The 59575-nt window shown below is 48.1% G+C and overlaps 3 protein-coding genes across 3 annotated transcripts; 2 read left to right on the top strand and 1 right to left on the bottom strand.

The window, feature by feature from the left end:
• Window positions 1-2124: 2124 nt before the first annotated feature.
• ackr3b (atypical chemokine receptor 3b) lies at window positions 2125-7492 on the bottom strand. Its single transcript, XM_067260316.1, has 2 exons — window positions 7353-7492; window positions 2125-4767 (listed from the first exon to the last, which is right to left on the bottom strand). Exon 2 carries the CDS (start codon window positions 4739-4741, stop codon window positions 3635-3637), a length of 1107 nt encoding a protein of 368 aa, XP_067116417.1. The 5' UTR covers window positions 4742-4767; window positions 7353-7492; the 3' UTR covers window positions 2125-3634.
• A 1378-nt stretch (window positions 7493-8870) lies between these two features.
• On the top strand, window positions 8871-31488 carry iqca1 (IQ motif containing with AAA domain 1). Its single transcript, XM_067260651.1, has 19 exons — window positions 8871-8881; window positions 9947-10274; window positions 10472-10591; window positions 10812-11003; window positions 12415-12486; window positions 13790-13992; window positions 15608-15692; window positions 15794-15946; window positions 17305-17380; window positions 22481-22587; window positions 22836-22934; window positions 24446-24513; window positions 24717-24799; window positions 25777-25884; window positions 28537-28736; window positions 29675-29761; window positions 30116-30293; window positions 30538-30776; window positions 30960-31488. Exons 1-19 carry the CDS (start codon window positions 8871-8873, stop codon window positions 31113-31115), a joined length of 2565 nt encoding a protein of 854 aa, XP_067116752.1. The 3' UTR covers window positions 31116-31488.
• A 10456-nt stretch (window positions 31489-41944) lies between these two features.
• gbx2 (gastrulation brain homeobox 2) lies at window positions 41945-43636 on the top strand. Its single transcript, XM_067260669.1, has 2 exons — window positions 41945-42458; window positions 43119-43636. The coding sequence occupies exons 1-2, from the start codon at window positions 41945-41947 to the stop codon at window positions 43634-43636; spliced, it is 1032 nt and encodes a 343-aa protein (XP_067116770.1).
• Window positions 43637-59575: the final 15939 nt, after the last annotated feature.

Here is a 59575-nt window from a genome sequence, read left to right as displayed (position 1 = left end):
CATGCAAATAGTGCGATCCCCGCCTTCCTCCCCAGATCTGCCTCAGTATCACATCGCGGGGTCAGAAACCTCTGTTTTACCATGTCATGATGTCATGCATCATACTGATCGATTGCATGACCTCCAAACTTGTGTCATCTTTCACAATATGTACTTTTTTTTTTTTCCAACAAAACACGGTCCCTTTTAGCATAGCAAATGCCTAAAATAGCTATGTTTACAGTCAGCAAGCACCTCAGAATGTACAGGTCATTATCCCTGCCCAGACCAACGGTACTCTCCAACTTTGCTAATCCCCAGATTGAGATTCCAAACATGGTTCAGACATCTTCTCAGTGCTGCCTGGCCCAGGCCAGTCTGTCAGAGTTTGCTTCATGCTCTCCCCACACCCAGACAAGGAGGCCTAATGAGCCTTCACCTCCAGGCCCTCTCTCATCTGACAGCCCATCAGATCGCTGTCTCGCCGCCACATTCACGGTCGTGAGAACACGGGACCCCGAGGAGAGAGCGGCACACACACACACGTGGACGGTCACACACACACACACACGTGGACGGTCTCACACACACACACACGCCCGCTTTTCTCTATTGGCGGCGCAGGCGGAATGAGGATGCGGTGAAAGGCTATTTGTTCTTCTGTGCGGCTTCACCCGCGCGGAGCCCTTTGGCATTCAGGCGCACACCGCTCCCACGATCCGGCCTTTCAGCGGACCCTCACACAGGAGAGGGCGCCCTGCTCTTAGACCCCACCACCGTTGTTCTGGGAGCCCCCATTGAAGCAGGGGAGGCTGGGGGAGATGGGGTGATTAAACATGGGATTCATCTTCTCCACTGTCCTGACAGTTGGCACCCATGTGCGGTTCTCCCTCGGAACAACCTTCTTAGTTGGACGGTGAGGGCTGAGGAGGGCTCTTTAACCAGTGAGGTGGAGCAGCACATATTTACATTTAGTCATTTAGCAGACGCTCTTATCCAGAGCGACTTACAGTAAGTACAGGGACATTCCCCCGAGGCAAGTAGGGTGAAGTGCCTTGCCCAAGGACACAACGTCAGTTGGCATGACCGGGAATCGAACTGGCAACCTTCGGATTACTAGCCCGATTCCCTCACCGCTCAGCCACCTGACTCCCTATACATATGCTACTGTTGTCTCCTTCTCGCCCATTACGCACTCCATTCAAAATGTTTCTTTTATCTGGTTTTCCTGGATCCAAAAATCCGAAATCAATCCAAACCCGCAATCCACTTCAACCTTGAAAGTACTAAACCTCACTAAGGGAGACGTTCTAGATTTTCTTCTCTCGTCAAGTCTCAAACATATACTTTCCACCTCACGTGGGATCGTCCAGACGGCGTTCTCCCGGCGCAGCTAGTCGCTCGGCTCGTGCCCTGGAGCGGTGGACGCGTTCAGACAGAGCTGGTGGAATCCCAGGAGCCGTCGTCTGCCTGCTAGCCCAGGGTTCATCCCTCCGCTGGGCTGCAGGAGGCGTTCCGACTCCCCCAGACATGGAGAGCGTTCACAGGCGAGAAGCGTATTTTGTCGATGATATGTGTGCCATATGTTGACAAAGGAACGTTTATTCAAACCATGAATATGTGTGTGTGTTAAACCAAGGTCTCCTTCCAAGAGAGGAGGTCTGCATACATGAATATCTAACATTAAACATTACACTAACTGGTATTGAGGATATATCTCACACGGTATTTATACACGACTTCATAGCATGTGTAAATAAATAGCTATTGCCATAAACACAGACCTATATGTTTGCAGCAAATCCATTGCTTATGATGGTGTCAGAAGATAGCGGTGTCATTTCTACAGAGTAACTCCAGTCTCTGGACCCAGGTTGGGTGAGACGTATGAGGTCTCTCACTGACACTTTGAACTGACGGTTGCACACCTGGCTTTCCTCTGCCACGCACTTGGTTCTGATTACTCATGCTCTGCCCCTTGTTTTGGTGGAACAAGATGGACAGGGGAATGACTTTGTTCTACAAGAGAACATTGCACGTTCCCACGCAGTACGTCTCTCTCGTTGTCAAGAGACGCATGCACACTATGTGCTCACCACTGTCGTCGCACGCACACACACACACACACTTTCAAAACTCTCTTCGTATAGTTTTAGACATTATTGTATTTATTTGAACAACAGCATTGGCAGACATCAACCAACTTACAGAAAAGTCTTTCTTAAGAGTATATAAAGAAATGTGTCTTGGCAGCATTACAAATTTGTACATTTGCGTTGTCTTTTTTCTAGCATTTTACAATTGAGCAGCCATTGATTTCTTTTAAGAAAAATATAAATGTTTGCAAAATGTCTAACATACAGAACATTATACAGTCTCACATGTTTATAATATTATATAATAGAATATTATATATTGAAATATTATAAACATTGTTAACCCCACTCACAAAGCACACCTTCATTGATTCAGTATCTGAATTGTTTGGTATAAAAGTACAGTATTGATAGCAGATGCATTTGTATGCCATATACAAACTTTACAAGTAAATGCACATACAGTACAGTTAAAGAGATATAAATATGATATTTACAAAATATATACAATTTCTGTTTCCAATTGAATTTGAATGTGAACTATGAACCTTCATTATACAGTACAATGCAACATGGGATAGCCTTAACCTATAAAGGAATATTCAGATGGAACATTCAAGAACCACTTTTAGAATATCCATACTGTGGGGGGTCAAATGTGAAAGGGTGAATTATGACAATTCCAGTTCCAAACAGAAACAACACAACAAAACTCTCTGAAACTGCTCAAAACGGTTTTATCCAAACTTGTCTGTTGCGACTGAATCCGGCAGAAGCCAGACCGTCAAAACTGAACCCTCCTTTACAAAAGCGTACAGAAGCAGTACAGCTAATAAACATAAAATACACACAGTATTTACTTTCTGTACAACTGAACAAAATTAGGCCGTATAGTCCTGCTAGTAATCTCTCGAGTCTTGTCTCCTTCATTCACTGGTCCCTTTGACATTCCACACTTCCCTGTAAACACAGAGCAGGTCAAACTGCTAAAACCTTCCTCACAGAGTCAAATACTTTGTCAGCTTCCCTCAGGTTAGAATCGAGTGTAAACCCTTTTCTAGACCTGTAAAACCTGGGAGAATGTCTGGCTCTTCTGTCTGTCCTATTAGCTCAAGTGTGATGGAATCTGAGCAACTGACAACAGCAAACTCAGATAAACACAGACTTAGAGAGCTTCTAGTCTTTCCCTCTGGCTCCGTCTGGGGGAAGTGTGTATATGTGTGTGTGTGTGTGTGTGTGTGAGAGTGTTTATGTTGTCATAAACCCATCAGATTAGGTGACACCCAGTCTCTAGTTCAGTTGAAGTGCTTTGAAAAATAAAGTACAAATGAACAGGCTTGTTACTACATCTGACAGGACTCAGATAAGGGGAATACCAGTATAAAATAACAAAGAGAAATGCAGACCTACAGATATTGGTTTGGTCATTGTGTTTTACAGTGCCTCATAAACGGATTCTCTTTCCATGCAAAGTACGCACGGTAGAAGTGGCGTTTTCAAGCTTGGTGGGGCTTTGGTAGAGTCTCTTCTGTGAGTAAGCCATATCGTGACACCACCCCTCACAACTGGGAGTGGTTCTCCACGGCCACAGCCGAGTATTCGGTCTCAGAGACCCGCGAGGCGTCGATGAGCTTGGCCAGGCCCGTCTTGGTGGAGTACTTGAAGATGAAGGCCTTCATGAGGTCGTAGCGGTAGTTCCTGTTGATGAAGTTGTAGATGACCGGGTTGACACAGCAGTGGAGGAGAGAGAAGCACTGGGTGAAGTGCAGCGCCACAAACAGGAAGTTCTCCAGGCGGCAGCTGAAGGGGAGAACGTTCAGCAGCGACAGCGAGTCCATGAGGAGGACCCCGTGGTAGGGCAGCCAGCAGACGAGGAACACCACGATGTAGGTGAGGATGATCTTCCGGCTGACCCGCCGCTCGTTGTCCGCGCCGGAAGGAATCGACGTGGCCAGGAGGAGGTAGAAGATGGCGATGATGGGGAAGGGGATGGCGAAGCCCAGGACGAAGAAGCTCATCTGGATGCCCACCATCCACTCGCGGGAGCTGTCGACCGGATACACGGGCCGACACATGATGCTGTCGGAATGGGTCGACTTGACCGCCTGGAGGAAGTAGGTATCCGGTAGGGACGCGACCAGCGCCAGCACCCACACCAGGATGCAGATGAGCTGGCGGACCACCCTCCTCAAACGGCTGTTGGAGGATTCTCCAAAGAGCACCACGGACAAGTAGCGGTCCATGCTCATGCAGGTGAGGAAGAAGATGCTACTGAAGAGGTTGACGCTGAACACCAGGTGGGTGATCTTGCAGACGGCCTCGCCGAACGGCCAGTGGCCTTTCTGGAGCAGGGAGCTGACCCACACGGGCAGAGTGGCCACCACGCACAGGTCGGCCACCGCCAGGTTCAGGATGTACAGGTGGGTTTCGTAGCGGTTCCTCTCGGAGCGGACGTTCACCCAGACCACCAGGGAGTTGGCGGCCAGGCCCACCAGGAAGATGAAGATGTAGAGGACGGAGAGGGTGTAGAAGACGGCGTCGTGACTGAACGCGGCGGGACACATCAGCGCCTCCACGTGGGACAGGTTGTCGTCGTGCTCGCCCGTGAAGTTGAGCTCCTCCCACAGCTCCATCAGCTCGCTCAGGTCGTTGGCGTTCACGCTCATGGTTGCTTTCCGAAAGGGGGCTTGAGCTGAAACATACAAAAGCAACAGCAGAAAAGGTTCGCCGGTTAGCGCTGCGTTCAAAGGCGCACAAACGCAGGAAGCCTGGGAAGAGGTCTTGGAGATGAAAAGGAGTGTGTTAACCAATCGGTGTTTATTTGAAGAGACTACAGGCGTCATTTCCAACATGTCAGATGCTGCATGGTGTGATGTCAGGGGGTTAGACAGCGTGTTGCTTTGAGGAATGCTCTCTCGCTCGTTTACCAAACAGAGACATTTCCCATGGCTCCTGAGGTCCTCCCAGGACATCAATAACAAACAGAACTGAGGCTTTCGCTGCCAAAGAATTCGACTAGGGACATAAGAAGATTCATTCTTACATCTGAGAGTAATCAGAAAGGAATTAAGTTGACTACCACACTGCCTTTTTTGCTCGTACAGCTGCTGTTCAATACACATGCTAAAACATCAGATGTCTAAATAAAAAAAGAGTGATATTTCTATTTTGATCCTCCTAAATACTGAACTAAACCTGTCTAAATCGTAAATGTGAATCCATCTCATTGTCATTGATGATTCCCTTGTATTCCAGAGCAGAAAACGACTTGTGTTTCTAGTACCTCACTCACACATCCTGCAGCAGGGTGCACTGAAAGAGTCTGTTGTGATGCGTGCTAAAAGGACAGGCTATTCCTTAAGGCAAAATACCCAAACTCTGCACGAGATGACTGTCTTCATCAGAGGTTGTGTGTGTCCAGTAGTAATGAGATGTGAAAGGTCAATCTCTTTAATAGCCATCACCGCATTTAGCCCCCTTGCAGTTAAACTGACAGGATGAGATGGGGCAGATGTCCAGAGTGAGACAATATTACTTCCGACACGTAGAAGTAGTCTACTATTTAAAAAACAATTCCACAGCTTACATTTCCTTTTGAGGTGTCTTTTGAATGGACAATGTTCCACTGTACTGTGTAAAACAAAGTAATACAGTAATACACGATACTTAACAAATGTTGCCCAATTAGCTCAATGTAACCGTCAAAGAACTGAACCATTTATTTGCACTTAACATTAGCCATATGTTTGTTCTCCTAACAAAGTTAGAAAGATAGCTTTAAAAGGATTGTGGGTAACATGAGTAGACACAGCTGTAGTGGACAACCTTAAATCAGTGACAGATGAAAAAAAAAGACTTAACCAGCCTGAAATGGGGGGGGGGGACGTTTCATAAAAACAAAAGCTGTCTTTTCTTTACTGGGCAGTAGGATGGGGGGGGAAAGGATGGAGGGAATAGGATGACGTCAAATGTGGAGCCGCATCTCCAGGCACCGTAAAAAGCGGTGGCTTATTAGGATCTCCCGGTGCCTTCTAAACTGGTTGTGTTTACTCTGCTTCGCAGAGAGCAGCCCCCTTCACCTGATCCCCACACTCTGGGCAGCCAACGCCGTCTGGGGCACAAAGAGCACCCTGTGCTGTCACATCGACTCCCACCACAGTCACCACAGAACACGGCCAACATGCCCCCCCCATCCCTCTGCCTGTAGCTCTCTTGCTTGCTTGCTTGCTTTTTTTTACTGTACTGTTTCACCTTCTTTCTTTGAATAGTTTCCATATCTCTCACTTTGTTAAAAAAATTAATCTGAACTAATCTTTTGTGTCATCTCCCTCCCCTTTCTCCCACCCGTGACTGAAACTCAGCTACTTTGCATTGCTTTCTTCCACGGATCATATCATCTTTCTCCTTCAGTTTCTCTCTACCTATCTCTCTCTATCTCTCAATTCATTATATTGATATTGATATTTCAAATGCTTAATGGGCATTAGAAACATTGCAAATATGGCCAAACCCAACACACTGTGTGTGTGCCCCCCTCCCCCCTACATCTCTATTTGTGTGCCCCAATTCCTGTTTCTATGTTCCTGAGAACTGTGATGGAATAGATTACTTGAAACAAATCAGAAAGGTTCCACCCCTCTTTTTATTACATTGATGTTTTAGGTGTGCCCTTTAAATAATAACTAAACACAAATAGATACATACCATAGATACATGCCAAAAGATTATAAAACAATGTAACCAATTTCCATATGACTAAACCATCATTCCAATACCAGATCCTCAGCTCTACATAAACATATTTTTTGACTGGTTTTTAACCAGTTTACGTTTGTGTTTATAACCCACGAAAAAACATGACGCCTAGCTGGTTTGATATTGAAAGACAAAGCATAATTATGGGTATGCTTTAAAAGTAATTAGATGCGCCTTGCTATCATTGGCCTTATCAGTTACATACAGTGTAATCTAGGATCTCATTGAATGCAAACAAACCCGTGGAACTGAAGCCCACCGTTAATCCGTACCACCTACAGCGAAACTCAGGAACCTACAATGCCTGACAACTAAGCGTCTTCAGGGCATAAGCCTAGTTAGCCTATGGCACAATAATGATTTGATATTCTTTAACAGATGACACTAATATTTAGCGAAAAGACCCGTAAATACCACAGTAAATTCCAACACAGGATAAAGTATTTAAATACAGTTTTCTAGGCTTTAACAAATCAGCAGCGCCGAAGTTCAGAAATTACATTTAAATGATAGGATACTTACAAGTATGCCTTGCTATTTCTTGTAGTACTATGATCCACACGTATCACAAAACGTTTCTGTAAATGTTCTGCAGATGATTTTAGCTGGTGTTGCGAATGCGAGAAGTGTCCTATCCTCCAAGTTGCGGAGGAACTCTCCGTCGGTCCTGCGCTGTCGAGAGACTGGCTTGCTTTGTCCTGCTGCACTTGTTAAATCAGCGCTGAGAGCAACGCCTACTTCTACATCTTGGAATGGAAATCTGATTCATTGAAGTTTAGGCGTTTTCAAACAATGGTTTTGGCGGATGTGCCAAACATAGGATTTCCACTGTCAGTAGTTGTAGCCTAGGCTACTTAGCTGAGCTATTAACATCAGTCGATTTTTTTTTATTGCATCCGACAACTGTCTGAAGTATGGCTGCTTTATCCATTGATTGTTTTTGACTCTTTACATTTGTTCACGCTAGGCCAACTTAAATCAATTACGAACTATATTTCTAAGTTATATAAAATGTCCTATGTTGAACTTGACATATCATGCTGAGTCATTCAACGCTTTTGTCTATGCAGCTCGTCCGTCCAATTCGTCAAAAGTTGATGAGGGGTGACAGAAACAGGAAAGGTGGTGCTGCGGTGTAACTGCTCGTCTTTCATCGTTCTGAAATTCGTTAATGAAGAATAGCTTGTCAGGCAACCATGACGGATCATATAGCACTCATAATGCACCATTGTGTTCATAAACCACCGGAGGAAAGACGCCCTTTTGAAACTATTGATGCCTTCATTGCAAATTGAATTTACATTATACTGGTGTCACTGAAATTGAGTGCTGGTAACATGCACCCCTTTAGTCAATTCAATTCGCACGGATCTCCATTAGAAATCATGCTTACCTGTTTGCCGATGGATAGTCCGACAAACGCAATTATTTGCACACTGAGGGAATTGGGATAGTCCACAAGCGTGACATGGAGGTGTATAGTTAAAGACAAGGCATTTTATAGGCTATTACATTCGCGTTTTTGCGATCTAACTGTCCGGTGTGGGTGCATTGCGCAGGCGTGTCGTTCCGTTGCTAGACGCTCGAGTGCTCACAGAAAAGCAACATACTTTAATCGATTGGAGGCAGTTTTCGTGGACATGTCTTTACATGGAAAATGGGAAGGTTACAACATGTCAGACTCGCGGAATCAGAAGAATTTGATTGCATGGACATCATTAGGACAGGATAGCTAAACGTCAAATGCTTTTACAATATTTAGGACAGCTGAATCTCAGATAGGCATATGCATCAAATTAAATACAATTGTCACATACCTGGTCTAAAAGGGTCTAATCTTGTTCTCTACAATGTTTTTGCAGCGCGTATTGGGAAGTCAGTGATGAAACAATCATCTGTTTTTGTAGTAACAGATTTGTTGCACACAGTCGTGTATAAGTTCATAATTTAATTAAGTTCATTGTAAAGACTGACAGACTACAAATCTAGAGACTCATCTTGATTCATCTATCGGAAACAGGTGGTATATAACCGAAGAACATGTCTCACAGGTTTGATACATCTAATTCATTTCTCTCTGCTACTTTGTATACTTTGATCTGTTCAATGCTTTCCTCTGCTGAAAGAAAAATCCAGATGTTGGTCACAAGACACAATTTCTTCAAAATAGCTGTCCACGGGGGCACAGAGTGATATTAATTCTGAATTGTCAGCATCTTTCAAACTTAATAAGCGAGAACTGCAGGTTGTGAAACAGGGAGAAAGTGCACTGTGTTGCTGTTCCCATAACAACAGACAGGCATTCTTGCATCCACTTGGTGCTTGAAAAAGCAGTTCTTTGGACTGTAAATACCAGGAAATATCAAGGCAGGTATATTCATGCGATGACACAGCTTCGCTTGCAAGCACCCTTCAGAGAAATATGATTCCCAGACGACTAATAAGCCTTCATTTCCTGTAGGTGGAACCTTTGTGATTTGTTGACTGAGTTTCTATGGTGCGCTTTCAAATTCTTTGACTCAGGGCTTTGTTGCCGGGCACTAGCTGGGTATCTAGTTGAGTCCCCCACACCCTCCCATTTTATTGTTGAGGTCCCCTAAGAAATGGTCCCTCAGCCTCCACACTGCTCCTCCTTCCTTCCCACCCACTCTCTGCTCCTTTGATACAGCTAGCCCTTGAACAAGCATTACTGCAGGCAACGGAGATTGCCTTTAGGGTAGCAGTATAGAACTCATCCGAATATGAAAGAAGCGTGATGTCACCATTGTGAATCATGTCTTTTGTGATTTACTGAGGCAGCAACTTATCCAGAGCAGAGAGCATGATTGGGAATGTGTTTATTGGCGGACGTGAGGGACATTTAGCATTTATTTTTGCCAATACACAAACTAAAGCAATAGTTTTTCCCGATGTAACAAAGGTATTCCCACGCCTAATACATCTGGATGACCTGTTTGTCCTTTCCCTTTGCAAGTGTTAGTGGTGCTATGGCTGTTTATTTCAGCGTAATAGGGATATGGTCTGAGAGAGACTGTGGAAGAGCCTTGACTCTCAGAAGCTAGTGGGTCTTAGAAAGCCTGTCAGTGATTTCACCATCTGAACACTCCTCTGCCCAGCTCCTATGCCAGGATGTGGGCTACAGCCCATGTAGCTCTGGAGGACCTCCTAGTGGACGAGTTCCCCTCCACGGTGCCCCGGCCTCAGAAAGACCGCTTGCAGATCTTCCAGGGTCTGGCCACGTTCTACCTGAAGTACCTCCAGATCTTCCGCAGCCTGGAGGCGGTGTACGACCAGGTGGTTCACCCCCAGAAGCGTCGCGTGGTCAGGCAGGTGCTGGACGGCGTGATGGGGCGTCTGCTGGAGCTGAAGAACGAGATGGTGGAGCTGGAGTTCTCGGAGTTTCACTACTTCGACGATGTGCTGGAGGACCTCAAACTGACACCTGTGAGTGGGACCCGGAGGTGGAACAGTCCGGGGAGAAGATCGGAATGAGTTGTTCCTCGGTAGCAGTAGGAGGGCTTGTCGAAGGCTTAGGTTCTGAATGTTATTTCAAGTACAAGTGCATCTCTTGACTCTAAGCACACCGTTGAGGAAAGTTCTCACCAAATGAGCCTGACGTGAAGGTGTGATGTGTGTCTCAGGAGGACCTGGAGGTGCCCATCCCTCGGTTCTTTGTGAGGGAGAAGATACGGATTCTCCGGGACAGAGAGAAGATGCTGGCTCACGTCCTGGCTAAAGGAGGAGATTTGGAACAGGAGCCGGTCAGTAACACAAACTTCACATCCACATGAAACCTTGGTCACACTTTTTCCATTCAACTTACTGATATTGTAGACGGTTCTAAAATGTCCAATTGACATATTTAAATCCATTGACATCCGTTACATAACAAAAACAAAACGGTTGACCTCATTCCATTCCGGTTGTACTATCTGTAATGATTAAACGTGAGCCCTGTATCGCTGCTGTTGAACGCGGCAGGAGGTCTCCCTTCAGACCATGTGTGTGGAGGAGGCGGTGAGGGTCCTTCAGGTTTCTGAGCGGGCACGCCAGGGACGCCTCAGGGCTCGCTTCATGAAGGAGATCCGTCAGGCGGAGGAGGAGGCCGCCCAGGGAACGAGCTCCACCCCCACTACCCTGGACCCGGACCAGGCCGCCACTCGCATACAGAAGGTACAGCAGCCTCTACCCTCTGGTAGACGGGGAAAAGCACTGGGCACGGTACTCCCATCCTTCACGACTGGGAATAAAGTCAAATATGAAGGCAGATTTAAGGGATATTGCATTCATATATTGTTTGTGAACGCATCTGTTTCCTATTTGATCAAATGGAACGCGACCCATAAGCACAGTAGGCGTTCCAAGCTGGGCTATGTATCATCTTATTGCTCCAGCCAGATCAGGGCTCACCCAAAACATGACCTGAACACGACCGGTCCAGTTGAGGTCAGTATAACCGGGGCCTCCTGTCACCCTCACCATGACACGAACACACAAAAGATATTATAATCGCCATCGGATCCCGCCGAGCCACAAGAAGTACACCCGATTCCACTGTGAAAGCAATGTGCCGAGGGCCTTTGTTCGCCCAGGGAAGGTTAGCACTTGTGCGATGACAGAGCGGAGGAAAGTAAGTCAGGATTTGGGGTATTCGTTTTCATGACCTTGCTAATCTCGTCATCCGATCCTCTAGCATATTGACGTCAAGAGAGTGGACCGTGTTGTGGTTATGGTTATGGACCAAGTAATTCCCCAACAGAGGCGACATTGTGTTAAGATTTTGCTGAAACTAACAATTGTACCGCTTTGCGACTACAGTAGAGCCTGCATTCAGCTCAATATCGCAAAGCACTACTGCCATTGATTTAGACTGGGAGGGAGTCCAAATGTAACTCTTTAATGTAAGTTGTATTCAGTTTGCTGCATGATTTAGTGCTATTCATCAATAGGCCTTTTGGGTGAAGACAACACAAGAGGGGATGGATTGCAACCCCTGTTACCAAATTAAAACCATGAATCAACTTCTCAGACCACTGTGTAGATGAAAACTGCTGGTTCAGTCTTAATCATTAAGTCTAGGCACAGTTGTTCAGCACAGTTCAAGTAAGATTTACACTGTTATCTTGTATTCAGTTGAATATTTCTGTTGAAGAGAGCAGCGCAAATCGTTTTTTCCTATGTGTTCAGTTCCAAAACTTCAACAGTTTGTCAGAATCATGACAATTGTAGCTTTGAGCTGCATACCTTAACAGAAACAGAGCGTTGTGTTTTGATTACAGGCGAGAGAGGGGATAACACAGCCTAGCAAGGTCTCACCTTCTGTTAAAGACTGTCAGATGTTATCCTCAACCCTGTCTCCCAAGTGTTGCCACCAACAAACACGCACACACACACATACACACACACAAACAGTCACTCTTTAGACACAGGAACATGGGCACATATTCTCTTTCCCTTTCTTTTGATTCTTTGTCTCTCAGACACACACACACACACACACACAGACACACACACACACACACACAGACTCATTCCCCCAGACTCACACCAGGCCCCAGGTGACCCCTCCTGTGTTGTGTTGTAGGTGTGGCTGGGCTACAGCACCAGGAAGAGGACCAAGCAGGAGCGTCTAGAGGAGATGATCTTCCTGGGAATGGTGTGTGCCCTGCTTCCCTGTACCAGGGTGTGTGGGTGTGTGTGTGTGTGTGCGCGGGTGTGTGTGCGTGTGTGTGTTTGTGAACTATAAACAAGTTATATTGTCAGGCTTATCCAGGTGATGAATAAGCTTTTGTATAGTAACAGTTTTCCAAACTGATCATGTGCCTGGGTACAAGTAATTGTGCACGCCCATATCTTGTCTTTGAAAAAAACCTTTCATTTATTGCTTTGAGTCATTTCATGTGAACCAGTATGTGACTAAACAGACCTTTTTTCACGCCTATTTTCTGATCTTAAAATGCTAAGAACACCTTGTCCTTGTTCTCTCTGTGTCCTTTAACTCACATCCCTCACAGCAGTCAATGGTCTGCATTCGTTTCCTTTTTTCTTGAGTTCATTTTTCCAAAATATTTCACAAAACAGTTTACACTCAAACCAAAAAAGTTAAACAAAATCAACTGCTTTCATCAAAACATAAAACATAAGTCATCTAATGACAAGCTTTTACTATCAATAATTACACCCACTAAATGACTCAATAAATACTAAACTATCAATACACCCTAACATATTTGAATCCTCTTTAAGATGCCTGTGCCATTTGTTGATGCTGTAATTATAGTTCATACCATGACAGAAAAGTAGACAATACAGATCAGACTGTATTTCATTTGTCCTAATATTACGGAATTTTACCAAAGATTATCCTAGCAAAATTAATAGTCAAATGGCCACTAACAAAATACTTTTTTATAGGCTAGTTTATAGTAGCTAAGAAAATAACATGTAATGTCAAAAAGGCAACTGAAATACACCACATTCAGAACATTCATCCTTGTTGATCCAGCCACATGTTTTCATCAGCTTGACTCTGGGTGTCATCCTTAGCAATGCTGTGGGAAACGTCGTCCTGCATGGTGCATTACAACGTGCACCTGTTATGCATGAATCAACATTTTCTGCTTGAACAAAGACATTTGCACACAGTTAGAGGAGGTTCACAGTTATGGGAGTGATTTGTATCAGTTGAGACCTAAATGTTTTTTGTTTTTGACTTGATTTGCTTATTCGGGAAAGGAGCTTCAGCATGTGCAGTGTGTGAAAATGACTTGCTGTTCTGCATAACAACCAAAACACTGTTTTACTTTGGCTCGGTTATTACTTCGATCGAGTGTATCCCATTTTTAGGAGAAGTATCTTCGCAATTAAGAAAAAAACAGTTTTGCACATGGTGAATGTCATCTTGTAGAGGAACATTCTGTCCTGTTTGAGCTGGTCCTGGGTGTTCTCCTGGTCCCCAGATCCCTCCGGAGCAGCTGGGGCCCAGCATGGCTCTGCTGCAGGCCCAGCAGGTGGAGGCCTCTCGCAGGCTGGTCCAGGAGGACCACGAGGCAGAGTACCAGAGGGCACTGGTCCACATCAAGGAGTCCGTGGGCTCCGTCGAGGGCCCTGACATAAGGGAGACTCTGCAGGAGCAAATACGCCAGTGGTTCATTGAATGCAGGTGAGAGAGAGAGAGAGAGAGAGAGAGAGAGAGAGAGAGAGAGAGAGAGAGAGAGAGGAGGGAGGGAGGGAGGGAGGGAGGGAGGGAGGGAGGGAGGGAGGGAGGGAGGGAGGGAGGGAGGGAGAGAGAGAGAGAGAGAGAGAGAGAGAGAGAGAGAGAGAGAGAGAGAGAGAGAGAGAGAGAGAGAGAGAGAGAGAGAGAGAGAGAGAGAGAGAGAGGAGAGGGAGAGGGAGAGGGAGAGGGAGGGGGGGGGAGAGGGAGGGGGGGGGGAGAGGGAGAAGGAGACAGAGTGAGAGAGTGAGAGAGAGAGAGAGAGAGAGATAGAGAGAGGCAGCCAGGGAAGTCGGTGCTCGAGGTCGGGATGATGCACATTAGTTTAGGACTCCATCCATCTCCTTCACTGGAGGGGCCGAGGCACTGCTGGTGTTCTCCTCTGCACAGCCTCTTAGTTAATTGGCCTATCATTCAGATTATGTGCGCAGTCTCCTGGCTTCTTCTAAGTCTGATTTCAATGAGTGAGAAAGACTGAGATCCTGTCTCAGTTTGGTGTGGCCCTGCTGCAATGGAGCAGCTGTCAGCAAAAAGCCCCTTTCATCCTTTCGATTCTTCCTATTCTTTTACGCCTGTACAGAGGAGGCGACCAAACAGTCCTGTGTCATTGTGTGTCTGTTTCTTTCATTTGACAGTTTCAATGTGGGTGGGTGTGTGTGGGTGTGTGTCTGTATGTGGTTAGGCAGGGGTGGGGTGCACGTGAGTGAGCCCGGTTGTGTGTTTGGGTGTGCTGGAGAGACCCAGTGCTTAGTGGGAGGGCCCGTGTTTAGACTAGGACCACGGAAAGATCTAGAAATGAGCGCGGTGGCGATCTTCTCAGTCAGGCCCCATCGCTGCTGAGGTGGCCTATTAGCACATTCCTGGGTGATTTATGGTTGGCCACCGGTGGGTCCTACCCATTAGAGGAGAAGAGGGAGGGGGGACAATGGTTGTAAGTCATCCAGGCCCCGGTGCCTAGGGAGTAGCACAGCTCCTATACAGCTCCCATAAGGGGGGAGACAAAGCTCTAGACCCACACGCTGACCCTCGCTGTGTCCCAGCGCTCTGAGCTGCTGCCCTCTGCTCTGACCCCGGCTGGAACGCTGACAATAACATAAGCACCGTGATGGATAAAGGGACCCACCCTCCGGGGTTCGCAGACCCACCGCCAGTGGAGCTTCCTCCCAGACCCTGATGAGAATCCAAGGGCTTCCTGGCCCCGAGGAGACCACCAAGATTAGCAAAGCCTCTGAATGCTGGGGTGGTGTTAAAATAAGATGAGAACTTGGAGTTGGGTGGGCTGTTGGAATGGCAGGGGGACGTGTGTGTTTTTTCAAAGTGTATTAGATAGTGTATTGTATGTAAGTAAGGAAGGTTTTTCCATGACACAAAATACCATTCTAAAAGGTGCCAGGTACACCATAAAACACCTATTGGTGGTAACGCTTTTTATTTGTTATTTTTTTTATTCAGTCAGTTGACCTAGTATTCAAAACAGACTTTCCCAAAGACTTAAAGAAGAATAAATGACATTAAAGCACATTGATGATGAATTGACTAGCGTGGTCTCTCTCTCTCACCACAGAGACGCTACTGGCAGGTTTCCTGATTTCCCAAACACTGAGGACGGGGGATCAGCGTCCATATTCGCTCAGAAAACACCGGAACAGGTCAAACTCCCGTTCTCTTTCTCATCTTTTCTATTTCTTTTCTTGTTCGTGATGTCCTCCCTGGATGGTTACTGGACGTTGTCTCCCCTCACCTTAAACAGGTGGCTGCAGAGCTAGCAGCAAAAGAGGAGGAGAGGGAGAAGAAGAGGAAAAGCAAAGGAAAGAAAGACAAGAAGTCTGGGAAGGAACGGAAGGAGAAGAAGAAAGACAAGAAGGGAAAGTCCAAAGGGAAGAAGGGCAAAGACGACAAAGAGGTTTGTTCAGGAACAGTCTGAGCGGTTGGCTACACAGAACACTCAATCATTTCCTCAAGCCAAAATAACAACAACAAATCATAGAGATAGGAACAGTTAAGTTTTTCGCATTCAGTCCAGGAACTGCTCGTGCTCTACTGAATGGCACTCCAAATGAGAAATGAGGTTTATCGGTGTTTTCGGATGGCTGAGATAGAGGGAGAGAGGGGTTTTCAGATGACTGAGATAGAGGGAGAGAGGGGTTGAAACCATGGACATATTTATTATCTAACCACCAAAAACGTTCTCCAGGAGAGCACTCAAACACTCCTTAAATGAGCCATTAACACCAAGGCTTCCGAAATCCTTACTTCTGCTCTTCCTAACACTCCCTGCAGAGTTTAGAACAACCCTGAATCCCACCTCAAGATGCAGCTTTCTCAGTTAGTAGTCAGCTGTTTTATATAGTAGAACAATGACTATTGGGTGAAACAATTTAGTTGGATAATGTTTTTTTGGCAGGGTTAGGCTAGCGTTGTTGACAGATACTGGTGTAACTCTAGAGCCTGATGATTGACAGCTGTGACCTGCAGCCCTATCTGGCATGTGACATCTCCATTAGGGCCTCCTGTGTTTTCCCAACCTTGTTTGAACAACTGAAATGTTGATCATGCCTGCCCTTTCCACCAGGAAGTGGCTTGCCTTGCACCCTGAGCAGCGTCATACACCATTTAAAGTGTAATGTGGAGCACTTAAAATCTCTTCATATTTTCAAATGGATTTTTCCATCTTTAGAGGGGACCATTACATATCAACAGTGTGATAAAAAGGAGTAGGGATGTGAAATCTCCTTAATGATTACATTTTGTGCAGGTGTGTGTGTGTGCCTGTGCCTGTGTGTGTGTGTGTGTGTGTTGCAAAGTAAATGAATGTTAAAAGTTGTACCTCTGACTGTGAGGCAGAACAACATATCGTTTCATAAATCACACTCACAGTCTCTCTATAGTCCTCCTACTGTGTGTTCACATCATCAATGATGGCTGAGGATTTGACCCGGTGCCACAGCACAGTGGAGAACCGGTCCTGACCGGAGCAGCTTTGAACTCCCACAGAATCAGTGTCTCTCTACTAAATTAGCCATAGACTGACCCAGGACCCTTGTATTAAAACGGAGAAAAAAAACAGGAACTGAAAAGCCCTTCCCTCGCTCTGTCTTGCTAAGCTATTAGGCGTCATATTTTAAATGGAAGCAGGAGATCCCACAGGAGCATCACGGTAGACGAGAATTAACCAGTAAAAAATGTTCTTTCCTGAAACACCTGTTTAGGATTTATCACTATGACGATTTCTAATTGTGGTTTTGTCTTTTTTTTTTTTAGGAGGAAGAGAAAGGTTGGAAAATGCCCCCAAGCTGTTTTCTTCCAACAGTCGTGGAAGGAGCCAAGATGTATAAAGGTGAATAAAAAGATTAGAAAGAGGTAGAAAGTAACACATTCCACCATGCTGTCTCTCTGGGAGGTATGGGTATCTCTGCACGCCACACACACCATATGCTCCACGCACTTTTATAGCATCAAGGTTATACTGTATTTTGAGACTCAAAATGATTAATTTTTGTTGTTTATTTATAGTATTTAGTGACCATATTGTGTGTGTGCTCACTCTTTCATTTTCTGGGAAAAAGTCTCAAAATAAAGTTTGACATTGATTTAATAAAAATTAAGAGGATACGTTGGGAATCCATCAACGGTGCAGGAGAGACAGAGTGCATTCCAGATCCCACTCCTGTTGTCTGTCAACAGGAGTGGGATCTGGAAGCTTCCTCCCATTGTGTTCGTCCATACTCCCATTGTGTTCGTCCATACTGTGTTCGTCCATACTGTATCTGTTGGTTGCCATACCAATATCTTCTATCGACTAGCAGGTCTGCCTCCGCAGGCCCGTCTTCAGGGCCGGCTGGAGGGTTTACGTCCAGTCAAGGGGCCCTCTAGTGGCTGGGATAGGGTCCCTCGTGGATTGATTTGGATGCCTGTCTTGGATTTGAATTCAAAACCCCCACCATGGGACACCTCTCAATTCCAGGCAGATAATCTTTCTTGAGGAATGCTAAGTGTGTGAGCTTCAAGCCTTCTCCCGCCTGTGTCTCGGCCAGGATGGGTGTGCAGGCTAAAGAGGCTCTCTGGGACGATAAATCAATCTCCCCTTGTGACAGGCTTGCAAATGGCCACCACTCTCCTTCCTGTTTCCCAGCGGGAGGAGCCCTCAGACAGGAAGTGAGGCAGCGCGGCCTGGCCTCTGTGTGGCAGTGACCCGTGGGCAGACGTGTGCAGAGGTCTCGTCTTCTCCAAACCCAGCTCTTGACCTTTACTGTAGAACATTCCATGGGGAGCAGTTGGACTTGAAGCCTCTTGTGGAACTAATGTTATTTCTTTCCCCTATGTCAACCTTGTATTGTTTTGTGTGCAGTTTCACTCAGAAGTAAAGCAGTTCCTGGCCTTTGGATGGCTATAAACCCTGTACTTAGTTTTTTACTTGCTCTGGAAGGGTTTCAACGGAATGTAGACCTATAAAGTCTGTGTTCACTCCAGGTTACTCCCTCAGTGAGAGACAAGGTAGAGAAATGGGATCAGGCCGAGCTGCTGAAAGATCCAGGTCAAACAACCAGGAGTAGCTGCACCCTTCCCCACCCCGACTCATCCGTCTTCCTCTGGGGTGACAGTCAGGGAACCGTCCCGCAACGCTCTCGGCAACCTCCCCACAACCTGACAGGCCCAGTCCCAGTCGGGGCGGAATGCCACGGGGAGTCGTCCGCCACGTCCTGGGTCTTATCACTCCATCACCACCCGCCCCGTCCCCCTCCGCCCTATCACCCCACCCTCTCCCTCCACGTCTCCGTCCTTCCTTTCCGTCATTTTCCCTTATCTGACCCTGTCACCTGAGAAGGAGGGGCTGGAATCGGAGGAGGAGGTTCTAATGTGTGTGTGTGTGTGTGTGGAGGGCGGGCATGTGCTTTACAGCTTGGCTGTTTTGTGGACCCTTGGTCTCCCTGTGCAAACACCCACAAATCACAGCTGGAAGTATGCACAGCCAGTCACAGCACTGCTCTCCCCTGCCTGTCCGGAAAGGTCTTCGAGGGTGGCTCCGAAACAACAAACGTCGTTTGGGAGTAATGGCGACTCCAAGCATCGATAACCCAAGCTGAGATTGGACATGTCTGTCACTCAAAGATGAATTTGGGCAGCGGTAGCGTAAACATCATATGAACTTTGGAGAACAAAGTTGGGGTCAAACCTCTTTGACTTCCCAGTAGTTGGAGAGGTAGAGTGCATATCCAATCCATGTAATTGGTATGCAATCAGACTGGAAATAGAATTCCGTACAATTCTCCCATGATTGCTGCTCCTTGAACGAGTGTGATTCTTGGAAGACGGCTCCCTGACTGAGGATAGAGTGGACAGTGGATAGATTAATGACAGAGTCAAATGTCTTCCTTTCCCAGCTGTTTATCAGCTTCCTAATTCCTGGGACAATGGGAGTGAATGAGTAAAGCACTCCAACATCCTGTTGAATACGGAATGGCGGATATAGATACGACCCATGAAACATTTCCCGCTACGGAAAAAAAAACAACTAAATAAATATCAATCAATAGCACTCGAGAACATTTATGTTACCCTAGCCCTAACTCACTTAATAACCAATATGCTTCAGTGAGCATTCGTGCCCAGTTACCAAAGAATACACTGTGATTTCACCTAAAGCCAGTTTTAATGAAACTCCTATCTGGCCCTGCCCTGTTTTACCTTCCACTTCGGCTGAAGGAGAGAGTGAAGGAGAGGTTGAAAAAACAACAAGTCACGCTGCAGCTGCGAGTTAGCAGGAAGCAATTATATGCCGAGTCAAAGCTGTTTAATTTCTCTGCTCGTTATGATTCGTCTCACAACGTCAACCGACACAACCTGGAGCTCGGGGGGTTACATTCCTGACAGAAGCAGCCTTTGAGCCCTAATGAAGGCCAGACCACGGCGCCTTCGCTCCACACCACACCTCTGGAACGTCCGTTGAGTTATTGACGGGACGGCGGCTGCCGTGGCGATTGGCATGGGGGTGGGGGGGGGGGGGGGGGCTCGTTACCCCGCCTGGCCCTGGTCACTAAGCCCGCCGTCTGGACGTTTCATATGAAAAGGGATGATGGATTTGTCGTTTTTATTAGGTCTGACCTCCTCCCCACCCCTCCTCTCTGAAGCTCCCAGTACTAAGCCTTGTGTAGGGATGGACAGGACGTAACTCAACACAGCTGGATGCTCTCCTCCATCGTCTGCCCCCCCCCCATTCATCCTCCTTTTCTCAACCCTCGGCATTAAGGATCACAAGACGGCCATCGGTAACGTCCTCAGTGTTCTGGACGTTCGCTTAAACCCATGTCAAACATCCTGGCCGTCGACGCTTTCATGGAAAAACAAACAGCCGTCCGTCTGAGGGGCCATCGGTTTTGTAATCCCACGCATTGGCCTCTGTTTTATCAGGTGTCTCTAATTGGAAAATGATTGCTCGTTAGGTTTATTTGGACGAGATGAAGCGTGAAGGTGAATCCCACGTTTGCGGCGAGCGAATCCGGGGCGAGCGGGGTTCCAGTGAGAGCGCGTGTCGGTCGAGGAGGCCGTCGGACCGGGGCCGTTTCAGGTTCCCGTCGCTCGCACTGTGAAGTTTCCCACGTGGAGGGGGTCGCAGGCATTGTGCTCCCGGTGTTTTGTTTTGCGTCCTTGTTGCGTTTTTCCTTTTTTCCTTGTCTTCCCCTATCCCCCCCCCATCCCCCCCCCCTCCATCTCCCCACCCCAGCTGGGCTGAGGAGCTGTTGACCTGGGACCTGTGATTGCTCTCCCTTCCTGTGTGCCATGCCAGCGTCACGGAGCGCTGCCTGCATGCGACCCGTGGATTTAATTTCAATTTCCTGCCCTCCGGTCCGTGCGATAGGAAGAGCTTTTTTACCCCTGGAATTGCTCTTCCTGCCTGCAGCTTGGGACAAAACGAGTCTTTTTCTTCCCAGCCCGGCGGGGAAAAGAGAGGAAGAAAGCGAAGGCTGCAAAGCGTGCTCCGGCATACAAATGGCCTGGTGTATTGGAAGCAGATACTGTGTAGGTAGCCTTGGCAAAGAGAACACTGCTGATCATGCTTCATTTGGAGCGCTGGTTGTTCACAAACCAGGTGGTACATAGCCGAAACGAGACCGCTGACAGAGCCTTTTGTTGCAGATGTGTGTGTGTGTGGTCTCAGTGTGGAAATCTTCAAACGAGAGCTGGTAAGGTTGCCAGTCGGGTGAGATGGAACTGATTGACACGCCATTTATAATCTCAACTGGCTTTTTCTTACGCAAACTTGATATCATTCGGTGCTCTTAAAGTCAAATAAAAGCACTTAAAAGGCAACTCAACTGTCTTTGCTCTCTATCTCCAACAACATTGCTCTGACTCTATTTCTTTTTCTTTCTCTCCCTCTCTCCCCCCTCTCTCTCTTTATCTCTCTTTCTCTCTCTCCCCCCTCTCTCTCTATCTCTCTTTCTCTCTCTTTCTTTCTTTCTTTCTTCTCTCTCTCTTTCGCTCTCTCTCTCTCTCTCTTATTTTTTCTCTCTCTCTCTTCAAAGGCCTCTGTTTTCATAGCAACAGAATGGATGCTTTATTTAAACAAACAACTTGAGTTTCGGTTGGGGGGGGGGGCTGTTGGATAACGCATAACTAGAGAAAGTAATTATGTGTATCAGATTACCTGGGGGGTGTTTTGAAATGAGGTGGGGGGGCTTTAAAATGGGGGCCTTGTGGAGGAGAAGTTGACCCCTGACCTTTCCAGCAGATCCCATTTCAAAGACAGACGCGTGTTCGGAGGTGCCACCAGCCCAAGCTGTTAAACCAATGCCCTTTGACCCCTGCCTGAACTTGACAGGGGTTTATCCCAGGATTAAGCCGTCAAGAAGAACCATCCGGATGCCAGTGATGACATGAGATCAAGCTCTGTTTCATACACTGACACGTTGGTCAGGAAAAAGACTAATAAATAATCTGAAGCTTACTTTTACAGGCTGTTGTTTAGGATACACTGTAAGGTAACCAGACATGTTGTAGTAGAGAGAGGCCAGTCAGGGTCACTTACTCTTTGTGGGCCATCAGCTGTTCCTATATTTTCCTTTTTCTTTGTTCACAAGAAGTCTTCTGTTGTGAGAGATCAGAGCCCACCTGCCTTGTTCTGGAAGGACCTACCTGGCTCTATGCCCACACTTCCTGCTTGCGTCCAGACGGAAAGCTGTACACAGGAAGTTTAGGCTTCCTTCTAGGAAGTGGCCCCTGAGAGCCACTCAGAGGGACAATAAGCTGCGTGTTAGTCCCTCCACCTGCACTTCCCTCTCGCTGGCTCGGTGACTGGGGAATCCCAGCCCTTTAGCCAGCCTGCAGTCAATCTGTTTACCCTTAATACAGCTCTGACTGACCTTCTCAAACTCTACCGTCAGTGATGGATGGGGTTGTGTCTTTGTGTGTGTGTGTGTGTGTGTGTTTGTGTGTGTAGATGTTTGGCAGGGACGTGATGAGAGACAGAACTTCCTGCAGCGTTTTGATGCCCAGTTGGTGCGCGAGGAAAAGCGCCTGGAGGTGGAGGAGGAGGTCAGAGTTCAGGTGAGAGAGTGGAACGTTGGCAAACGCACACACACATCAATCTTTACCTCCTCACTTATATACCTGCCATCACTCTCCCTCACATAAACACTCCCACGGTGCCTGAATGAGATCAGTTCAAAACTCCCACTTAGAAACAAATCCCCGAATTTCTTCTCACCTGCAGTGCAGCTTCTGAACATCGGCGAGTTGATTTTGTGCTGACGAGATGAAGGTTCCATCGCGCGCGTGTTTATCTCTCTTGCTAGGTGGACGAGCTGATGAGACAGGAACTGAAGAATCTCAAGCTGGCTGTCGACCGGGATAAAGGCAAGAAGAAGAAGAAGGGGAAGAAAGGTAGTAAGAAGGTAAACAAGATGGCAGCTCCTCGTGCGAGATAGCCTGCTGTCTCAGAACATCTTCTCTTTGTTTTCTTGTTTTTTGTTGCCCTTTTCAGCTTTATTTACAGTAGATTGATAGAGACAGTGAGACAGGAAAGCAGGGAGAGAGAGAGAGGGGAAGACACGCAGAAAATGGCCTGGGTCCGAATCGAACGCGGGCCCCTGCATTACGGCCTTAGCCTCAGTGGTATGTGCTGTATGTAACACAAGCCACTCCGATTAGAGGGTTTTACATAGAGGCAATGCAAACCGCAGTGGTTGCAACGTGAACTTGCGCTGTGAAGAGACAGGGCGTGGTTGTTACTGGTTTGGCCACGGCCGTGCGAGGGAAGGTCGACCCCTGGGTGGAGGCTGTGCTGATATGCTCCTCAGCCATCTTCTCCAGCTTCCACTCAGCATTCAAAGCAACCAGATAAAGACTCATGGCGTGCCTACACAAGTGTCAAGAGTCTTCCGCCAGATATTTCGGTATTTTCTATTTTGAGCCGTTGCCAAGCGCAACAGAGCTTGTTGGCAGATTCCCTCTCAGAGAATGATTCGAATGCTTCGCTATAGCAACATGTGATCAACATGTAATCACCATATATCACCGAGGGTAACTCTCTTTACACTGTTCACCGTAATGACCGTAGGCTACCATAATCACCCTATATCAACACCCCTGAAGACAGTGTTCTTGAATATCAACATCTGAAGAACAGATGAAGCAGGAAGGTGTTTATTTTATTGACAACACACCCAAACAGAGAGAGGTATATTCGAGGGCGAAGATGATGTAACCCCTGGACATCTTTCCAAAGAACTCATGACACTCTTCCACAGACAAAAACATGTTTGTTTAAAAGACCATGACTAAGTTCAGCCCTGGAAATGTCCTTTCTGGATTGAATGTGTTTTTGCCAAGTTGAAACATTAATCTCTTTCGGGGTTCCCCTTCAGACATGCATACCTTTCTGTCGCTCTGCCTCTCCCCCTATCTCTCCCTGTTCCTCTCATCTTTTATATGTGCCGTTCGAAAAGGGGCACTTACAGACTTAATAGGCGTTGCGCACTGAATGATAAGAACATTATCATTCAGCGAACCCGGGAACACGCAAGTCTTTTAAAAGAGTTAATGAAATACCTCCGCTTCTAAGGAAGATTACAGGCCGAGGAAATGGTTTCTTGTCACTGACTTGGAGAGCACTTATGGAAAGGGAACAGTGATTCTCTGTCCCTTAAGTGCCCCCTCTCCTGACCTCCATGGCAGGGTAGCCAGCTATGTCAGCTCCTGTGAGGTTTGGTGAAGAGCCTCTTCCCTTGCTGTGAGCCTGTTTGTCTCACCATGCTACAACAACACACACACACACATGAAGTATGGAGAGACATCCACCCACCCACCCACCCACACACACACATCAATGCACACATACAGTATGCACGCTAAACGGTGGAAACGCACTATAGATCATCCTTTTTTATAAATATTTCTTTTTCAGAAAAAGAAGAAAGGAAAGAAGGGAGGGAAGAAGAAGAAGAAGAGGGAGAAGGATCTGACAGCAGACAGGTCTGTGACCTGAGAGACATACAGGGATCTCTTTAATGGACCCGAAGAATGTTAGGATTTATCGACTCTACATCGAGGTGATGTCATGTTCGCACGATGTGTAAGATTAGTGTCTGATCCCCAACTCCTTTTTCTCTGCATATCCTGCCATCCCCCTTTCTCTCTCTCTGTCTCTCTCTATCCCCCCCCCCCTCTCTCTCCAGAACTCTAGAGGATTTGTATGAGGAGTTGGTGTTAGAAGGATTCCTGATCCGACCCAAGAACACCAGGCTTTCTGACTACATTGGTAACATACCTTTCAAGCACGCTATATTTACACACACTCACACAAACGCACACTCACACAGAGTCGACAATGACATCAGCCAGGTTCTGTCACTTGTGTGAGATGAGATTAGTGACGTACTGCAGGTGGTGATCTGCAGCGCATCAGAGACGAGGGGGTGTTGAGGAGAGCCTGGGGCCAAGGCTGGATCTGTCCCTGACATGACTCCAGACACGTGGGCCTAGCTAGTCACAGTTGACGTGTGTGTGTGTGTGTGTGTGTGGGGGGGGGGGATCAAAGAGAGGAAAAATTGAGAATGTGTAAGTTCATGTGCGTGACTAAGTGTGTGTGCTCCCCGTCTGTGTGTGTGTGTGTCTGAGGTATGCTTGTACACGCGTGTCTGGTGTGGCCAGCTGGACCAGACTGGGGTGCCTCCCATCTCCCTGTGGGATTTATGACTCAATCCCCCGCCCTGCCTCGCTCCAGCAAGCACATCCAGCATCTGACTCGAACCAGGAGGGAAACCAGCGGCCTGACACCTCCGTCGATCATCCTGATCAGACACACATGTCCTTCCTGCGCTCTCAACAACACCCCCCCCCCCACACACACACACACACACACACACCGCCTCTGTCTCTCTCTCAGACTGACCTGCTTTTCTCCCAAGTTCAGTTTGTGTCGGTAAGGGATGTATGCCGCATGGATGCTGGTGGTGTGTGTTGTGTTACGGTCGTGTACAAAGCCGTTTCCTCTGCAGCTTGTGGAGATCCACATTCCAAGTAAAAGGGAGGGGGACAGGGAGACGCTGTGCTAGTAACGCACGTCTGGAAACCTGGCTCGCATCATTTTCCGGATGGCATCACTGTGTGTGACTATTCCCGGTTGCCATACATGAGCTAATAGGTTCCTGTCGGCTGAGAGTCTTTCTCAATGTCTCATTTTTCCATCTCTCTTTCCATCCCTCCCTCCCTACCTACCTCCCACCCTCCCTCCAGGTGAATACAGCTACCTGGGCACGACACTGCGCCAGGCGGACATAGAGCCCATGCCCTCTCTCTCTGACGTCAGACAGCTCCTCGCCCTCTACGGGATCCTGCCCCTGGGTGAGGGAGCGCACACACACACACACACATCTTCCTCTTAAGGCATCTGCTGGCCAGAAGACTCTGCTTCTGCTCACATTCTCACACACACACACACACACGCTCTGAAGATACTTGACATTCCTCATACACACGTGAACATTTTTGACACGTCAGTTGAATTCTGTAATTTCTTCCGTGGGCCAACTAACTGAATATTACATAGCATTTATAGAACGGTATGTTCCTGTGGGCTCCATAAATTGATGCATGCCACTGCACAGCACAGAGGAGCAATCACTATTCAACTAATTGAGTTGTTAAAGAGTGCAGCCCACCTCTGACCCCCCCCCCCCTCGTCCCCCCTCCAGCAGCAGAAACTCTAGAGCCCCACTGAACACCCAGCATCAATATTTGAGCGGTCTCGCCTGTCCGAGTGTGTGAGGCGCGTGTGACCTTTTGAACTGTGCGTGACCCTTGCTTGATCAGCACTGCTACGACACGTCAGCTGTCACCGCTGACTGTGTCACTGTCACTGGATGGACCAGAAGAAAGTCAGGTGTCGCTATGCAGCCCGATGTAAACAATGAATCTCTCCTATATAACTACATTCTACTTTATTCAGCTTCTTTTATGTATAGTATATCACAGATTACGGTTATGCAGATGATAAGCAGCAGCTGTGAAATGAAGTCATGCTTTTTCAAAGTTTTATTTTAGGATGGGAATAGATTTCTGATCTAGAATTTTAACTTGCTTACAAATAAGAAGGCTGGCGGTACCTCCCCCTGTACTGGCACACGGCGGCAGGCAGCACTGGCCGTAACCACAACCTCAAAGTGACTGAACCGCAGCGTTCAAACCCAGGTTTGGTTAGTTCTGGGGTGGGGCTCTGATCTGATCCTCTGGGGTCAACATGGATCAGCAAGGATAACAGTGGAACATAACAACCATCCCACACATGCACAGTCACTGTTACACACACTCACCCACACACATGTACGCTCACACTGTTTGTGTGAGCGTACATGTATATCCAAACTTCCAGTGGGATCCCAAGAATACTCTGTCAGCTCACTCACACTCTCCAACCTCAGTGGGACATCGCTCGCACCCACGCTCGCACCCGCGCTCGCACCCGCGCTCGCACCCGCGCTCGCACCCGCGCTCGCACCCGCGCTCACACCCGCGCTCACACCCGCGCTCACACCCGCGCTCACACCCGCACTCACACCCGCACTCACAACCCCAATCCCTCGCCTCCCAGCTCACATCACTCAGCACCAAGCTCGCTCGCTCATCTTACCTCCTCGCACCAACAAACCCCAATATATGGGGGGTGGGCCGGGGGAGGGAGGGGGGGGGGGTTACTGAACTAACAGACCACCCACCCTGGTGGGACAGGCATCCTCTTTCAGCAAGTCCAACATAATCAAAGACTGTAAGGTGACATGGACTGTCATGAGGTGAGAGAGAGATACTTGTCCCAGGCTGGAAACGCAATACTCACAGAGTAGAAGAAGTAGCCGAGAACAGAGAAGTAGATTGAAGGGAAGGGGATCTGGGTGTTTTTTTGCCACCTGTTACAGTGTATTTATATCAATAATAATTCACAATGGGATATTGTTGAGTCGTTTCCCGGAACGTCAATGTGATTCTCCCTGGGAGTTGGCGCAAGTTCAAAGACTGCTTTTCAACTCTGTTTTATTTCATTCGGTGTTTATTGTCCTCGTGGGATGTTCTGGGGATCGTGTTAAACGGATGGCATTGTTCACCACCGCGAGACAACAACACTGAGGACAAAACTATCCACAGGCGAGCGTGTTAGCGAGCTGTCACCTTCGCTACGCTGTAGCTTCAAAGAGTACCGCCCCCTTCTGGCCATTCACGGTCTGTTTATTTTCACAGAGCTCTGTGGTCTGACTCAGTGGGCTGCCGTCTTGTTTTTGTACGCGGTCTGTGGAACATTCTCCCTGGAAGTGGAGCCGGGTTACTTCCTAGTATCAGAGGCACACGCCTCGACTGTACACAAGGGCGGAGGCGAGGAAGGATGCTGGAACAGGGACTGACTGAACACGGACACCGCGATCTGATCTGACATCAGTTATGACCGTCAGCGTCCTAGCCCATTAAAAACCAGGAACTGCCTGATCATGCTGACTTAATGAGCTCCAGTTGGAGCTGCTAGAGGGGCTTGTTGTTGGGTCGTCACCCCAGGATGGGAGCTCGTCCCTGGGGACAGGGCTGCACCTGCGAATGCGTGCTCTCACGTACAGTGTCCTCCCTCCAGGTCCGGTATGGTACTGTAATCAGGGTTAACATCAGAGAGCTCACAATGGAGTGCAATCTGCTCAGTTGTTCTAATGTGGCCATTGTTCCCTGTGAGGTGAGATTGCTTTGTGTGTTAACGCCACTGGAGTTCAAGGCCTGGTACTTAATGGTTGGATGGTTTCATAACATTTGCCAGAAGGCTTTAGAAGACCACCAGTCCCAACGTCTTTTTTTCTCCTCACCTTACTCTTAAAAATGACTGTACAGTGCACACACTTTCTCACTCTCTTCCCTCTGTCTTTCTTTAACTTGTTCTCTCTTTCTCTCCCTGTCTTTCCCTGTCTCTCTCTCTGTCTCTCTCTCTCCCCGCTCCCTCTCCCCCTGTCTTCCCTCTCTCCGCAGGCTCCCAGTCGGTCCATGAGAGGGCTCCCCTGGTGAGGACTCTGCTGCTGGCCGGTCCAGCAGGGGTGGGGAAGAAGATGCTGGTCCACGCCCTGTGCACCGAGACCGGGGCCAACCTCTTCGACCTCTCCCCTGGGAAACTGACGGGGAAGTACCCGGGCCGCAGCGGCCTGCAGTACCTGCTGCACATGGTGCTGAAGGTGGGCAAGGCTCCCCAGCACCAACCCGTCTCTGTGTTTTCGCCGGGTTGTTTGTCTCAAGCAAGCTGCTGGGAGACACGTTTGCTATGATGGGGGGTGTTTATTGCTATGATGGGGGGTGTTTATCGGAAAAGGCCGCGTGTCAACACAGCGCATGTGTACAGTGTGTGTGTGTGTGTCACTGGCTCAGATGCGGTCTTTTGCACCCTCTCACTTTTGATAGAGGACCTGTAGAAGCAGCTTTGCTTTGCTTGGACACCTCTGTATTCAGCTGGTGGTCCATGAAAGACAAACAAGCCCAGGCCCCTCAACCACATTGTTCTGCTTCCAGCCTGTCAGCACCCTCTCTCTAAGTGCCTGCTGGAATAAGCGGCGTGCCCTGACAGGACGTCCTGCATGCGGAGGCTGAGGTTTGGGGACTGGAGAGATGCAGGCCGGTCTCTCTGAAGGGGGGGGGTTCCAGGCCATTACCGATTTGTCACACACTTTTACAATGGCTTCAGAAAGTATTCAGACCCCTTTACTTTCGACACGTTTCATTGTTTTCTTTGGAAATGCATAAACACACACACACAATCCTGCACATAGAAGGCACGTGAGAATATTAAGGAGCAGAAGTGCATAGTTTGACAGCAGTTTGTTATGAAGTGTCAAGGACTCGCCTTTATTTACCTTTATATGTCTCAGGTTAATAAGTCGTTTGACTCTCCACTGTGCCACAGTTGGTGATGCGGGGGTGGGGTGGGTGGGGGGGGATTGTGTGTGGGAGGGAGGCAGGACGTTTTTTCTTCAGCTGAGTGGAAGTCGGTTTTAGCAAGTTATTGTTCTTGCTGGACTGGATGTACCAGTGTGGGAGAGTTCAGAGTGAGAGTTTGTTGTTAATGTGTGTGGGTGTTTGGTGGTTGTTTGATTTGTGTTGTTTTGTTTTGCTTTCGCAGGTGGCTCGCCAGCTGCAGCCATCTGTAATATGGATTGGCGACGCGGAGAAAACCTTTTACAAAAAAGTACCAAAGCCAGAAAAAGAGGTGCAACAATATCCTATAATGACAGATAGTGTTGAGGATGTTTTTTTGTTGTTTTTTTTGTAGAATAATGTTAAGGGACATTTATTGTCTAGATTGTATAACCACAGATTTGAGCTCTTAACTTAAAAGTGACTCACGATTAAGGGTGTTCTGCCCTCTTGTGGCCAAATATACACATGTATTTGATCCGGTCACTTTCAAGAATAATCAGCATGTGCAGAATAGGATCCCCTCTCTCTTTCTCTCCATCTTAATTTCTCTTCTATTCCCGTGTTTATGATGGATTCACTGAGTTATTGTGAATTATTAATCCTGCATTCTTGACTCATTCCTGTTTCCACCTCTTCCCGGCAGATGGAGCCCAAGAGGCTGAAGAAAGACCTCCCTAAGGTCCTGAAGTTCCTCAAGCCTGAGGACCGAGTCCTGCTGGTGGGGACCTCCCACCGGCCCTTTGATGCCGACCTCAAGATGTTGTGTAAGGTGTACAGGAAGATCATCCTCATCCCCAGGCCTGACTACGCCTCCAGGCTGGGTGGGTGTGCTCGCGTCATCTGTTCTACTGTCTCCTGAGAGAGGGAGAGAGAGAGAGAGAGAGAGAGAGAGAGAGAGAGAGAGAGAGAGAGAGAGAGAGAGAGAGAGAGAGAGAGAGAGAGAGAGAGAGAGAGAGAGAGAGAGAGAGAGAGAGAGAGAGAGAGAGCTTCGTGCATTTAGAAACACTAACCCTGATTCTACCTTATGTCCCTGTCCTCTGTCCCGCGGTGTACCGCCTCCCCCAGTCCTGTGGAGGGAGCTGTTGCGCATCGGTGGGGCTCAGCTGGGGCCCAGCCTGGACCTCAGCTCCCTGGCCAAGGTGACGGACGGCTACACGCAGGGCCACATCCTGCGGGCCGTGCGGGCCGTGCTCCTTCCCCGCAGGCTGGAGCAGCAGAGCAGCCGACCCCTCCGGGCCGCCGAGTTCATCCCCCCTCTGGCCCGACAAGACCCCGTCTTCAAAGAGGAAGAGGAGGCCTTCAAGGTCAGTCAGTCCCTCCATCGATTCATCCGGCGTTCGTTAGTCGTTCGGTCCAGTCCGTGCGCCGTCTTGGGAAATGTCGAATGCATAGACGGGGCACGCCACAAGGGGGCGCCCCTTCCTTATGTTTTCACTGTGGAGGGGGTGGGAAGCGCTTCCTTCACTGTGTGTGGCTTGTGTTGGCAGATGTGGTACGGCCGCACGCCACTGGGTAAGAAGAGGGCGCGGGCTGCCAAGGCTGTCGAGGAGGAGGGAGAGGCGGGAAAAGGCAAGGACAAGGACAGGAAGGGCCGAGGGCCGAGAGAGAAGGACAAGAAGAGCAAGAAGAAGAAGAGAAAGTGAATGTGTAAGTGCTGAGGAAAGGTGACACCTTTCATAAAGAGAATCATGGACATTCATGTCGTGTTTAATACGAGAAACCATACATGACTGAGTCAAAGAACCACCTTTTAGAACGAAGATATGGTCTGCCTGGAACAGACCGGCTATTCCAATCATGGGAATCATGGGAATTACTTTGAGGATGGCCTTATGCCGGACATTGGTATTGAAATCATGAACTGCATAACTGCAGGGGAGCTCTCCTCACAGAGACCCTCACCCCAGCCTCAGGCCCCCTGCTGCCCTGAGACCAATCATCGTTAACCATATCAAAACCCACAAGAGCGTGCAAAGACTCCTGTCAACCGCTGTAATGATGAAAGAGCACAGACAAATAAATGAATCATTGAACTCTCTTCTTGCTCCTGTCTTTCTCTCTTACGCTCATGCTTTCTCTCTCTCCATCTATGTAGCACTGGCCTGATGACATGGTTTTCTGTGCCAAAGAGCTGCTAATTAGCCTGTGTAATTTTCATTGTTGCCAATTACTGCCAGGGGGCTGCAATGTACTGTAGTACCTTGTGTGTGTGTGTGTGTGTGTGTGTGTGTGTGTGTTTACACTTGGCACTAACAAGCAGGCCTGCCCTGCCAAGCGGCTGACCCACTTCCCAGCCAGTCCCCCCGTCCCCACGGAGCCCCCTTCTTCCTCTCCTCAACCTCCAGTCCAAACCTCTATCAGCCAATCAGGAGAGGGCGGGTCAATGTCCACCACATTTGAACTGCACTTTGTTAATCTTGCAGTCTACCCCCGCCCCCCCCCCCTTCATGCCTGTGACCTTCTCCCCTCTTTTCTATCTCCCTTTCTCCTCCTCTCGCTCTTTCTTGTTGACTTCATCCCTCTCTTTCTTTCTTTCTTTCTTTCTATCTATCTCTACCTCCCCCCATGTCCTGCCAGGTGGGTTCACAGAGCGTAACAAACACTGTCACCTTCCCTGCTCCTTGTAGCTTCAGCTAACATCTAATTGAATTATTCATAAGTGTGTGGACCGCCGCCTCCTCGCCCAAGACAAGTGCCTGCAGCGCGGACCCCATGCCAAGACAGGGGGGCTTTATTTACTCCCAGTTGTGGTCCCAGCGGGCTCCTGTTTCAGCGTTCAGTCAGTGAGGTGCACGGCGAGCATTTATCCAGAAGAGCACGCTCACAGTGTCTTAACGCACAGATCATTAGGGAACCCAGAACGGCCGCGGCTTGGCGAGTGCGTTCACCGAGCTGTGATTGGGGAGTTTTTACCTCAGCTGGGCTCCGAAGACGGATGATTCTTTTGTTAGGCTCCTCAGTCACGTCGCATGTTTACGAAGTCTGTGTCTGTCTCCCTCTCCGAGGCGATGATAATTAGACGTTCTTTTTTTTTATGTCGTGTTTTTGATTCATTATTTCCATGAACCTCCTTTTGTAATTCAGCCCTGTGGTCGTGGGTGTACAACAGAAAACTCCCCCTTCTCAAAAAAGCCTTCTAACCGTTGTTTTGCAATTAGTATTTATCTCCGTGCCTCAATGCTCGGGGCCCCGGAGGCTTCCTACACGGCTGTACTCTCCCAGAGACGGCCCCTGGCTCAGTGTGTGTTTATGATGATGCAGTGTTCCCTGCTCGTCTTCCCAGGCACCTAGCCAGAGGTGGAGACAGCGGTTATGACAACCTGGACAAACCCTGGTCCCAGCCCCAACCTCAGCCCCAACCTCAGCCCCAACCTCAGCCCCAACCTCAGCCCCAGCCCCATCTCCGGCCCCAGCCCCGGCCTCATCCCTCAGCCTGTTTGTGTTCCCCAAGGGGGTGATACTCTGACAGACTCATTTATGGAGCAGTCCCTTGCTTGTTCCACTGGGGGGAGGGGGGGGGGGTGGGCGGTTCATCCAGTAAGAGTGACAGGAGCTCCAAGCTCTGGGGTGGGGGGGGGGGGGGTCTTTGCTTTCTCTCCTCCTCCTCCCTGCCTGTCACATCCCACCACTGCGAGGTTAGCCGTTCTCAAGGCGTCCATGTTAACGCAGTCCAAGTCAATGTGGAGGGCTCCCCTTGTTCTACACTGATCCAGACTGGAAGAACAATTGACACGCATGCAAGTAAACATGTTTAGCTAGCCGTGCAGGAGATGGCTAGCCGTGACCGTCATTCAGCTGGTTTGTCGTGTTGACGGAGCGATCGTGGGGAGAATTCTGCGGGAGCTTTATTTGAGGTCATAGGTGAGGCAGGGGAGATTGATTGGGATTGATAGTGAAGCATAGCACTCACCTGTTATGGCCTCCAGTCCAAGGACATTCCTTCCAGCCGAGGAACCCATCTCTCTTCCTCATTCCCACACACACACACAAATGAATGAACATGAATGCACTTACTAATGCACTCTCGCGCACACAAGAATGAACAAACTTACACAGATGAATGCCTGTGCATGTACACACACCCAAACAAACACACACACAGATACACACAACCTATTGAGTGGGAAAAAGAAAAAATGCTTACCTCAGTTCAAGAATAATTACGCAGTGGATGGGGGAAAAGAAGAACAATTAGCCAGCTGGGTGTTATAAAACAAAGCAATTAATGTTATGCTAATAACTCTGATTTCATGCAATTCTCGATCATTTGCTAATCATTTGTTAATTAGTCTGACTTTTTAGTGCATCAAATTATGAGTGATTAATCGGACAGCTTGTGGTATTTAACAAACTCCTCTGCTCTCAGCAGCAGCTTCAGCAGTATGGTTTCCTGCTCCGTCCTGCTGGGAGCCTAATTGGTGTCTGGAAAGTCCTCATCCTCTGACACAGGCCTGTAGCGCAGCACTGTGCTGCTGGGGCATGGGAGACACAGCACTGTGCTGCTGGGGCATGGGGGACACAGCACTGTGCTGCTGGGGCATGGGGGACACAGCACTGTGCTGCTGGGGCATGGGAGACACAGCACTGTGCTGCTGGGGCATGGGAGACACAGCACTGTGCTGCTGGGGCATGGGGGACACAGCACTGTGCTGCTGGGGCATGGGAGACACAGCACTGTGCTGCTGGGGCATGGGAGACACAGCACTGTGCTGCTGGGGCATGGGGGACACAGCACTGTGCTGCTGGGGCATGGGGGACACAGCACTGTGCTGCTTTGGCATGGGGGACACAGCACTGTGCTGCTGGGGCATGGGGGACACAGCCATCCGCAGTCAGACACTTAAAAAAGACCTGTAAATTGAGATTTGACATTGAAAAGGCTTTCTTGTCTTCGATTTAACATGTGTCCAGAGGAATAACCCGTAAGCGGCCGTTTTACTGGGATTTATTCTATTGCTGAGGTTCAGCGAGACTGTGTGTCATGGTAAATGTGCTAATGCTGGCGTCCTCCTGGGAATAGCATGGCCCAGGGTAAAATTGAAATTCAGATGTGCTGAGCCCGACTTAATCCCCCCGCCTGCACACACACACAGACACACACACACAAACACACACATGTATAGTTCTATGACAGGCCAGGACTACTGGGAGTCCTGATGTCACGCACTGGGCAAATTCATATTGTATCACTGCTTAGAGCTGTCCTCTCATGGGTAAGATTAGCCTCATTGTCCAAGGAAGTCGTTGTAAACTAGTCAAGAGTTAGCCACAAGCTAACTAGAGTTAGCCACAAGCTAACTAGCACAGTAATAAGTAGCAGAAACCAAAAGCAAATAGGGCAATTGGGTTACCAGTGGTTTAAAGAAACAAGAATATGTAAAGCAGGTGATCTTGAGTGCATTATGTGTTTTATTGTGTGTGTGTGTGTGTGTGTGTGTGTGTGTGTGTGTGTGTGTGTGTGTGTGTGTGTGTGTGTGTGTGTGTGTGTGTGTGTGTGTGTGTGTGTGTGTGTGTGTGTGTGTGTGTGTGTGTGTGTGTGTGTGTGTGTGTGTGTGTAAAGAAATATACATTACTGGGATACAAAATACAATTTCAGTGAAAGAGGGCCTTCCCGGGCAGGTATTGACTAATAAACCACTGAGGAGGTCTGGCTGGTTTAGACACCTCTGTAATGAGAGGGAGGAAGATCTGTGAGGAGAACACGCCAGTTAAACATGTTAAATCTCTCCTCAACCCGACCGTACATTTGCGTGCAGGGCGTGGTTTTGTGTGTTGTGCTCTGGGCCGAAGCAGGTCGGGATTCGCTGTTTGGGTGTGTGTGCGCAAACAGGTGAAGGTGCTGTTAAACTGCAGATGTTCTCCCCCTCAATTACATCACGTCGGACCCCGGCTGATTGGTGGGTCCGGCCAGTGAAGGTCATCCCTCCAGCAGGGCAGTTTGGGTAATCACAGGGCTGAAGCGGCCCTCGTAGGCAGGGGTGGAATGGCGTTAACTTGACTGTGTGCTTTTATGGCTCCCTGAAACAGAAGCTGGGGTCATTATCTACCTAGCTCTACTCTCTCTCTCATTTTCCGTCCCCTGTGTCTTCTCTCTTCCTCTCCCTGGACGGCACATGGATGCCATTGCTACTCCTGGAGCAACGCGTCTCTGTCTCAACCACTGAGAGTTAATATATCTATTGTTAACTCTAACTATATTAACTCTAACTAGAGAGGGTATCATTTCTGGGGAAATTGTGAAGTGTGCTTGCAGCTGTAGTTGTAACGTTGTGCAAAAACTGAAAGACGAGTTAGGTTGGGAATAATAATAATAATAATATGTGAGATGACAATAGTATGCCTTGCTGAGAGCAAAGACTCAATTAACAAGGATGGTGACTGGTTGGAGAGGTCACTGGTTAAGACTCCTGCCTCCGTCCTGCCTCCGTCCTGCCTCCGTCCTGCCTCGTCATCCTATTGCATTTGCATAAACACAGAACAAGTCTTTGTCCATGTAGAGGTTGGGTTCCAGGCCCACATCATTCCATCTTCAATCTTCAGAGTGTCCTCCCACTCCTCCTGTCTGTGTCCTGAACCCTCATCCACGACAACCTTGAGGCCCTGATGTCATCATCACTGGATCATGGGCCCAATCACCTTGGTGACCTTGCCAACCATCGCCATTACAGGTCCCCGCCCCCTACCCCCGCCCCCTGTCACCCGACTTCAGATCCAGACCACACATTCTCTCATTTAAACACACACACATTCCCATTATCCTTCACCTTTTAACTCTCTTTGATCCTCCTCGATGTCACCTACATGGGCACGGATTCCTGTCCTGCTACCTCGCCGGGGCTCGACGCGTACGAGACCATGCTCGGATTCCCAACGCAGAGGAATCTGAAGGAAGTGAATGCTGAGCGCTTGAAGGATGAAGATGATGGTGTTTTTAGGGACTCACAGTGCGATGTGGGGGATTCATGGGCCAAGCTAATAGTCCTCGTTTTCTGCTCTTGCTCACTCCATTAGCGGCGAGTGAGTCTGGAGTACTGGCCTCGCGCTAATTACGCTGTGAGGGATGAGGAGCGAGAGCTCATTAGCGGTAGCGCGGGCCGAAACATACTGTCTCTCTCCTGGCTAATGATGTTGGATCCACCGTGCGGGGAGTCGGACGCACTACGCTTCATCAAACGTCCGCCTGTCCAGGGGTTAACGTCACTGTTGACTTCCCATCTCTCTTTCGTTCTCTTCTTGAACCCCCCCCCCCCTCCCTTCTCTCTAATGTGGCTCTATCTTTCTGCTCCCTCACACACCCATGTTCACACATTCACACACTCTCTCTCTCTCTCACGCCCGGGCCAATCCCGACCTCCGCCTCTCTCTCTCTCTCTCCATTTCGCCCTCTCTCTCTCCCCCTCTCCACCAATGTGACTCGCCCCACAGTGGTTCACTCTTCATTAGTGGCTCTTACCTGACACAATGAAGCAGAACTAAATGCTGGCTGTGATTTGGCCAGCTATCTGTCACAGCTCTTTCCCCACCAGCACCATGGACACATCCACGGTTCCTGCAGAGAGCCAGACAGTGTGCACGGCAACGTGTGGTCATACAGTTCATACAAACACGCATGAGATCCCATTGACGTTACACCTAGAGCAAATCATTTCATTGGATTGTTTACAGCTAGCTGGTGGACCTGTGTTGAAGCAGCATTTGCGGTCCAATTAATCACGCTGAGTAGGCTGTATGCAAGCAGGCGTTCATCCCACATTATGATCATTTCAAAACACTTGTAGGCCAACAAACGTCAAATCTTGGAAGAATGCATTTAAAATAGTCCATATTGTTTGATAAGATTCAGTCAAAGCAGTCTAGGGCCCCTCTTGAAATACTGAATCGACTATAATGATTTAACACCTCCATATAATGTCAGAACACTTCTTTTCATTACCGGGAAGGGGGAAATTGAATGACTTCTTCCATGAGAAAGGGGGAGAGAAACTTCCTGTGAACGAGAAAAAGGAGGGATTCATTCATGTGTCCTTTCAAGACACTTGTTAGGGATAAAAGGACCTCATGATACCATGTCCCAGACGAGGAGACAAGTGGATTTTTGCGGCGCCTTCAAGCTCCTAATGAAACCAGACATGAGCTAACTTGAAGGAAACCAGGGGAATGAGCACAGCTCTAACCCAATTTTAGCTGCAGTCTACTCTCGTTCTATTTCGGTCTAGTTGATTGTAACAGTAATTAAGGGTGTAATTATTAAATAACTGTCTTTTAGTCTGTGTGGGAGTGGGGCTAAAGGTGAACAGATCTAATTAGCTTGTCTGAGGCTCTCCTATATGTATTTTGGGGCAGGCGTGACTATAAAGTGACCGTCTGGAAAGATGAACCCGTGTCTATCTTGCGCTCGGATGTCTCTAATTCTCAGGGTTTGCCGCATCGGGGGTGATAATTTACCATATGTTTCTCAGAGCAAAGGTTCAAATGTCAGTTGTATCTCTTCAGTGTCTTTTCATTTTTTTCATTTTACTTTGTGGCTAAAGAAGGCTAAGAAAATGACTGTTATTACCTCCAACGTCGCCATCTGTTTCGCGTCTTTATGTGCGTAAAACGTTGATGCTTTTGTGATGGATGCTTATGAATGACGCCCGCCGTTCGAGGTTGATCCAGCCCATTATTCAATGTATTTCAATCCAAATTAGCTTAGCTTAGCCCCAACTCCCGGTCCTGTATTCAACCCGCCTGATTGTATTCTAATCTTCATCACCTTCAATAGTAGCCTGTGGGCATCATCATTTAAAATGTCTAAAAGACTAGGCTTTAATCTACACAGTTAGAACACACCAATTTCTTTCTATGGCACTGTAAAAGTACCACAGACCCCCCAAACACCAAGAGTCAACCCAAATCACACTGCAATGAAACAATAAAATAGTTGGGGTAAGGCTAGATGCTCAGTGTCGGTTTAACTTGCAGCCTATTCATAAAGGGGTCGGATTTACGAGCCTGACAGAGGCTTTTCTGCCCACAGCCCCTTGGTGTAGTACCGTTCTGTAACTGCAGAGTGCGGTGTGGATTAATGTGATTGTTTTGTACCGATAAATTGCAGTGGGATACCTATTCACAGAGCACAGCAGTGGTAAGTAATTCTGGTGTGTGTCATTTGTCTTGCGTCCTCCGTGTGGTTCATTTGGTTAAGAGACTTGCCCCGGAGGCGCTGATCACTGATGCTTCACCCAATCTCTCTGCTTTAATAGAGCAAGAGGAATTCGACCGTGTCATATTCTTATATCATGCTGTGCACTCTGCGTATAGCCTACCTCATTTAAACATGAAACAACTCTGGTCATCATTGTTTTCAGTCAAATGTTTTTTTTTATTGTGTTTCGTTTTTTTGAGGGGGGGGGGGTAGGCTACAAGGCCTACTATCAGGTATAAACACACGATGTTTGGATCACTGAAATCTTTCCCTTTGCCAAACATTGATTGTTTTTAGAATGGATGGTGTGGTAAGCCGTAACAGCCCATAGAAACTGGCTGTGGGTCAATACTCAACGAGTTGTGTTTCTCGAGATATTTCAGAAACTCAATCCTCTTGAAGAGTTGCCGTTTGTAGATCAGGCCTCTTCTCTCGATAGATCAGTCATCGTCTGGGGCGCACTTAAAGTTAAATCAATTTCATTCGTTTAAGCTTTAATAATCAAAAATCCAATGGTAGTCTAAATGTCCATTGATCTGAGCCTCCTTGAGGGGGAAAATAGTTGAAACTCTTAAACATAAACGTGGTTTTCCACGACTGGGCCAACAAACTGAGACTGAGTCAAACAACTGAATATGTGTTTTTGTAAAAGGAAGTACTCCACTGAATGAATTATTGGTGACATTTAAATGCGGAAGAAAAGGTTGAGTCCGAAACAATCAAAATAATGTTGAACGGTCCAACGCCGGCGGCTACATTTCAGAACCCATTCCCCTCCTTCCAACTTCGACCAGCAGGTATAAAGCATCTATGTAATTGCTTTGCCCATTCCGTCCCCTCCACTTATAGGCCTACTCTCATACCAGTAAACTAACAGTGAATGTTCAGATGTTGGGGTCATTGTCGTGACACTTCAATGGACTGTTTGTAGTTTCATTACCGTTTGCGGATCCTTTTTGAATTATTTAGTTATTAGTTGCGATTGTCGTATGTTGTGGTATTTGATGTTATTACTTCATGTCATATCGGTAAACCCTTCTGAGAAGCTGAGCTTCATTTAGTCCGTACTTAGCCTCCCCTTCTACGGGTGTAATGGATGGGCCTGCTCACTTGCATGCAGAAAAGGTTTAATTAAATCATATTCCAATCATAATCCACGTTGTTAATTAAACTGGATAATTTATAAGTGCAAAAGAGGGTATTTATTAGCTGCTCTGCAGTGGTGGCACTGCAGAGAACATGAGCCCATACACACAGTTACACACACGTCCCACACACACACACACTCACACACACACACACACAACACGCACACACCCACACACTCCCTTCTCCACCCCCACCCCCCATTCTACAGCCTTTTACTATTGATGCCTCCACATGATTGATAATGAGACAGTGACTGCTGTACTATTTGTCTAATGGCTGCGCAATTAAATTCCCTTGTAAATGACCCATGCCTCATTTCATCCTAATCTATGGAATTTTGATTGAATTTGTCAGCCCTAATTGAAAAATACTGCTATTTAATGTCTGCATTGCAGTTGCGGATCAGGCAGTCTTTAATGAGAACGTGTCCTGGTGACCCTGGAGCGATGTGTGGGGGTCATGCATGCCCTTGGTTTGTCTCAATAGGCATGGATCTGGTCTTAGGTGAGGGAAGGGAAGGACCCCGAATATGATTTCACAGAGTATTTCATTGCCACCCCCTTTATAACGTGGCACAGTTTGGATTACTTTGGGGATCATAACCCGCCAGACTAAAGCTTATGAATACCCTCCGCTTTGATTTATTTATTCGTTTATTTTAACTCGAGCACAACTGCAATGAATAGGGGTACATAGCATCTAAATTTATTTTGGAGAAGTTTTACAACTTATTAGACTACTCACATGGTATTGAGACTACGCATTCACCGATATTCTAAACAAAAATCCTCCAGCAACATGAAATCATTACAACATACGAATTAATCACAATAAAGTGAATAATTGTATTCCCCCAAAACGTAGGCTAACTATAAGTAAAATACACAGATTTAATATGTAAATATTCATTACTTTAGTCTGTTCACATGACTGCATACACATCGAAACAAATTGCAATTGTTTTTGTTGGTAGTCTACAATGTTTCCACTTGCAGACTATGATCATCCTATCCAGACATTGTATTGTGGATCAAAGTACTTTGACACGCATCGGAGCATCACCGTGTGGCCCCATAGTCTCGTGGAGACTAATTCCATCTCCTGTGTATCAACACACAGTAACAGCAGTGGCTAGGGGAGATGAATTACAGTTTATAATTCACTGGGGATTGCCTCAGGCTCGACATGGCTGCGACTAGGATATGATGAAGTGTCACAGGCGAGGAAGCACTCTATCTCGCTTCATACCTTAGTTCAAGTGAAGGGTAGTTGTGTCCGCCAGTAGTGAGAAGACTACGGATCATAAATTGGGCATAGGTAGATTATTGTTGGGCAAGAGTTGGAGGGCCGTGAACGCACACATACAAACATACGAACACATTGTTCATTGTGCTATTTTGCATGCAAAGGCCAATGGACAGAATTCGGATTTACTGAATGTCGAAAGCACATTTTTATTGGCCATGTGTTCCTATGGGAGCATGTCTTGAGCTCAGAAGATCCATGTAATTGGCATTTATTCACGAGACCAAAGCAAGCCCTCATGGGTTAACGTCTACCAATGAAATTCAAGAACGTGATAAAGGGGTGGTCCTTGCGCGGAGAGGGGGCGATTAAACGGAGAGAGCGGAATTTAAACTCATTGGTGAACATCTGGATGTTGTTGAACGGAACAGCACTATTTCACTCTCTAAGAGTGATCTTAGAATATGCGCGTATAGCGAGCCGTGCCAAATTGAAGAGATTGGTCTTGAAATGATACAAGCGTCTGTGACAGCGCGAGGATTTTGAGTGGCACAAGAACTGCACACCTCGCCACCTCATCCACAAGACAAACCAAAACGGATCTCATGCGTTGCTCAAATACTTTTTCTTCACCTCTCTTTACTTGGTACCCGACCTGGGTACTGTTCTAAACTGCTGAATATTGTGTTGACGCAATATTGATGGGATGGTTTTATTCACAAGCCAAAAACATACCATCAACTACGGGATTACTAATTTCATAAAATCGTCCGTCTGTCCAATATCACGACTGTGAAATTGGTTGCGAAGGCTATAGGCAGTCCTGCGAAACAGCACGCTTTCTTGTCTACGGTAATATTTCTTTTGTTGACATTACTCTCATCTGATCATATGAGTGCAGCGTTTAGTCCGTCGTTTATGATGATGCAGCGCCCACTGGGAAGCACCACTGCTTTCAGCATCGACTCTCTGATCGGCGGGCCACCACAGCCCAGCCCGGGACATTTTGTGTACACCGGCTACCCAATGTTTATGCCGTACAGGTCAGTGGTGCTTCCGCCGCCCCCTCCGCCGCCCCCTACCCTATCCCAGTCCGCTCTTCAGCAGGGTCTCCCGGCTAGTCATCCGCACCATCAGATTCCCAGCCTCCAGAATACGTTCTGCTCGAGCCTGGCTCAGGGCATGGCGCTTACTTCCACTCTCATGGCTACTCTTCCTGGTGGCTTCTCAACCTCGCAGCAGCATCAGGAGGCGGCGAGAAAGTTCGGATCTCAGTCACTTCACGCAGTTTTTGACAAAACTCAGGACATTCGTTTGGATGGTGATGACGGAAAGACTTTTCTAGGGAAGGAATCCGTTTCGCTACCACCCTTCCACGACTCAGATCAACTGCAATCATCCACGGGTAAGCCTTCTTTATCTTGTTGTCATCCAGGATGCCGATGTGAGAGCACCCACATTTATTTCCCCTCAGAATAAACGAAATCACAAAAATAATATAATATAGCCTATGACTTTTCGCAAAACTATGTTTTGGATGGATTTCAGAAAAAAATGTGATGTGTAAGAATACTTTATTAAAAGCTCCAATTACAATTTTGATGCGATATGCTACTGTTTTCTAGAAACTGTTTAAAATGACTTCATATTACTTTAATTTGAATGATTTCAATAGCGCCAGATATAGCTTAATCATAGACCACTTGTTAAAATAGAAATATGAATTGTAAGCCTATACGACAAGTTATAAGATGATGCTCTTTGTCATTTGTCCATCTTTTGAACAGAACATGTTGTGCGAAATATTGTCCGGCTATGAAAAACGTTGAATGACGATGAATATGCTATTTACAATTGCCATTTGGACAGCCTGCTCTTGCGTAATTACGCGATACTTTACATTCTAAATGTGCTCTTGAAACAAAATACTAAAACTGCATACAGCACACAAGTTGTCTTAGATTAAATCCTTTAGCCTATTCTGCCTTTGAAGTTCCGCAGCAACACTACTGTTCCATATTATGCGCATTCATTAGAAACCTTTTTTTCTTTTCCTATTTTCCAGCCAGAGCCCATGGAAAAGAAGATGCCAAGGAGGACGAGTGCAATAGAAAAGATGAGAGCTTCTCAATGGACAGCGATTTAGACTATAGCTCTGATGACAACATTACGGGTAACTCGATGTGTCAGAAAGAGGACGGCGACGGTAATGGCGGCCTGGACGAAGGAATCCACGGTTCCAGTGGGGCTGGCAGCACCACATCTACCGGCAAGAACAGACGGAGGAGAACGGCATTCACGAGTGAGCAACTTTTAGAACTGGAGAAGGAATTCCACTGTAAGAAATATCTGTCTTTAACGGAACGCTCACAAATCGCTCATGCCTTAAAGCTCAGCGAAGTGCAAGTCAAGATCTGGTTTCAGAACCGGAGGGCTAAGTGGAAACGCGTCAAGGCTGGCAATGTTAACTCCAAAACCGGGGAACCCTCTAGAAACCCCAAAATTGTGGTACCCATTCCTGTGCACGTGAGCCGCTTTGCAATAAGGAGTCAGCACCAACAGTTAGAGCAAGCCAGACCATAATATTGTTTACGTTATAGGTATAAACGGTGGACCAAAATACAGATTAATTTGATTTTAGCATACTTTTTAACACACCCAAAAAGGCGCAAATGATTGGCATAGACACTAATACAATGCCCACACCAAGTTTATACTCCGGAGAATCACTGAATGACAAGTGAAGAGGGCACCCTTAAATGAATTGATGGTTACATGTGTTGCTTTACTGCGGAATCGATCCGTCGATGGTGAGACTGTCTGTTAAATGACTATACGAAGAGGACAAAAAAACACATGGTGACAAATTTATCACCGAGGCGCATGTAAATATCAAGGAGGACCATAAATATAATCGACATGGGACCAATTTGAGGACATAACACACAAACAAAATTGTACATTTCAATATGTCAACATTATAGCCTATGTTTGTCTTTTGTTTTGTTTTTATCTTTTGACGTGCTACAGAAGCTTAGGTCGTATTCAGAAACCCGCTGGTGTTTTTCAGAATGAACACAATCAGAATGATAAACTCTCCCAGAAGGAGCACTTTTATAGTTTGTATTTTGTTTTTAACATATCTTTTCATCCTATACCTACTCACTCTTCAGATAAACAGGCAAACAAATCCACCATTCACCTCTCAGTCATTGATTTTTACTCTGTGGTTGCTGGGATTTTCTTTTTCTTCCTTGTGACATTTTCAATATCCAGGAAGCACGCTGCTAATTTATTTAATATTGTACAAAAGTAACTAACATTCCATAACGTATTGATTAAATACTATAGTGTGCATTAAAGCAAACCCATTAACGTTTATGTCAATTATTTGTTGTTTCTTGTTTGTTTTCAGAACTGTATCGTTTTGTTTTTGAAAATAATATTTTCGTCAATGGCAGTGAACAACAGGCTGCATAATTTCTGGGTTTATTTTAGTAGTACAAATATGAAATAGGTCCACTTATTTCGATTCATTATGTAGGCCTCACGTGACAACAAAATGCTTCAAGGCAAACAGCCAATAGGCTAATTAGTTTGATTCAATTACTGTTTTGATAAATAAAAAGGGATGTTACCCTCCGTTGCAGACATAGAATAGTCAATGAATGCACATCAATTTGTCATCTAACAATAATTTGAATGATTATTAATAATAATAGGCTACATTATTAACATTTATAATTTGGCATATATATGTTCCCAGAAGAAAACGATTTAAATTAAATGGCAGTGATTCTTTCCTTCACCATTTGTGTCTAGGACTACAGTTATTGAAGAGGCAGGGTAAACTGTTGATCTAGTCGACAGTAGGCCACGGCTGGCGAGGAGGTGACAGTTTTACACCTCTCTCCCGCTGCTCCCAACCACCCTCCGAAATTAAGGCCAACCTCATCGCATATGATAGAGTATATCAACCTGAAGCATGTCAAGTTCTGGATATGTTTAAGAAGATCTCGCTGGCCGACGTAATCTCGTGTTATGACAGGGGGTGTGTAACAGCCGAGGTAAATGAAAGCCCAAGGTGAGGCGCACTGAGGATCACTAATTCCCTGCAGAGAGAAACGTCACGAGTATGGATGTTTAGAGAGGTCGTGGCCCGGTGTCAGCCTTGATCTCCGGCCTTACCTTGCAGCACACGCCTTATTGATACGGGAACACGGGGATGGTGGCCCGCCCCCTGCCCACAAGTGCCGTTTGACAAGTCCCAGCGCGCCAATTCGTTTCCCATAAATATTCACTCTTAAAAAGTGTTGTGAATGTTTTTTGAATGGATGTTGAATGGTTTTGGATTATATAATCGACAGAATATAATGTAGCCTACCAACAACGTTAACCACATGGGACTCGAGCTATGGTCTGAACATTTTTGTTCTTGTAGCCTTTTTTTTGTTCGCTTCTATATTTTAGGCTATACGCCTGGTGAGCCAAATAGGCCTACACCGTTTGAAGCACTAGTGTAAAATATATTTTTTATATGGACTAAATCTTAAGATATACATTTTTGTATTTCATCTACAAGCGTAGGCCTACCTGGTTTATCTTAGTAGCAATGCCAATTCTGTGTAACAAGTTTTCTTTTAGTAATCTAAATATTGGTAATGTTTCACCTTAATTTTCATAGTTGTCTGAGACTGCGCATCTATAAAACAGAGCGAGCGTATTCCCCTGGCTTCTGAGGCGTCACCGTGCTCATCGTTGAGGCTGTCTAGTGTCTCCGGAAAATACCAAGCTAAAAGGCCGTCTCGACTGGGAAAGTATTAAGACAAATGAATATGAAACCATGTTAAACGTTGAACTAAAAGTTGTCTGTCTGTAGACTAGTTGATTTATCATTATTGATAAGTGTAAATAAGCTACTGTTTTCCAAATCCTAGACCTTTTTCCATCCTTGCCCTGACAATTTAATTGTTAAGTGCGGTCGCTTTGATGCGCCAATAATGTAACAGCTGGGTGAATGATCTTATTTCCAATCTTTGTAAATATAGCCCTTTAGCTTTGCCTTGGTGATTCATTGTTTAAAATTCTCCAAGCGCATTTTTTATTCATCTGAAATCCCAACTCGTCATCCCTACAGAAAGAGTGAATTATTGCAAAGCGCAGATTTATGAGGGCAGCTTGCGCTAAGCCTCAGCACTGACATCCCCACAGATGAGCTCTCACTGACACACACAGGCACATTTTCACTGAGTGCCCTCGTATGCGCTACAAACCTTTCAAGGGAAAAAAATGGAGTTTGATTAATTCGAATTGTTTTTAAGCTACATGTAATTGATTTTACAGAACACAAAATCTGGCACTCAGATTTCGCTTTATCGGGCTGAATCTCACATGGCGAGAGAGAGAGATCTGACAATTGCTCTAACTCTAATGAATTTTTTTGCAAATTGTAATCAAGCCAGGCCGTCGCGGTTGGCTGATAAATGAGCCCCGAGGGGATTGGCCGGGACCTCAGCTTTTCACTCTACCGTGTCCCTCTCGCACTAAATTAACAGCAACTTGTCTGAGCTTCAAATTAACCCCCAATGATTAATTCTGATGGAGAGCGCGCCCTGAGACTAGCGTGTCCTAATAGGCATTGGCCCGAGAACGCTGCTGGAAATGAATAGGCCTTATATATGCATTTGCCACATGCGCGTTTGCCTGCATAGACTACCTTCTTTACACAACGTAAACATTTTTTCCATTATGCTAACACGACTACGCTACCATTAAAATAATAGTTTATGGTGCTGGGCCGATTAGATTTTAGATTTTCTTTAAAGAAAAGAGTACATAAATGCATTCATAAAACTAGGGATTCCTACAGGCATTGATTGACTAGGCCTAAGCTGTTACAAATAGGGAAATTAATCATGTTCACAAGTTCAATTTGACATATTCTCATTTGATATGTTACTGGTGAGCAAAGAGGTTTGTAGGCATATGCTGTTATTTTAAATAAAATACATAACATACAATAAGACAGATGCAATATGGATCAAGAAGATTTTTTTACTTAATGAGTTCTGTCCAGTGACCTGTTGTCGAGCTGACCTGCTGATCTAACGATTTAACTTGCTTAAATTACTTTCCATGATATTAATTAAAATCGAGATCTAACCGAGTAGGCTTTCCACAACTTTGTGCAGCATAAATGAGAGTTCATATTTATTTTATAAACGACTACACCGTTTACATAGGCAGGATCATTTGTCAAATTGTTATATCCCAAATTAAAGGAAAAAATAAAACAGCATTTTACATCGCTTGACAAATGCAGAACATTCAATGTTTATCTGATCAGTAGCTACTGACAAAATTTGTACTGGGAAAATATGTACCAAATAAATGTAGCCTATTCAACTGACCAAACTGGCACTTCTAAAAAATACATTATGATAATGGGGTAACGTGTCAATGAAAGCTGATTCCTAAATATGGTATATAGGCCTATATGCAATTATCTTCTATTGCCCATCTCACATATCAATAAGGCTAAGTGTAGGCCTAAAAACATTTCACATTTACATTATAAGATATTTTAAAGACACACACACACACACACACACACACAGTGGCTGTATAGAAGGTACATTTTCCCCTCAAGAAGTCTGAATACAGTAGGAGCCTATCCTTCTTTCCGTCGTCATTTAATGAAAAACAGCGCGTTCCATATGATTATGTAGCCTATAGTTTAACATGCGAAGAAGTCTATATTGGCAGTATTAGCAAGGCACATGCAACGACAAAACTATCTGTAATATGGTGTTTCTGAAGGCCAGAAACACCGAGCTCTGTCTTGGGCGCAGATACGCTTTAGGTGTCTGCCCGTCTCTCAGTATCTCTATGAATGAGCCTGACACCCTGGTGGGGGCAAGTTCACGCCTCATTTGGGTGCTCCTCTTGCATTCATAATGGGGTTTGTATCTGGGAGCGCTCTGGTGCTAGAGAAGCCATGTCGTTTGCGCTCTGACACTGTCAGATAATGTCCGGCTCAACTACTAAACATTCCTCCCCTCATGAAAGACTACGCGGACTGTATGGGATTCTCAATACAGGACATGAGGCACCTGCTTTAATGTGTATATCCCCTTTCAACATGCCAATTTACAGTCTTGACTCAGTGAATAGTCTGCACTATGATATAACACTGTAAGTAACTGCCCCCCCCCCAAAAAAATACAAAAATAAATGCAAAAAAATCAATAAAAGAATGTAAGATAACTATGATACAAAGACAGAAAGTTAAGCACAGAACCTAGCAGTATTTTGATAGCCACCTCCCATTGCTGCTCTTTTCCTCTCTCCCCGGTCTAATCTATTTAATTACATCTGCTGTCTCTGACCTGCCGTGGCCCTATTGTCCCTGCCTGTGCCAGAGTCTTTGTGAGGGCAGCCCCTGTCCGTGTCCACCCCCCCCCCCCTCCCTGGGTGTTTGGTGGCTCCCCTGGCCCCTTCCTGATCAACACAGGCTGAAGAGGGATTAGAAGGGTATTATCCAATTACAGCCAGCAGCAAACACACAGGGCCCCCTGGTCTAACACCTTCATCTGCACACCCCTCTCTCTGTCTCTCTCTCACACACACACACACACACACACAAACACACACACAAACACAGAATCTAATAAACGCATATATAATCACATATTAAGAAGCATTATTTTTTTCTTTATTGAAAAGAGACACATTAGAGTAGAAGACTCTGTAGTAGGTATAATTTTTCAACACAGTACTGTACAGCTGACACAAACTCAATATCATAATAATAATAATTAGAATAACAATGACAATAAGAACAATAGCGTGTCAGATGATAAGTCATAATAAACATGGATGGACTGGATAACTGAACAATATACAAAAATCCCAAACTTGGAGAGGTCCTCCCTATTAAGGTACCGCGGTGCGACCCCACGGTACGTCCATAAATAAACCTTGGGTTCCCCTCTCAGGTTCCCCTCTCAGGGCTGGGAGGTCTGGAGGAAACACACCACGATGAGGTAACGAAACACACAACGGAACCGAACAGAAACAATGACCATACTGAGTGTTTCTTTACTTCTATGTTTAGATCTATGTACATGTGGAGGAGAGCGGTGTAGAGATGGCGGCGAGTGTCTAAGCGTCTACGGGCGTACAAGCGTGGTCTGCCCCGTGAGGGAACAACACAAACTAAGACTGACATGGGGTCCCCATCTATGGCCGGCACCTTTTCCCCACTAACCTATGTTCTCTCCCTAGCGGGCCATACCAGTTCCACCTGCTGTCTGTTGAGCAGCGGGGCTTCTCTAAACCATGCTCATGCAATCCATTCTCCTACTTGGACAACACAAGGACACCTCGGGTTTGGCTCAACCAATGACGTGATGACACCCGGGTGTTGCATCATGTAAAAAAAACAACAACAACAACAAAAAGATTTATTCTTGATGCTTGCTAATTTGTTGGATGGACAGTGTTCTGTACAACCTTTCGACAACAGGAATAAGAAGGAAGAGGAATTTCAAAAGGAGAGACTCAACGCTAAACTCAAACACAAACGAGGGGTGTACCTAATAACTATGTTGGCCTCATATCTTCATAACAGCCAGACTGTTCAAAAAACACTGCCAGTTTAGAACTGGAGGAAAAGGGCACATGGGAAATCTACACACACATCCATTCACGGGGAGAGGCCCTCCACTGGAGAGGAGAGTCATGGACAAGGAGGGCAGGGTGCGCGTTAAGAACCAACCCTGGAGACGTAGTGCATTTTGGTCAAAGACGCAGGACCTTCTCTGCTCCAAGCAGGGAAGGTCCTCATCCCAATATAAGTTAAGAAACAGAAGACATCCAGAAGCGACGTGGGTTATTCACGTTGGACGAGTCAGGCTGAGGGGGGGGGGGGGTTCATTCAATATTCACATTCCAATGCAGGCCTTCGAGGGGTGTGGTGGCATGGCAACCAGGTCAAACGAGGCGGAGGAAGGTACGTTGGGGTAGGTGCGCGTTCGTGTTCTTTCGTGGCGCGGGAACCAACACAAAAAGTGAAACTGGAAGAGATAAAAGCGAGGGATCTCCTTTGTCACGTGGTCCGATCTCCAAACATGTCACCGGGTTGAGAGAGGAGCGCGTGGCCGGTGTGTGTGTGTGTTGGTGGAAGCGAATGGGGGGATATTGCAGCGTGTGTGTCTGACGTGCGGCGCCTCGACACACACCGGTGGAGATGCTTATGAATGGCGCGAAGTCCATCTGGCCGTCCATCAACAGGGCCCGTGCCTGGATATTGCTTGAATACAAAGTCAATCAGGAGTCTCTCTTTAGCCCTTGACACAAGCGCAGACCCGACACACACGGGAGGGAGAGGGGAGTGGGGTGACTTGGAGGGCTAGAGCGTCATAAATAGGGCAGCATTTGATGCTGGGGGGGGGGGGTTCAAGGGTTCAAGGTGCGCGTCCCGCATCCAAGACGCGTGTTCCGGTGTGTCGTGGGAGACGTGCAGGGAGGGTGGGCTGCACCACAGCACAGTGCATCGAGGGCAGAGTCGAGAGACCGATTGGCCCCCAAAAAAGAGCGGCCTGTCCTGACAGTCCCCGTGCGGAACAACGTCCCTGTTCAACAGCATGGCCTTGCATTAGCTCCTCCCCTCCGAGAGGTCGCCACGTTTCAACCGCGTCGTGCATCGGCAATTCCTCCACTCAAAACCTTGAGATGGAGACACAATAACAAAACAACGCACAACCGAAAAACACCCCGCGGCCTCTAGCTCCCGTGACGTCACCAGCAAACAAGCTTTCAAGAGCGGAAGAACGGCCGAGAAAGACGGCGTGAGAGAGAAAGGATCATATTTACACGGAGTAGGATTTCAGCGGAGAAAAGCCCTTTGCATTGAATAACTGAGCAAGAGGCGTGCAGGACGCAGAGACTGGAAAGAAAAGATGTGATGAAAAGATGTTGGTTCAGAACTAAAGGATGGAGGAAGACCCAGGCTTAGTACCTCGGGTGATATCAGGGTAGAAAGCACCAGAACCACCACAGAGCAGAAGAAAAACACTCCGCCTACACGAAAGAAATCTCGCCTGTCAGACCAGAGAGGTTCCGGTGAAACCCTCTGACTATGCCCTCTGAATCATGATTATTCTCGAACGACTGGCAGAATAGGCTCCGACAAATACACAACTTCAAAAAAACTGAAATCGCTTGGACACTAAAGTCCGTATACTTCCGAAGGTGCTACAAGTTCACTGTGAAAGCTTATGTTAACACTTGTTTATGGTTCCCTTCAGGTGGGAGTGAACACCCCTGAAGGGCATCACACCAGCATTCCTCCCAACCTTTGTTTCTGACAAACACAAAAGCATCATGATTTGTCCGTGCAGGAACCAGCTTACAATATGTCATTTATGAACTGATAAAAAAAAAAAAAAAGACAAATGCAAAACAAGGTGATAAAAAAACAACAGTGATAAACAATGTTTTAAAAGCTAAATTCCCTTTTGATCTGTGTGACTGTGTGGAATCTGAACAGCTGCGGCTGGTTTTTGAGCGTCTGTCAAATAATCAGCTTTGCACAAATGTACGAACAAGCATGGGTATGTACTTGGGAGTAAAAACCAAAAGAGTATGAGGACAGTCAGATGACGGGGCTTCCAGATACATGCATGGAATTGACAGTCTCTGTTCCCTGAGCCTGACAATAACAATTTGAAACGTTTCGTAGGTATTCATTTATACATGTATCCATTGGTCCAGCAATGCACAATGAGATAGATAGTATACACAACTCAGACACCGTGAAAGATGCTCGTTTAAATTAACAGGCGCAGGAAGGGAAAGGGTCTATGGGTAAGACATGCTATCCTATCACACTTTAATTGTTCCTAAGAAATATCTTGAGGCGATATCTTGAACTACGTATTTTTTCCTCTTAAAATGTCTTTTTTTTTGTTGCCTTTTCTTTTTTGAAACTTTTACATCGAGATACTGTTCACATTAAAAAAGGTACAGGTGTGTGTGTGTGGGGGGGGGGGGGGGGCGTTCACATAATAGACTGAAATCAAGTCAGAGTTCTGCTAGGTGGAACCACTGACGGTGCACTGTGGAACATGAACACACTAAGAGAGTAAGACCGAGTAAGGTATTGCGTCGTGTGGGGACAGTAGTGTTACGTATGTGTGTACATGTGTGTGTGGGGAGGGCAGTGTGACGTGTGTGTGAGAGGGCTTCCCGTGGGGTACAGTGTGGCGGGATCAGCAGGAGACTGGACATCCAGGTGAGGACGGGGGTCCCTGGCCCCTCCCACAGGTCCCAGCTAGCAGGGCGCTGGGGTAGGAACCCCCACCCAGAAGGCTCTGACTAACATGCAGGCAGGAAGTGAGCTAGCGGAGGAGGGGCGGGCTTAACCCGGATAGCGGAGGAGGGGCGGGGCTTAACCCGGATGCAGAAACTTCAACAATGCTTTCATACAGGAAAAACGGCCATGTGAGGGACTGGATAACCTGGACCAATGCTGTCTCAGGATCCTAGAGGTGTGTGTATATGCAGGTGTGTGTGTGTTTGAGAGAGAGAGAGAGAGAGAGAGAGAGAGGAGAGAGAGAGAGGAGAGAGAGAGAGAGAGAGAGAGAGAGAGAGAGAGAGAGAAAGGAAGGACGGGAGAATTACCACTGAAGAGTCATTACCATCATCTACAATTTCAACAAGAGTGTGTGAGCGACTAGTGGTTTAGGAGGAGGTCCAGGGTTCAAGAGGTAATGGGGGGGGGGCTAGCTAAAGGTATAACAACAGGAGTGCAGAAGTAGTGGTTCCCAAAACTGTTCATCCATCTGTGTCTCCCAAACCGTCGTGGCTTTCAAAGTCTCACTTTCGAACGAGTCACACGTTTAGGGAGTGGGGCGTTGCGGTTTTCCCCCCCCTCCTCCCTTTTCTAGCACGCGTGGCTACGGCGGTGTGTGTTTTTCTAGGTCTTTCCGTCCGGGGAGGCACTGTGGGGGTGCCAGTACCGGGGCGGGGGGGGGGGGGGGGGGGGGGGGGGGGGGGGCGGGCGCTGTTCATATCAGCGCGGCGCTGGCCCGTGCTGCTGCAGCTGTTGTTGCGGTTGGTGTTGCGCCGCGACAGGTTGGGCGTGGCCATGAGGGGGGAAGCGCTCGTCGGGGCAGCCGTACTGCAGCAGCGTGTCCACGCACTCCTGGCTGCTGGCCTGCCTCGCGTACGCCAGCGCGCTGTTGCCGTGGGCGGTCCCGCGCCAATGATGTCCACTCCGTACTAAAGACGCCAGCGAGAGAGGGGAGGGGGGGAGGGATGAAGGTAGAGGAGGATTGGAAAGAAAGAAAGGGTAAGAGTGGAGAGACGGGAGACAAGGATGATGGAAAAATAACAAAACAAAAAGAACACAAGTCTCTGTTAGCCACAAACGCAACGGCAACCCCCAAACACCCCCAAACATCGAGCGGCGTCCCCGACACAGGGGTCTGCGGTCGGGGGGGGGATACACGGTGGCCCCGACTTTCCCTCCCTGAACAGACTAAGTCAAAGGGAACAAAACGCGCCGGCCCTCACCCAGAGATGAGCAGCCTGCGTGACCACCACGCTGCCCTTGCGGCAGGCCAGGTGCAGGGCGGTTGCGCCCGTCGCCCTCGCCGCACGTCTCGTTCACCTGCTCCCGGGTGCCGTGGGCCAGCAGGAGCACCACGGCGCGCAGGTCCTCCCTCCGCCGTGGCCCGCAGCATCGCTGACCCAGAGACAGCTCCGAGGGCCCCAGCGACGCCAGAACACGCGCTGCTCGTACTTGGCCCGGATCCAGCGCGCGCGCTCCTCCCTGCAGGAAGAGGGGGAGGGAGAGAGAGGTCAGACACAGAGAGAGAACGTTAGAGAGAGAGAGGTCAGACACAGAGAGAGAACGTTAGAGAGAGAGGTCAGACACAGAGAGAGAACGTTAGAGAGAGAGAGGTCAGACACAGAGAGAGAGAACGTTAGAGAGAGAGAGAGGTCAGACACAGAGAGAGAACGTTAGAGAGAGAGAGAGGTCAGACACAGAGAGAGAACGTTAGAGAGAGAGGTCAGACACAGAGAGAGACGTTAGAGAGAGGTCAGACACAGAGAGAGAACGTTAGAGAGAGGTCAGACACAGAGAGAGAACGTTAGAGAGAGAGGTCAGACACAGAGAGAGAACGTTTAGAGAGAGAGAGGTCAGACACAGAGAGAGAACGTTAGAGAGAGAGGTCAGAGCACAGAGAGAGAACGTTAGAGAGAGAGAGAGGTCAGACACAGAGAGAGAACGTTAGAGAGAGAGAGGTCAGACACAGAGAGAGAACGTTAGAGAGAGAGAGGTCAGACACAGAGAGAGAACGTTAGAGAGAGAGAGAGGTCAGACACAGAGAGAGAACGTTAGAGAGAGAGAGGTCAGACACAGAGAGAGAACGTTAGAGAGAGAGAGGTCAGACACAGAGAGAGAACGTTAGAGAGAGAGAGGTCAGACACAGAGAGAGAACGTTAGAGAGAGAGAGCGAGCACGTTAGAGAGAGAGAGAGAGACAGAGAGAGAGTCAGAGAGGTCAGACACAGAGAGAGAACGTTAGAGAGAGAGCGAGAACGTTAGAGAGAGAGAGAGACAGAGAGAGAGACAGAGAGAGGTCAGACACAGAGAGAGACGTTAGAGAGAGAGCGAGAACGTTAGAGAGAGAGAGAGACAGAGAGAGAGACAGAGAGGTCAGACACAGAGAGAGAATGTTAGAGAGAGAGAGAGACAGAGAGAGAGTCAGAGAGGTCAGACACAGAGAGAGAACGTTAGAGAGAGAGAGAGACAGAGAGGTCAGACACAGAGAGAGAACGTTAGAGAGAGAGCGAGAACGTTAGAGAGAGAGAGAGAGAGACAGAGAGGTCAGACACAGAGAGAAATGTTAGAGAGAGAGAGAGAGACAGAGAGAGAGAACAGAGAGGTCAGACACAGAGAGAGAACGTTAAGAGAGAGAGCGAGAACGTTAGAGAGAGAGGAGAGACAGAGAGAGAGACAGAGAGGTCAGACACAGAGAGAGGAACGTTAGAGAGAGAGAGAGAGACAGAGAGGTCAGACAGGTGTCTGCAGGGTGATCAGGGGAGCCACTCAGTGGTTCTCATCACGGCAGATGGACAGGCAGGTCACCAGGTCGCTGGACAGAAGCCCTCTCTCCCAGAGGGAAGAAAAGGAGGACAGCAGAGACGAGAGAGAGAGAGCGAGAGAGAGAGAGAGAGAGCGAGAGAGAGGTACAGCAAGGAGAAAGACAGAGACATCCTGGATGAAGAGAATGGTCTGAACGGTACTCCATCTAATCCAGTGATGTGATAGCGCTAATCTCTTCCCTAATCCCTGGCGTGTAAATAGCGGCATTCAGCCCTCAGGGGGATTAGTTGTGGGCTCAGCCCTCCTGTAAGGGCCCTGGTGGAGCAGGAATGGACCTGGTGGGGAGAGGTCGGGGAGGGGCAGTAGGGGGTTCTGGGTGGGGGTACTAGGATATTGAGCTGGTCCCCCCTTCCTTCCCCAAAAGACAACAGCTCCACCTCAGGGGGTTCCTCACGTCCCAGGAAATGGGGGGGGGGGGGGGGGAGGGGGGGGCGTCGTGGTTCACACCGGTGGACACTTCCTCCTTTATTGACCTTGTGTGTGTGTGTGAGAGAATATGTGTGTGTGTGAGTGTGCACAGTGCGGGCGGGGTGGGAATGTCTGTAGGCCCCGAGGATGGTAAATGGTCTGACACCCCCCCCCCAGGAGAGACAGTGGAGAGAGATGGGGCAGGGAGGGAGGGGCGCGTGTACCACCGTGTATCACCAGTGAAAAAGATATGCCAGCCTTGCACACAGGCGTCCAACGCTGAAAGACACACGGCCCACAACAGCCGGGGCCCAGAGCCCCTGTCTGGGAGAGCTGGCCGGACGGAGAGGGGTGACAGATGGACCCTGGGGGAGGGGGGAGGGAGTCCAACCTCCCCAGGCCCACTGGCGGAAGTGATTCCAGACCGGTCCCGTGTAGGCTCCCTGTGGTCGCCCCGACTGGGGAGATAAGCCTTTTTATCAGAGTGGCAGCGACGGATCAAAGTAGATCATCGATGGCCGCGGGGATCGATGGTCTGGAGACATCATTCTTAATCAACGCTGGAACACCAGGAGACGGTTTCGACTCCCCCATACATCCCCCCCCCCCCCCCCCCCCCCCCCCCCGCCACCCGCTCCAAAAGATTTCCTGTCCTGGAGCGCTAAGGCTCGGTTTAGCACTGAGGGTCTTCACTCAACACACACATACACACACACACACACGTACGTACACACACATGTACACAGCACCTAGCCAAACCTGGAGGTTTTAGGACACTTCTAAATACAGCGCCGTGGAGAAGGACAGAGAGGAAGGAGATGAGACGTGAAGGGAGGGAGGGAGGGAGGGAGGGAGGGAGGGAAGGAGGGAGGGAAGGAAGGAAGGAGGGAGAAGTGTGTTGGAACAGCGTGGGATACCGGCACATTCCACACAACTGTCTCGGAGGTGAAGGTGGTTTGTGTGTGTGTGTGTGTGAGAGCATTGCCTTTAGGTATAAACGTCAACCCTTGATCACAGTGGGGGTGGGGTGGGGGTGCAGAGGGTGGTGATATCGGTGTGGTGTGTGTGCGTGTAGGGGGGAGGGGGCTAGCTGCACGGAATGTCCCCAGCCTTCCTTCCTGTCCATCCCAGGGAGAGAGTAGGGAGGCTGGTCACGTGTCTGCGGCCCACAGCCCCTGAACAAAAGCCCTGGGTGTGTTTGTGTGTGTACTGTGTGTGTGTGTGTGTGTGTGTGTTTGGGGGGGTGGGGGTGCTCGGCAGGGGCACTGCCCCACTGTCTCTGTGTCCCTGGAGGAAATGGAGAGCACTCCACTGCTCCCCTGCCCAGGGCATGCATGCCTTCCCCCGCCTCTGGAGTTGCTATGGGCCAGGAGGAGCCACACACACACACGTACCACACACACACACACACATGTACACACACGCGGTGAGCTGAGGTGGTGAGGCGAGGGCGGTGGTGTCAATGGTGGCAGACACAGAGTCGGGCTGCCATGACGACACAGGACACGGCAGCGTAAGGGAGAAAATCACAAACACACACGCAGCATGCACACACACATTCAGCATACACACACACACACAGCATGCACACACACACATGCAGCATGCACACATCACACACTCACACATGCAGCATGCACACACACACATGCAGCATACACACACCACACACACACACACACACAAACAAGACACACACGTACAGAGAGAGAAAGAAAATACAAAACTAAAAACCCTTCATTTCTCCGCTGACAACACGTACAGTGGGTGAGGAAAAGGCTTTGGTAGCTCCAAGAAGCATCATGAAATCATTATCATGTCATTGAAGTCTAGGAAATACACACACTGGGTAAGTAGAGGGTAATGCCACTACTTGGCAACGCGGCACAGCTTTCCTATGATAACTGGGGAGTGTGTGTATATCATAAGTGTGTGTGCAGTGTGTGTGTGTGCCTGGGGGGATCTCCCTCCTCCCTAAAAGAGGTACCTGTCTGAAACCGTGTGCTCGCTGGTACAGTGTCTGTCTCGGTTGTTATCACATTCCATTAGAGAGCGCCTTGGTGGCCCCGTCACTCTCTGAGAGATCAGCACACAACTAGCCTCTTCTGAGAGGCGGCACTGACAGGACAACACACACACACACACACACGTACATACACACCACCTACAGCAAATACCTTACAAGAGAAAACAAAGAGGGGGGTGGGGGGGGGGTGGTGTGAATAATAATCACAGTAGGCAGCATTCTTAGCTAGACTAATTTAACACTACAGATCGTGGCAGCCCAGGGCTCTCTACATGTCCCTAATGCAATGAGCCTTGCATGTGAAATGCCCTGGCTGCCGGCACACACACACACGCACACACACACACACACACAAACCAGCAGCAGTTCAATGTTTCCCATTAGGGCACTCATGTGAGATGACAATAAAGCATTAAAACGGTGCCCCGGTCCTCCCCAGCTCCCGGTCCTCCCCAGCTCCCGGTCCTCCCCAGCTCCCGGTCCTCCCCAGCTCCCGTTCCTCCCCAGCTCCCGGTCCTCCCCAGCTCCCGTTCCTCCCCAGCTCCCGGTCCTCCCCAGCTCCCGGTCCTCCCCAGTTCCCGGTCCTCCCCAGCTCCCGGTCCTCCCCAGCTCCCGTTCCTCCCCAGCTCCCGGTCCTCCCCAGCTCCCGGTCCTCCCCAGCTCCCGGTCCTCCCCAGCTTCCCGGTCCTCCCCAGCTCCCGGTCCTCCCAGCTCCCGGTCCTCCCCAGCTCCCGGTCCTCCCCAGCTCCCGGTCCTCCCCAGCTCCCGGTCCTCCCCAGCTCCCGTTCCTCCCCAGCTCCCGGTCCTCCCCAGCTCCCGTTCCTCCCCAGCTCCCGGTCCTCCCCAGCTCCCGTTCCTCCCCAGCTCCCGTTCCTCCCCAGCTCCCGTTCCTCCCCAGCTCCCGTTCCTCCCCAGCTCCCGGTCCTCCCCAGTTCCCGGTCCTCCCCAGGCAGTCAGGCCGCGCTCGCCGCCCCGCTAGACCCCAGCGTGCGACCGTCGTCGACGGCCGATGACTGACAGCTTCATTTGCTGGGGTTTAGGTTTCTCGCCGAGCCAATAAACACTCGCCAAGCGGGGAGAGAGCCAGGAAGGGGGGGAGGAATGCGGTTGTTTTGGGGTCACCCAGGGATAAGTGGCAGGGCTGGTGTCGACCTCTGTCATCTGGAGCCAAAGCCGGGAGGATGGCTGTGATTTCCTGCCTCTTCTGATGTGTGTGTGCGTGTGCGCGCGCGCGTGTGTTTGCATACGTCCTTCATTGTGTGGTTGTGTGTGTGTGTGTGTCAATGCGATTCTCATTTGGAGGGAGGAGAGTGTGTGTGTGTGTTCTCCCTGACCGAGTGCTTTGTGCTCTCTGTTTACAGACAGGCCGTGGTTCCTGTCTCCCCGAGGCTGGCGGCTGTTTAGCCCCCTCTGACAGGCCTCCGGCCGCCCGTGACTGGACATCCCACCAGCTGCTCCCCTCCGACACAACACCAGCAGGGGGGCGTGGGGGGGGGAGTGTGTGTGTTTGTGTGTGTGTGTAAGAGAGAGAGGATGTGTGTTTGTGTGTGTGTGTAAGAGAGAGAGAGAGTGTGTGTGTGTGTGTGTGTGTAAGAGAGAGTGTTTGTGTGTGTGAGACAGGGTGTGTGCATGAGAAAGAGAAAGTGTGAATGTGTGTGTGTGTTTGAGAGAGCGAGAGACAGAAAGTGTGTGTGTGTGTGTGTTTGAGAGAGCGAGAGACAGAAAGTGTGTGTGTGTGTGTGTGAAAGACAGTGTGTTTGTGTGTGTGAGAGAAACAGCGTATGTGGCATAAGAGTGTGTTTGAGAGAGGGTGTGTATGTATATGTGTGTGTGTGTGGGGGGGGGGGGTAGAATCAAGATGGAGGGGAGAGATAGGATAATCTGTCTACTATCCGACACCAGGGACTGGA

The sequence above is a fragment of the Osmerus mordax genome, chromosome 22 (genome assembly GCF_038355195.1).
Source record: "Osmerus mordax isolate fOsmMor3 chromosome 22, fOsmMor3.pri, whole genome shotgun sequence".
Classification (NCBI taxonomy): domain Eukaryota; kingdom Metazoa; phylum Chordata; class Actinopteri; order Osmeriformes; family Osmeridae; genus Osmerus; species Osmerus mordax.
This window is presented reverse-complemented; position numbering and strand designations above follow the sequence as displayed.

Excerpts from the sequence above, each read along its gene's own strand:
- ackr3b (XM_067260316.1), bottom strand. The coding sequence starts at position 4,741 with ATGAGCGTGAACGCCAACGACCTGAGCGAGCTGATGGAGCTGTGGGAG.
- iqca1 (XM_067260651.1), top strand. Across the intron at positions 10,275-10,471 it reads AGGACCTCAAACTGACACCT|GAGGACCTGGAGGTGCCCAT; the intron begins GTGAGTGGGACC and ends TGTGTGTCTCAG. Across the intron at positions 22,935-24,445 it reads GGAAGAAAGGTAGTAAGAAG|AAAAAGAAGAAAGGAAAGAA; the intron begins GTAAACAAGATG and ends TTTCTTTTTCAG.
- gbx2 (XM_067260669.1), top strand. The coding sequence starts at position 41,945 with ATGAGTGCAGCGTTTAGTCCGTCGTTTATGATGATGCAGCGCCCACTG. Across the intron at positions 42,459-43,118 it reads TCAACTGCAATCATCCACGG|CCAGAGCCCATGGAAAAGAA; the intron begins GTAAGCCTTCTT and ends CCTATTTTCCAG.